Source organism: Arachis hypogaea, chromosome 12 (genome assembly GCF_003086295.3).
Source record: "Arachis hypogaea cultivar Tifrunner chromosome 12, arahy.Tifrunner.gnm2.J5K5, whole genome shotgun sequence".
Taxonomy (NCBI): Eukaryota; Viridiplantae; Streptophyta; class Magnoliopsida; order Fabales; family Fabaceae; genus Arachis; species Arachis hypogaea.
The window spans coordinates 118,503,912-118,576,000 of record NC_092047.1 but is presented as its reverse complement, the minus strand read 5'-3'; the positions used below and the strand labels follow the sequence as shown (position 1 = coordinate 118,576,000).

At 27.5% G+C, this 72,089-nt stretch overlaps 7 protein-coding genes and 1 long non-coding RNA gene across 14 annotated transcripts in view; 3 read left to right on the top strand and 5 right to left on the bottom strand.

Moving 5' to 3' along the window:
• Nucleotides 1-6,241, top strand: part of LOC112728777 (protein TRANSPARENT TESTA 9-like) — a 7,596-nt gene extending 1,355 nt beyond the window's left edge. For 2 of the 7 annotated variants that reach the window (XM_029290972.2, XM_029290973.2), the window contains 18 exons: nucleotides 29-105; nucleotides 196-329; nucleotides 634-730; nucleotides 911-968; nucleotides 1,322-1,430; nucleotides 1,512-1,632; nucleotides 1,720-1,909; nucleotides 2,501-2,835; nucleotides 2,958-3,046; nucleotides 3,139-3,194; nucleotides 3,768-3,830; nucleotides 4,000-4,140; nucleotides 4,322-4,427; nucleotides 4,738-4,812; nucleotides 4,901-4,950; nucleotides 5,274-5,421; nucleotides 5,501-5,667; nucleotides 5,721-6,241. In XM_029290972.2, the coding sequence (XP_029146805.1) occupies nucleotides 29-105; nucleotides 196-329; nucleotides 634-730; nucleotides 911-968; nucleotides 1,322-1,430; nucleotides 1,512-1,632; nucleotides 1,720-1,909; nucleotides 2,501-2,835; nucleotides 2,958-3,046; nucleotides 3,139-3,194; nucleotides 3,768-3,830; nucleotides 4,000-4,140; nucleotides 4,322-4,427; nucleotides 4,738-4,812; nucleotides 4,901-4,950; nucleotides 5,274-5,421; nucleotides 5,501-5,667; nucleotides 5,721-6,026 (2,322 nt within the window). In that variant the 3' untranslated portion in view covers nucleotides 6,027-6,241. Of the gene's footprint in view, nucleotides 1-28; nucleotides 106-195; nucleotides 330-355; nucleotides 542-633; nucleotides 731-910; nucleotides 969-1,321; nucleotides 1,431-1,511; nucleotides 1,633-1,719; nucleotides 1,910-2,500; nucleotides 2,836-2,957; nucleotides 3,047-3,138; nucleotides 3,195-3,767; nucleotides 3,831-3,999; nucleotides 4,141-4,321; nucleotides 4,428-4,737; nucleotides 4,813-4,900; nucleotides 4,951-5,273; nucleotides 5,422-5,500; nucleotides 5,668-5,720 lie in introns of those variants that run through there. The other 5 variants (XM_072210256.1, XM_025779065.3, XM_072210257.1 and 2 more) reach the window with 5 other exon arrangements.
• A 6,658-nt stretch (nucleotides 6,242-12,899) lies between these two features.
• On the top strand, nucleotides 12,900-17,859 carry LOC112728776 (protein SMAX1-LIKE 3-like). The gene is made up of 3 exons (XM_025779064.3): nucleotides 12,900-14,681; nucleotides 15,499-15,784; nucleotides 16,354-17,859. The coding sequence occupies exons 1-3, from the start codon at nucleotides 13,477-13,479 to the stop codon at nucleotides 17,587-17,589; spliced, it is 2,727 nt and encodes a 908-aa protein (XP_025634849.1). The 5' UTR covers nucleotides 12,900-13,476; the 3' UTR covers nucleotides 17,590-17,859.
• Nucleotides 17,860-32,478: 14,619 nt separating this feature from the next.
• On the top strand, nucleotides 32,479-33,268 carry LOC114924848 (uncharacterized). The gene is made up of 2 exons (XM_072208473.1): nucleotides 32,479-32,705; nucleotides 33,019-33,268. Exons 1-2 carry the CDS (start codon nucleotides 32,479-32,481, stop codon nucleotides 33,266-33,268), a joined length of 477 nt encoding a protein of 158 aa, XP_072064574.1.
• Nucleotides 33,269-37,275: 4,007 nt separating this feature from the next.
• LOC112728775 (NDR1/HIN1-like protein 3) lies at nucleotides 37,276-38,043 on the bottom strand. Its single transcript, XM_025779062.3, has one exon. The coding sequence runs from the start codon at nucleotides 38,041-38,043 to the stop codon at nucleotides 37,276-37,278; it is 768 nt and encodes a 255-aa protein (XP_025634847.1).
• Nucleotides 38,044-41,231: 3,188 nt separating this feature from the next.
• Nucleotides 41,232-41,909, bottom strand: LOC112728774 (NDR1/HIN1-like protein 3). The gene has a single exon (XM_025779061.3). It carries the CDS (start codon nucleotides 41,907-41,909, stop codon nucleotides 41,232-41,234), a length of 678 nt encoding a protein of 225 aa, XP_025634846.1.
• Nucleotides 41,910-42,869: 960 nt separating this feature from the next.
• LOC112728773 (NDR1/HIN1-like protein 10) lies at nucleotides 42,870-43,964 on the bottom strand. The gene has a single exon (XM_025779060.3). The coding sequence runs from the start codon at nucleotides 43,894-43,896 to the stop codon at nucleotides 43,201-43,203; it is 696 nt and encodes a 231-aa protein (XP_025634845.1). The 5' UTR covers nucleotides 43,897-43,964; the 3' UTR covers nucleotides 42,870-43,200.
• Nucleotides 43,965-49,240: 5,276 nt separating this feature from the next.
• LOC112728771 (NDR1/HIN1-like protein 1) lies at nucleotides 49,241-51,039 on the bottom strand. Its single transcript, XM_025779059.2, has 2 exons — nucleotides 50,468-51,039; nucleotides 49,241-49,805 (listed from the first exon to the last, which is right to left on the bottom strand). Exons 1-2 carry the CDS (start codon nucleotides 50,804-50,806, stop codon nucleotides 49,515-49,517), a joined length of 630 nt encoding a protein of 209 aa, XP_025634844.1. The 5' UTR covers nucleotides 50,807-51,039; the 3' UTR covers nucleotides 49,241-49,514.
• An 8,895-nt stretch (nucleotides 51,040-59,934) lies between these two features.
• LOC112728770 (uncharacterized) lies at nucleotides 59,935-65,958 on the bottom strand. Its single transcript, XR_003166316.3, has 2 exons — nucleotides 65,637-65,958; nucleotides 59,935-64,301 (listed from the first exon to the last, which is right to left on the bottom strand). It is a non-coding gene; the product is annotated as an uncharacterized lncRNA (long non-coding RNA).
• Between the last annotated feature and the right edge of the window lie 6,131 nt (nucleotides 65,959-72,089).

The window sequence follows — 72,089 nt, the reverse complement described above, 5'->3', positions numbered from 1 at the left end:
TTGTGATTATGCATGCTGTTTTATGCAGGAATTAGTGCTGGATTTATTGCAGTCTGTTGTGGAGATAATTACTTATGGTGATAAACATGATCCATCCATTCTTGAGTAAGATCTTGTTGGGAAAATCTCGTTGCTTCTGATCTTGTTAGTATTATCTTGAAAATTTTGAATTTTGTATTTGATTAAATGGTTCAGATGTTTCATGGATCGCCAAGTGGTTGCGGAATTCGTTCGAATGCTTGATATCAGTGAAAATTCAAGAATTGAGGCACCGTTACTTCAGTATCTCAGCATAATGATTCAAAACATGGATAATGAACATGCAATTTGTAAGACTGTTAGTATTTCTTGATGTTTCAGGCTAAGGTCATTAGACTTTAGAGTTTTACCTATTGTTCATACATTGTTAGGCATGAAATAGTTGTTTGAGTTGAAAACTTTAATTTTTTAATTGAAGATCTTTAGACCCATCAATAGTGTGATGCACGAGATCTTATGCTATGCGGAAATGTTGTCAAATATGGCACACAGAATCCAGATGGTCTGTTGGTACTTTTATATTATCGACTGGTATGTCTTAGGCTTCATACTGGTACTTAATCGAATGTGTTGTGCTGACTTTGCATCTTGCAGACTATTGTTTCAGCAATGGTTATATTAATAGCATCATTTTGCATCCGTATGAACTTGATGGGGGAGACTTGGCTCCATACTATGTGTCTTTTCTAAGGTTGTGTTGCAAGTTTTATGTTCTAAATTTTCTCTCCTCTTTCTTTTATTAGTGAATCACATAAGGGTGTAAATTTTCTGATTCTGATATTTTTTTTTTCACATGGTTTTATGTTTGTTGTTATCTTTTAATATTTATTCTAAAAGGAGAAACTAACTTTTGGTTCATTTCTTCATTCAGGGCCGTTAGTGGTAAAATAAACAGAGACACACTTTGCCTTCTTGTGAATGTACATGGGGTAGGTCAAAACTTGTAAATATGATGGTTTGTTGCTGTATATTGAGCTAAAATAATTGTCTTCTCACTTTTGAATAGGACAAGTGAATAATGAATTCATCCTTTGTTTTGTTGAATTTACTATGCTAGAGTAGTTTTGAATTACACACGTTTAGAAAGCTAATGTAATATCATTTTTGTTGAGAAAGATATCGGTTAAAAATATATGCAGTTCCTATCTTGTATTAGTTATTTGTTGAAACCAAAGCACGAGAAAGCAATCATTACCATAAATTCGTGGTGGAAGTGGAAAATTTGCTTGTTTTCTCTGGCAAAATTCAGCATGATCTTCTTTGATGCATTATTCAACTGCAGGATGCTGTAGTTTCCTTTCCCTTGTACACTGAGGCTCTAAGGTTTGCTCATCATGAGGAAAAGATGATTCAGACAGCAGTACGTACAATAGTTCTCAACATCTACAATGGTATACTGCTCTCGATCTGCTTCTAAGTCATAAGCATGCCTTAGTGCTATGTTTACAGTATTTTGGGTCTTGGTTTGACAGTTAGTGATGAGATGATCTATAAATTTATAATGACGCCACCAGTTTCAGACTACTTCTCTGTCATGGTTGGCAGATTACGAGAAATGTGTATTCTCTTAGATGCTTTTCTCCATGAAAAAGGGTATAATCATTTGTTAGATATTTTTCATTAATTTATATATGCTTGAGTGATTCCGATTTCTAATGATACTGCCCTTTATTCAAACAGGGATATGGACACTCAAAAAAGAAGAAATGGATTGATTCTTGAATCTGATAAAATTATTGATGAACTATACTACTTGAAAGACATTCTTAGTGTTGATGAGCCTCGATTGAATCAATTGGTTACTGAGAATCTCCTGAATGGGCTAGTGTTTCCTGTACTATTCTCATTACCAGCTTCAATGAATAATAATGTGAGATCTGAGAACTTCCTGCTAATTAGTTTACTCTAATTACTGTTTCCCTCTGGTGTGGTATATCATTGCTATATCAACTCTAGTGTTAAAAGTTGTTAATACTTGATATGAATTGATGATAATTGATAAAACAATTCTCTAACTTGTGAATGTTTGAATATATATCATGATATACTGGGAATTTCCCACTTGGTAATGGTATGCAGTATTGATTTTCTTAGAATCTGCTTGCATAGAGAGGATAAAAATAATGTCTTCAGATTAAGAACAGAATCCCTTCATACTCTTAAGGAGCTACTACTTTCAATATTGCAGTACTAAAATATAGTCACTCACTTTTTTAGTTTAGTTGAGAGAATTCTTTACAATCATAATCCTCCCCTCTCCCCCCACCACAAAAAAAAAAAAGAGGCTTAGTTGTCTGGCTCTTTTAGTGTGTTCAAAGGTGAAGTGGACAAAGGACTTTGTAATAAAAGGGAAGGAAATCTGCCTGCTTCAGCTGATCTTGCTAGTTGCTATACTTGAATTTATATCCATGATTTATTTCCACATGATGCGCTGATTCAAACAATATGTTCTTTTACCCAGGGCTCAGATTTATCTGCTATCACTTCACTATATATCTTATCACGTCTTCTTCAAGTCGTTGGGGGAAGAAGCATGATTAACAACGTGGCTGGTGTTATCCTGTATCATTTTTTGAACTTAAATGCGAGAACTCTGAGCGAAGGGAACGCTTCTGATAGCTCTAATGAAGTTAAACCATTTTCTAAGTGCCTGAATGAAGTGGAAAAGATTATTTCTTATGCTCCTGAGTCAAAAGGAGATGGAAACATCAATGGGAACTATCTGGATTCTCTTTTGGAAGATTTCAGGACCAGAGTCAATATTAGTTGCTTGAATGGTGATATATGTCCCAAAAGGTTGTTTCTTTTTTCTTTTTTCAAAGTTGAAGGTGGAAGCATCCCCTGAGGCAGTTTGTTTATGCAACATCTAGTGCATCTTCTTGATAACTATAACTATAATGAAGTAACAACTCTTGCAGGCAAGGAATACTTGCATTTGTGTTTTCTGAGGATCAATGCCTACTGTTAGCTTCTACATTTCTCTTACTTATTCTGGCTGAAAGTAAAGGTAGTCTTATTTTATTTATGTATATACCCTAGAAGTTGTCTTTCACTAAGCGATTATGTTATTTGATGTTGCTTTTCATGCAAGTTTTGCAGATCTTGATAGTCTATTAGCTCCAATGATTCGGCTGTATCAGACTCAGGATGCGATGGTTAGTATAATTACATTGATTTGAATTTGATCAGGAGCACCCACAATCAAAATGGCGAATACTTATACTGTTTTGCATCTATTACAATAGTATATCCAGGATTCTCTATATTTGAAAGCTGAAGCCAAGGTTTTTCCTTTTTCCTTTTCCCCACTAAGGGTTTTTTTTTTCTGTGTGTTGTCGGTTTTTTTTTTTTTTTGGGGGGGGGGGGGGGGGCTGCAGTTGGCCGTTACATATATTGGTATATGTTGATGGACTTGGGTTAACATTTTTTATTGCTTTTAAAGGTAGCAAAATATTTCTTGGTAAATATATCTCTAGTTCAGGAACATGTAAGTACTTAAATCATTAATTAAGAAAATATGGTTAGTCGTTAGCACCAATTTGAATATGTCAACCAGTTATGTAGTTAATTGTTCCCAGACTGAAAATGTTTTTACTTGGTTTTTGTTTCATGTGATTTTCTTTCATCATTTAACGGAAACCTGCCGTGCATTGTACAAAATACATTATATAATTGATCAACTATCAACTATATGATATAGTTTTCATTCTTACCTCTATTCAATGCAGACAAATGACACATCGACTTCAAAGTCCTTGGATGCAAGTATCTTCGGTGGATTTATGCCTGAGGTATATGTTTCCTTATTATGGTCAACAATTTAATCTGGTTATCCTTTGAGTTTTACTGTCATCGTCATCGTCATCGTCATCACCTTGAGTGTGCTTTTAGATTTGTCAAAGATGGTTCATAGCATTTAAAATGATAACAAACTTATCATGCCCTTTTTAAATTTGACAGATTTTAAATGCCTTGCTTAAGGTTTTAGCCTTCCAGGAATCCCACTCCCCAGAGATGCTGTGGCATGCAGGGTGGTGCTTGCAAAAGCTTCTTAACTTTTGTAGAGAAGGACTTGATGATGATAATCTCCTCCTATTCAATGTAAGATTTCTAAACTGTTACTTCTGTTCACAGTATTGGTAGTAGATAACTAGATATATTTTTCCTATCAAAAGTATGTCCAAGTGAAATTGATGTTTTGCATCAAAGATGCATTCGCTTTGGAATTGCTGTATACATTTAAACTTTCTAAAGTTTTATAGTTTCTAGTTTCCATGAGCAGACTGCATATGATCACTCACATGTACATTTTCTGAAAGAACTTGATGGAGTTTGGTTTGATCATATTCCGGATATTGTAAGAAATGAATGGTCAAGCTGTACAAAAGGTATTTGTTACTCTTCTTACTGAGGTTGATCCTGATCCATCTTTGTTGGGTAATTTGTCTTTTGGATTAGTTCAATAATTCTAGTATATGTTTAACAAAACTGAAAAAGAGTGTATGCATATTTCCTAATTAAAAAAGGACAAAAGAAAGGTAAAATTCACATTGAACCAATGAAATTTTCATTTTTAGTAGAGTGCAATAGCATCACTTAATCTAGGTAACTAACCCTATTTATCCGGACTAGGCTTTTGTTGTTGTTTAATAACTAAAAATAAATCTAATGCACATCCTTCATACATATTGTATGCAGTTTTGGAGCAATCTTCCCAATATAAAGATCCAATATTTATGTTGGAACTTGTTCTTCCCCAACAATCCACCAATGGTATATTACTTCTTTATGTTCCCCTCGTTATATTGAATTGTCCTGAGCACTGATTTCATAATGTGTAAATGAATTGTTTTTTTCACAGGTCAAACATCTTCCTGTTTTGCATGGCAAAAGACAGTTGATGCAGTGAAGGTGTTCTAATTTATTCTTTTAAATTGTCTTTTATGGATGATTTCTCTTAAATTACCTAATGCTCAGAGATGGGTGTCTCTTTCCAATATGTTTTATTTTCCAAACCTTGCTCTTGAGTTTTGTCTTGTTTTTTTGAGAGTATCCTTTACTGCAAATGTTTCTTTTCTTGTTTTCATGGCAGTTTATGAGTTTTCCTGTTTTATTAAATATCTTTTACTTAGTATTTGGGTTGGTGCTGTTAAATATGTAAATTTGTAATGCTTTTTATTGGTTGTTCTTTGAAAAATCTTGAATGGTAATTCTGATACCAATTATTTTTCTAGGCTTTTATTCTCCACTTTCAGCTGAAGACATTTATTTTCGAACGTGAGTTGGCAGAGAATCCATTGATTGCCATTTCTAGCAATGATTCTGGAGTAATCTGTTCTTCAAATGTTTCTTCTGCTAGCTTTGGGTCTAATGTTTCTTTGGGTAGGCATCGTTCTGTTTCAACTTGTTTGTGCCTCTGGCGTCATGTCTCTTTTTCATTCTCTAATGCTGACTACTGCAGAATCTGGAATACCTTGTACAATTGCATTTTCAAATGCCGAAATTAGAGATGTATATGTAGTACCAATGGTGCATAAGAATACCGGAAAATTGCTTCTCACAGAGAAACACCCATTTCGAAGCCGGCATGGGGTAGTGATAGCAATTGCTCCATTGGCAGGGTTATGTGTAAGTCAATATCTTGATCAAGTCATCATGTTTTGATTTATTTGTTTTTTCAGTCATTTGCCTCTTTATCTGTTTCACAGCCAACAATAGATAAGGATCACCCCTCATGGTTGCATCTTCGAATAAGAGAGTTCAACCCCAAGTTGTATGCAACTAAAGCCAAAGGAGATCATTTTAGCATGCCTGATCATTTTGTGGATGGGAGATGGACCCTTGGTTTCCCAGATGCAAAAGCTTGTAAGGATGCTCATTTAGCCATTCTTCGCGAAATTACCAAGCAGAGATCAGCTGTGGAGGCCACTCTTGCTCCATTACTTAATTATGATCTTGGATTAGCTGAAGAAAACAGAGAAAAATAAAGTTGTGATGATGAGTGATTGTAGGTTAGTTTACATTCCTCCCTTGTCTTATTACTTCTTTTTATAAATTTTCTTTATATTTTGGCTTTAAATGTATTAGTCTATAACTGCACATGTTATTAATGTACATAATTTTGTAGTGCTTAGTATGTCTTAGGTTCACAGACCAGTACATGTAAATCTGATTTCATATAGAGATGTCTTTGTTTTGAAAATGAAAACATGTTTGGTGTATATAAATTGAGTAAGTTAGCATAGAGTTTTAGAAATATGTCTCGGCAATCGAATTGAGAGTTATTGTTTAGGTATAAAACTCCTAAATCATTAGTCAAGAATGACATGATTAGAAAATGGCCTTTTGCCACGGTTTAATATAAGCTTTTCTAGAATATGTGAAGATGAAGTGAGTGGGGCCTCTCTTAGCAATTAGACCGGCGAAATCAATAATTACACAGGGGCTACTCTCTATGCAATTATGCATGATATTTCCCGTTCCCTAAAGTGTTTACTCTTTTAGAGATTTTTAAACTTTTCCTTGTGTTTGTGTGTGGTGAGGTACACAATTCATTTTGACAAAAATAATGAACTCGTATTGATGAAATTGCTGATAATTGCCAATTGGCGTTTATTGATTATTATGTCTTCAAAGCCAGATAAAATTAGGTTCTGAATTTATACCTTATAGCATACTAAACCACTAATATTCCACAAGAAATCTGCTTTTGAATGTTAATGAAATAGATGGTTTTGTTGAAGAATATTAATCCTACATTTGATGTAGGGAAAATTCATTTAAATTAATACTTAAGAACTCAACTAGCTAAAACTTTTCTAAAGATTAGAATTTAAAATTGTCCAACATTAAAATTACAGACAATACCGAATGTTTTGGGTATATAAGGCTGTCATATTGAACACTTTTAGATTCACCCACCACAAACCCATTATAAATATAGTACTAGTCTATACCCTGGCATGAAATGCCTAGATTTGCTTCTTCTTCTCTGCGGTTGTGCGCAGATAACACGAGGAAGAGTAATCATTTGTATTCCTAATGATGCTGGCCTTTTAAATTCTTAATGGAGCACAAGTTTGTTTAGTGCAGTGCAGATATATATGAAGCATAAAATAACGAGAAACCTTTTGGAGAAAAAGAGTGAGTGTATGGTACGTAATTCCCATCACCTTTACATTAACAAGGCTGTCATGTCAAAATTAGGGCAACTTTTTCCTCCCCATTCTAGCCTTTAAAGCTGCCCACCCTGCCCAATATATAATATAACTATTAACTAATCTTTTCCCCTTTTCCCTCTCTTCATTCCCTTGGATATTGCTTTCAGCCACATGGCCACGTAGAAGGCCAAAGATGCTTATTTGAAGGCTTAAAAGCATAAAAATGAGCGACCCTTTTGAGTAGATAATGCCATATTTTGCTTTTAATATTGCTTTATGGTATTAGAGCGCTTTACTTTAGCCAAAAGTTGATGATGAGAGTATATTAATTAAAATTGTTTAAGGAAAACTCAAATGAAATTGTGTTTCAAGAGGGGTCTTTGATGGTGAAAGCAGAGAAAAGCTAGTCCTATAGCTTTCGCTTTGCCTCAAATCTCATGGTTTTCCAAACACAAAGATTTAGCATCAATATTTATTAGGATGCCTTTTTTGCAAGACAATTATCCTTTCCATTAAAAAATAATTAACCAAATGAGAATACTAATTAGTATAAGGAAAATTGAATCCTATAATAAAGTGTAATAGCAATATCTAAAATTAAGTTAAAAAAAAAGGCATTTCTGTAAAAGAATAGAAGTAAACCGTTATTGGATTTGGTGGGGGAGAGAGAGAGAAGTTATGAGCTGTGTTTCAAACTCCTAAGTAAGTGTACATATTCCTCTCTCTCTCTCTTGGTTCAAACACTCCTTTTCTAGCTACCATAGCCGAGTGCTTTGCGTTCAAATAATTTGGTATCCTTTGTAAGTCTTTTTAGGCCAACAAAGTTACAAGAGACTTTTTGACTACAAGCCTTGGCTAGTTAGTAGTTACCTATCTACAGTAAAAATTCTTCTGCTGCATGCATCACTGATCAAGCTAATGTAGCTTATTATAACAGATTCATTTTGGATTTGGATTTGGATTTGGAACCTATTTAATTCTAATCACACACTCATTGTTGTGCTAGTCACGTGCAATGTAAATAGTGATTAGTGACCATGCACTAAGGGCTGCGTGCTAGCTGCAATAACAGGATATTCTCAGGCATTTATTATTTCTAGAATAATGAATTTCAACCCAGTTATATTTCCATCTGAGACATGTAATAGTAAGATTTTTCTGGGATAACAATACTTTTAATAAAAATGGAATTTCAAAATTATTATCAGTTTTTACAATTATTTACTTTGCAGAAACTGTTTTTTCTTAAACCAATAATAGGCAATTCATACGATGAGTAAGTTTATCTGATTTCCGTTGCCTTGAATTCAATTTTTCGTAATAAAAAAAGAAATTTAGGTTGACTACCTTGATAGAATCCAAACTTTAAACTCTAAACATTATAATTTTTCGAGTTGACTACCTTGATAATTAGGTTCAGATATATATGGTGACTGAAAAAAACTAGTGTATATATATAATTTTGTGCAAAGTTTATTTAATATTGCCGTCACTGATTTATCGATCCCCAAAAGTGACGTTATGTATTTTGGTCCTGTCAAAATATGTATCATGTGAAAATGCTGATGTATATGATGCTGCATTCATACCTTCTGAGTTTCCCATTAAGAAAAAAAAAACAAAAAAGAAAAAGAATTTAGAGGGTTTTGTTTCTTTTCTTCTCTTTCATGTAATGTTATTAGTGACTCAAATATATATTAACTCTTCACTGATGCACACACATTATTGATATTTGATACGTCATGGGACATTGTATAAAACAAATAAAAGGTAGAAGAGTTGGATAATTGAGGAGTGAAAGATAGATGTATATGTGTTGTGTTGTTTCGAAAAATATGCTCTCTACTAGGAGTATTTCTTTATGAAATTTCTATGATTTCTTTTTCGTGAACACCAAGATAAATAGATAGATAGAAGGTATCGAGAGCACTCAGTGGATGCTATATGTATTTTGCATGCCCTTCTCTACTTTCTATGCAAGAATTGAAAAAAATTAAGACCTCCGGAATTTAATTTAATTAATGGACACAACTATCTAAGAAATCTACATACTAATATGCCCTCACAACTGTAAGTGGATCATGAACATTTAAATATATTATAGACACGTTTTGAAAGTAAGATTAATTTTGGGGTATGATGATGATCATTCCTAAAAAAAGAAAAAAATAATAAAATAAAAGACCGACTATTTGACACTGAGAAATTAAAGTATAAGCTAATTGAATATACAATAATATAATTTTACATACACATTAGTATTTGTGTGACTTCTTGCTTTAATTAGTAGTTTTCTTTCTCATGCATATGTTATTACTATGCATGCAAATAAATAAGGAGCAATTCACTGAATTGAGTTTTTTATATAATGTTGTATGTGGTCCTTATATTATTCCGAAATTGTGTATATATGTGCATAAGTCAATGTCTCCAATAATAAATAAATAATAAAATTTCTGTACATTAACGAAGTTCAGAAAATTGAAGTCAATCATGTCAGGATCATTATAGTATTAAGCTTGGATTGGATAGATATAGTTGTGAACTCGCCGCACGTGTAAAATTTTCTGGTTTTTATTTTTGTTTGATTATTGTTACTGATCCCAATTCAATATGACAATATGTCGATTTAAATAATTTAATACAATATTGGATGTATGAAATATGAATACACTTTTTGTCGCACTATTTATTTCCAAAATTTAATTTATAAATATAAGTACATACATATACCACATTTTCACTTTTATTTTCCATTGAAAACTAACCCTAGGTAATATTTTATTTTGAATTTAACTATTGAGAATATGAGTAAATAAATATTAAAACAACAAAAGAGAAAAATTAATTGGATCCAATGAATCTACCTACACAAATACCATTGACAGAGGAAAAAGAAATTCCCTTTATTATAACATTTGTGGTGCTTCTTGGCCATAGTCTAGCTAGTTCTGTATATATATTTTTCTCTCTGATCTCTCTCTATATATTCTTTTATAGTATTTGAAAATGATGAATTATCATGAGCCAAAAAAGAACATAACTTTTTGAAATAAATGGAGTGTGTGTCGAGGGGACACCCAACGAAAAGAGAATGCAAGGTCATAATAATAATAATAATAATAATAATAATAATAATAATAATAATAATAATAATAATAATAATAATAATAATAATAATATCATGTATGTATGTTCATATTTATATTTAGCTATATAGTACTTACAAAAATTAAACTTTAAATTTCATTTAGATAATTTAATGGAGTATCAATGCTAAATGCAACTAGTAATAATAACATAATGAAGTGTATGTATGTAACAAAAATCCTAATGTTGGTCTTAATCACCATGCAACATACATGACATGATCCATTATATATAGTTTAATTAGAATTTGGATATTTAATAATCGTAATCCAAAGTAAAGAAGGGACCCAAACAAGAACACTTTATTCCCTTGCTTGTCTTTGGGTCCGGAAGGAAGAAAATAGTACACAGTTCCCGATTCCTTCACCAACATATAAGATTATAAGACCATAGAGAATTAGAGACCCCTCTCCTCTTTTCAGGTCCTCGGTTTTTGGCAGACTCCCATGAAAAAGATGTTTCCTTTCTTCTCTTTCTCTCTCTAATAGGAATATATGGTAGCTAGAAGGAGCGCCATACTTTATTAACTTTAGGTTTTATTTTTACTATTATTATTATAGTTTATGAATATTTTCTCTTTAAGCTGTTTTGGATCCACTTCCACTTGTTGAGTAGTGCTTCATAATTAATTTGATTATTGTAATATAGTATTACTTATTAATTAGTGAAAAAATTGAAATCCTATAAAAAAAAAGAGGGGGGGGGGGGAGAATACTAAATATAACATTTGAAAGATAGTTTTGTTGAAAAATAAATTACTAGCAATAAAAAGATAATTATTTGTTTGACATAAATTAAAGATTATTTTTCATTAAATTGTCGATTATACTTTATTATGAAATTATTTATCACATCCTTAACTGTAATACACAAGCTATTTTGTAAAAAAAAATACAGAAATTATTTAACAAAAGGAAAATGTTTGGTAACTAAAGAAAATTAGTCAAAAACAGCGATAACTTGCTTTATTTAGTATTCATTAATTATTATTAATTATTGTGATAATTAATTAATACTAAATAAGATAAATTTTGGCGTTCTTTTGTCTCTCTAACATTATCGTTAACAAAAAATTGATAGATAAAAATATTACTGGAGATTTATCGATCAATTTATTGACGAACACAAATTCATAAGTTAGAAACAAAAAATTCGTCGATAAATTTGTTGGTAATGTATTTTTTAATTGGGTTAATTGATGATAAAGAGAAGTAATATTTTAAATATGTTAGACAAATTAAATATCCAATAATTGTCTGGTAAATTATTTTGTTAGTGATGAAGAGATCTTCAAAGACTATTTTATCAGTTCATGAAAAGTTTGCATTCATATTGAGTTACACTCAACAATTATTATTATTATTGGTTTGAAGATTACTTAACACCTACCTAATGACCAAAAAAGAATAAAAAGATTATTTTCTTTTGGGTCAATGAAGAAGAGTAGATTACTTAATCGTTAGTGCACCTTGCATGACTTAACTTCCTTCCCACACATATGATGAAAATAAACAAATAAAAATTTATTTGTTAACACTTAACACTACTATGCATAAAAGAGAAAGTGCCCCACTTACACATACCAAAACTTTTTTACGAAATTTGGTGAATGAGTGTGCATGAAAGAGAAAGAAAGAAAGAAGAGTGAGTGAGTGAGCAAAGCTGAGTTTGCCTTTGATACTGATGCATATTAGTCTCTGCTTGTCAGCACATGCAATCCACTTTCTACAACAAGATCCACTTTGGACCCCCATTTTACCTCCCCAACAAGAAAAGCACATCCACACACCACTCTTCTCCTCAATTTTAGTGTTCCATTATTTCAATTTTTCTTTATTCACACCCTCATCACTTATTGAAAAATAACTTAAACAAATACTAAAAAAATATTATTTACATACTTAAATTAGTGTCTCATTTCGGATATATATATATATACGTATATTGGATAACTTTGACTACAATATACTTTTATTTATCATACACATTATTTATTATTAAATAGTTTAATTACTCTGTTGGTTCTTATAGTTTCGCAAAATTTTTAATTAGGTCGTTATATTTTTTTTTTCTTTTAATTGGGTCCTTGCACTAATTTTTTTTTATTAGGTTCCTCTTAGTAATAATTGGCTTAATTGTATAGAGACCTAACTAAAAAAAAATTAGTGCAAAGACTCAAATAAAAAGAAAAAAATGTAAGGACTCAATTGAAAAAAAAAATTAGTGCAAGAACTAAATTAAAAAAATATAGGGACCTAATTAAAAATTTTGTGAAACTATAAAGATTAACAAAATAATTAAACCTTATTAAATTTAAATTAATATTTTAATATTTATTTTTATAATATCTCTCGATTTGATGAATTAAATTTATCATAAATCTAAATTTTATTTAAAAAGTCTATTATTAGTCTCAGTTATTATATACAAGGTAAAATTTAAATTTTTTAATATTTATTTAAATAGACGAATAATTTTGACAATTTGATTAATCCAACTCAATGAGTTAATTTTTTAATATATAATAACTTAAATATGTAAATACTATCCTCTTTAAATTTCACACCTCTTTTTTCATCTTCTCCTTTTCTCTTTCTCTCGTTGGTAGTTGTTATCTCTCTTTCTTAGTCTTTTAGACCAAACCATCATCTTTGTTCATTCATATATTCTAGAGACAAGGTACAAAACAAAAACAAGGCTTCTTCGTGGAAGGAATAATTATTGAATTATACTCATCCACCATTTATAATATTATTATTATTATAATTATTAGAGACTATATAGCCATAGGGATATATAGAGAAACCTCAAAAAAAAAAAAAAGACCTAGCTTCCGAAGTTCCCAACTATAGATATCGGATACCAACCAACACTTTCATTCTTCAATATAAAGTTCCCCATACTCCTACACTCTTCTTCCTTTTTCCTTATATATCTTCGTTTTCCCAATCAAAATTAACACCACCACCTCAAACTAAATAATAAACTCTTTACTATTACACTATTTTTCTCATCCATCACCAAATTCGAAACCACCATAGTTTGATCGATCTCTCTTGGTCTTAAGATCCTCCTTTTAGTTTATGAAAACGTTTTTCATTTCTAAGTAGATAGATTCTTTTTGGAGATGAGAACAGGAAGTTGTTCTGTGCAACAAGGGCTAACCCCAGAAGCTGCAAGCATAGTGAAGCAGGCCGTGACGCTTGCAAAGCGTCGCGGCCATGCTCAAGTGACGCCACTTCACGTGGCGAACACTATGCTTTCAGATTCTAACGGTTTATTAAGAACAGCTTGTCTCCAGTCTCATTCGCACCCTCTTCAGTGCAAGGCGTTGGAGCTCTGCTTCAACGTTGCACTGAATAGGTTGCCGGCTTCAACCTCGAGCCCCATGTTGGGCAACCATCACCACCCCCACCACTCCCAGTGTCCTTCGATTTCAAACGCCATGGTAGCTGCTTTCAAGCGCGCACAAGCTCACCAGCGACGCGGATCCATTGAGAACCAACAACAACCGTTGTTGGCCGTGAAGATTGAGCTTGAACAACTCATAATCTCAATCTTGGATGACCCTAGTGTTAGTAGGGTTATGAAAGAAGCAGGGTTTTCTAGCACACAAGTCAAGAGCAATGTAGAACAAGCTGTTTCTCTAGAAATATGCTCTCAAAACAACAACACCAACAACAAGAATAACAACAAGCCAAAGGATCATAAAAGTGATGGAGATGACAACAACAACAACAACAAGGTAGTGTTGGATCCGGTAAGAGATGAAGATGTTTCAAGTGTGATAGATAATTTGGTGAGTCAAAGAAGAAGAACAACCGTGATTGTTGGTGAGTGTGTGAAAACTCTTGAAGGTGTAGTTAGAAGGGTGATGGAGAAGTTTGAGAAAGGACAAGTTAGTGAATCCCTTAGAGGTATCAAGTTTCTACCTCTTTCTCTTTCTTCCTTCTCAAATTTTTCAAGATTAGAGGTTGAACAAAAGATTGAAGAGCTTAATAGGAGTCTTGTTAATAACAATAACAATGATAGCAATAAAGGGTGTGTTTTGTATCTTGGAGATCTCAAATGGGTTTTTGATTATTATAGAGACCAAGGAATGAGTAGTAGGGTTTGTTATAGCCCTGTGGATCACATGATAATGGAGATTGCAAAGATGGTGAGTAGTAATAATAATAATAATAATAATGGAAGGTTTTGGTTGATGGGTATTGCAACTTTCCAAGCTTATATGAGATGCAAAAATGGACATCCATCAATGGAGAATCTTTGGGGTCTTCACCCCATTACAATCCCTGCTGGAAGCTTGAGTTTGAGCCTCATCACTGACAGGTAATAATGATGTTTGGTAAAGTTAGATATTATTAAGTTTTATCTTTTTCTTTTACATCGTTATAGTAGAAACTCAGGTGCAGTCGACTTTACGTGAAGTTGATATTTGAGAGTCGTTAAATGATTTGACTGATTTAACTAAATTTTTATCTAACGGCTCTCAAATATTAACTTCACACGTACGTGAGTTTTAACCATATATTATATATATAGTTGTCTCTTTAAATAGAATTTTTGAATTTGTATAATTTGGTTCAATAATCTTTTCCATTGTCCATCTCATTTTCCAAAATTAATCTTTTTAAAATTAAAAAAAAATGATAAATGTTGAGTACATGGTAGTTGGTACATATATAATATAAATATAAAAAGATTTCTTCTATATCTAAGTCTTTTTTCTCTCTTCTTTTCAACTACTTTCTTTATTGTAGGAAAAAAACAATGGCAAAAAAAAAAAAAAAACTCTGGTTGAAAGTTTTTTCATTTCAATTTTCATGTCTAAAACTAGTATCATGTGTCAGTCATCATGCTGTTCCTATCTTGTTTGATTAGAAATTTAGAATTTCCTAGAAAAGAAATTTTCCTTCTTTTTCTTTTTTTTTCCTTGTCAAATTATAACATTATATTGTGACAATGTGTTTTTCTCTTTTGGATTGGTCAACTTTTTTTCCATTTTTGTTGTTACTATTCAAAATGACTTTAAGAAGTGGGAAAAATAAATGAAGGCACTACACTAATTTGATAACAATAATCTTATCATCATTATTATCTTCTTTTCTTTCTTTCTTATTATTCTTCTCTTTTTTCCTCATCATAGTGGTCTACAAAATCAAGCAATAACAAACTCTAAAGCTGACAATAGAACTAGCTGGCTATTACTTGATCAAGAAGGAAGAGGAGGAGGAGTGAGGGGTGATATTAGTAATGATCTTGGAACCTTCTTGGAACCTTCTTCTTCTTCAGCTAAGGTAGTTGAGAACGAAGTTCGAAGCTTGCAAAGTATGAATAGTACTTGTAACAGTGATTCTTCAAGTTCTCTCCTTCCTGCATGGCTTCAACAGTACAAGAATGAGAATAAAGGACTCTCCTCTTCTAATCATCAGGTCTTCATTTCATCACAACTCAAACTTCTAACTTCATCATCACATGAAAAAAAAAACACACATTATAGCATTGATTTGATTTGATATCATATTATATTATATTATATTATATTATATTATATTATATTATATTATATATAAAATTTAGTGAAAACTCAAGTGCAGTTGACTTCACGTGAAATTGATACCTGAGAACTGTTAGATAATTTGACTGATTTAACTAAATTTTTATCTAACGGCTCTCAGATATCAACTTTACGTAAAGTCCACTTCACGTAAAGTCGATTATACCTGAATTTTCACCATAACATTTAGCTTTTTTTTTAATTTTTAATGTCACCTACCTAGCAATATTCTTATAAAGTAGTAACACAATTTAACCATTATAATATGGTAATTAACTTAAGTTAACTATTTTGTCTTTTACAATATTTTAGACAATGATGGTAAAAATTAATTAAATAGGCTTATTACTTAGTATAAAATTTTCTTTAATTTGTATACTTTTTAATTATAGTAAAAGTTTTGCACCTAATTATAACTTTTGATTTATATATATATTATAACAGGATGTTCAAGTGGGAGAGGTTTCCAAAACTTGGAACAATGCAACTCAAAAACAACCCTACACTATTTGTGATCAAACTCTCACATTATCATCACCTTCTTCATCCAATACTTCTGGTGTTTTTTCCTATGATCACCACCAAAATCCTAACAATATCAACCATATTTGGAATTTAGAAAATCGTAGTAACCGCAATCACAGCCACAGCCAGAACCACAATCAGAATAATGATAAACCCGCTTTGCGAGTTTACATTAGCAACAAAGAAATTGTAGATCATAGTCCATTAACTATCTCACCATTATCAAATCCAAGTTCTTCAAACCCTAATTCCACTTCTTCAAGTGGTGTCATGGAAGCAATGGAGTATGTGAACAACAAATTCAAAGAGCTCAACTTGGAGAATCTAAAAACCCTTTGCAATGCTTTGAAGAACAAAGTTCCATGGCAGAAAGAGATACTACCCGAAATCGCGAGCACCATTTTGCAATGCCGTTCCGGAACAAGGCAAAGAAGGAAAGGAAATAACAACAACAACAATGTGATGATGAAAGAAGAAACATGGTTGTTCTTCCAAGGTGTTGATCTTGAAGCCAAAGAGAAGATAGCAATGGAATTGGCTAGGGTTGTTTTTGGTTCATCAAAGGAAAACTTCATCTCAATATCAATGAGTAGTTTTTCATCATCAACAAGAGCTGATTCATCAATTGAGGACAACAATTCTTGCAGGAACAAGAGATCAAGGGAAGATCCAAGTTGTAGTTACATTGCGCGATTCGGGGAAGCAGTTTGTTCTAACCCTCATAGGGTTTTTCTTGTTGAGGACATTGAACAAGCTGATTATTTCTCTCAACTTGGTTTCAAGAGAGCAATGGAGAGAGGAAAGGTTGAAGATTCAAATGGTGAAGAGGTTTCACTTTGTGATGCTATCATCATTTTGAGTTGTGAGAGTTTTAGTTCAAGATCAAGGGCTTGTTCTCCATTGACAAGACAAAAATCTTGTGAAGGTTCTTCGTCAAGAGAAGACAACACTAATCATAATAATAATAATGATAATGGTGATGGTGTTGCTACTTTGGAGGAGATAAGTCCTTGTGTTTCTTTGGATTTAGATTTGAATATTTCCATTGATGATGATGAATGCAATGATGATCATGATGATCATGGATCCGTGGATGAAATTGGACTTCTTGAATCTGTGGACGGAAAAGTTTTCTTCAAAATTCAGGATTTGTAATGATTACAAGATCAATGTCAAGATTAGTGTCTAATCTTTTTTTTTTTAATTTCTAGGGTTTTTTTTCTAATGCTTTTTATTCATCATGTCTATGTATTGATCTCAGGCATTTATTTCCTAGGGTTAGGATGAAAGAAATTGCATGTCCTTTTTTTTTTCTTATAACTATGTAACTACATGTGTAAGTAAGTAAATTATCTTTGTAATAGAAAGGACTTAACATCCATTTATTTTTAAGTGGAAACTCAATTACAGTTGACTTTACGTAAATTTGATATTTGAAAGTTATTAAATGATTTGATTAATTTGACTAAATTTTTATCTAACGGCTCTCACATATCAATTTCACGTGAAGTCGACTTCACCTGAGTTTTCGCCTTATTTTTATCTAGCATAAATTATTACACTTTTTCTTTTTCAATTTGGTGAAAGCTTGATGTGATTTAACATCCATTTATATCCCTATTTACCAAATTTGTGTTATATTTATAAAAATATTAATTGTTATATTTCATAAAATACAAAGTTTTCATGAATTATATTATTACGTTAACATTAAAGGAGATTAGTTTATATTTTTTAAAATATCAAAATATTAAATTAAATATAACTGAATCTTAAAAGGGGTTAATTAGTATGTATATTTATCTAATCTTTGTATTTTAAAATGTGATTCATTATTCTTGAAATAAGTTATGCCAAAAGTAGCACCTATAAAGTGGTATGGGCAGGACCTCTTGCTACTGTAGTAAATGGTAATTATCACTATGTATGATTGTTAATTACATTGCATTAAAAAAAGTTATGCCACGCACTAATAATGAACACATAAGTATGTAATATAAAAAATAAAAATGGGACAAAATAAGAAAAATAAATTAAAGGCTGATATATCAGTAATTATTTTAAAATTTTCATAATATTTGTTATAAAAATGTATTAAAAATAAATATAGAGAATTCACTTTTTTAATTATTTAACATTAGTCAATTTTTATTGTAAAATTATTTTCTAAACACTTATTTTTTAAAAGATTTATATTTAAAATTTAAAATAGAAAATAGTTTCAAAATATTAGCTAATTAAACAAAATTATTAGCTCGCTAATTTGCAAAACAACCATTATTTATGTACATGCAATTACCCTATGCATACAGGCATAAACAATGATGCACCACCATTTTAATCTCTTCTCTTTCATTATTTTATATAATATATGTGTGCGTGTGTGTATTCCTGTTTTTGGGAATATAGTTATACAAAGGATAAACACAAGCAGCAGCATGCTTTCCAACACTACATGAAGAAAAAAGAGCTATTTTAATATTTTATTTTTTAATATTATAATTAAATGTTAAAATATAAAAATATAAATGTCAAATTTTTTATATTTTTTTATGAATAATTTGACTGTAAAAAATTATTTTTTAATTTTGACATTTATTTATTTTTAATTTATTTTATTGTTTCTCTTTTTTTTTTGATTTTATCAATTTTGACATCACACTTTCTCAATTTGGGATCATATTATTCATTTTTTATCTTTAAAATTTTAATTTATTCTTTAATTTCAAGATTTCATCTCATTTTTTGTTAAAAATTTTTGTTGATAATATTTTATGGTCAATAAATATCACAATAAATAATATTTTTGACGGTTAATAAGTATTATAGAAAATATATTCTCAAATTTTGTTAACAAATTATTTTTAACAGTCAATATTTATCAAAATAAGATTTAAACTTTTTTCACAATTACTTATATGTTAAAAATATTAATTTTGACAAAACTTTTATTAACATATTTTTATAGTTAAAATAATATTAAAATTTATTTTTTTTGATAAATTTTAATTTTTTTTTACACGTATAACCCTAAAAAATAATCTATATTGTTGTAGTGGAAGTTAGGGAAATGAATTACAAGTCATTTCTTGCCTCAAATGAAAGTTGGTTGAATCACAGAGTTCACTCAAACATAGTTGCCTCATTCATTAGATGATATTAGTCGTTATTAGTTATTATATATGTTAAATTATACAAACATTTTATATATAAAAATGTTATGCATATGTATATTAAAAAATAGCTATTAAATTTGTTATCATGTATTTATATATATGTAATATTAATTTATCTTTAATGTATATTATATACGAATTACTTATTTAATGATTAATTTTATATATAGGTAGCATTATTATTACAGATTTTTTAATTAGTATTGAATTTCTCGTTGGATTTAAAATTTTTAAATTATAATATCTATATCTATAATCTATACTATTAATATATAATGTTTAGTATATTAAAATATATATCCACAAATTGATGGACCTTAATTATTATATTGATCATAAACCCTATCTATATCATTATCTATTTTAGTTTTCCTACATTAATTGATCATAAACCCTATCTATTTTAAATGTAACATATTCGATCTGTTTGATTTTCTTTTTCTCGGACTTTTTCTTCAAGAAAACCCTTTTTTCCTTTCAAATTAACAAATTTCCATATATAGATAGATAAATAAATAGAGATAGATAGATGATTAATCGTTAAGATTTAAATTTTGTCTCTGTATATCCTTTTTACTTATTCCAAATGTGTCCTGTAAACTGTCCTAGACCAAACAAACTTTACCTGTGCTAAATCATACTCTTTTAAATTATTTTTAAATGTTCAATTAATTCTTTTAAGTGTAATTTTATATTGATATTAACAAATATCTCTTCCCTTCCGATCCTTTCCCTAGATTAATGCACATTATTTATTTCATTGGGAGATTCTAACACTAGAGCAGGTGTATATACTTCATAAAGAAATGCATCACTGATTTTAAGTTGATTTACACATGCATAACTTTTGGTTAAGATTAGTACATTATATGTTATTAGAGATATAATTATTATGTGTTTTTTTATTAATTTAAATATTTAAGAATAGTCATATCATAATATAGTATCAGAATTTTTTGTAATCGAAATATCTAAAATTTGATACTTATTATTATCTCCTTGAAAAAAATAGTATAAAATAATAAAAAAATATATACAAAAATTTAAACAAACCGAAAAAAGTTTCTTATTAAATTCGATTCAGGTTAAATATAATTCTAAAAGAAAAAATATTGCAGCATAAAGCCAAAAAAAATGTCTATATAAAAATTTAAACAAATACAAAAGATATTCTTATTGGTATTAATTTAAAGTTTTTAGAAAAAACGGTAATATAACACTATAAAATGATAATATATAGTGATATGTTGAATTACGATGGCAAAATAAATAATTTTTTTATAACTGAATATGAGAGAATATAGAAATGATCATATGAATTAATCTCATAATAGAATCCTATAGCATGTCAATAATATAAGTGAGTTTAAGAATTATTGAGAAATATTTTGATTTTGATAAATATCGTTGATTAAAGTTTGATCCATAGCGTAAGGCTCGTGCAAAGTAGAATTAACTTTTTTTTTTTTCAAAAAAAAATCAGAAGGAAAAAGCAAAATCTTCACTAACATATATCAAAAGAGCACTACTTTTTATGCTTTGTGTGATGCATTTTGCAAAAGAATAACTTTTTCTTTCTTTGATTTTCGCAAGCCCAACATTCTCATCTTCGGAAAGCAAGAAAAGGTTGCGGTACAAGGGTTCAAATTAATTAAAATATACATAATATAATAATAATAAAAATATTATTCATTAGATAATTAAATAATTAAGAAAAAGATAGATAAGCATCTCATCTTTAAACCTTAAAGATGTTGTTACTTTAGAATCGCTAAAAGATTGTTATCTTCACCACTTTAATCAAAACCCTTAGGCATAAGTATAGAATTTGTCGCTTATATGGCTTTTAAAAAGATAAGGTTTTCAAGAATTAATGTAATCAATGGTGAATAAAGGTGGGATTTTAATTATGAGAATGTATATGGACCTAGCAATTTTATTAAACTATTTAATTAATAAAAAATAAAATAAATAATTATATATTATTAAATATAATTTTATATTATTAAAAATATTAATAATAATTAATTAATAACTATAAATTATAAAATTGATTGACTTTTAGCACAATTTAAATTAATCGACTGATTAATGCACTTATTTATTTAAGTAAATAATATTGTTAATTTATTGTCAATACACTACAATAAACATAGAAGATAGCAGCGATTAATTAATAGCTGTTTATCAAATCGCAATAAATTGATAAGATAGTAGCCATTATGATATTGGTTTGGGCTCTACTACAAAAAGAGCCATGATAGCAGCGATTTGCTTTCCAACAGCAGTAAATCAAAATAAGAAGAGAGCCCTCTAAATGCCCTGTTACTCACTCGACCAGAAGTCCAGAATTTTGAAGTCTGAATCATTCTCCATTATCCAACCTTAGCGACTACCCACACAGCACCACCATCGATCATCACTCTCCGGAGTCTCCATTAGAACCACAGAACCACCACCGTCTTCTTCTTCTTCTTCTTCCACTCTCGCCGAACAACCACCTAATAGGTAACATTTGTGGAACTGCTGAAATTTTGTTTCACAGCGATTAAAAATCGCCGCAAATTCTTAAAAAAATCGTCGCTATTCAACGTATCTCTTGTAGTGATAATAAATCTTAAAATAAAACATTAATTTGCGACCGATAAGTATATCCTATTGAGTTGGAGAATATCGTCAAATAAAAATATTAATTAATCCTATTATATATTTATATGCTCTTCCAACTTTTATTACTTGGTTCCCTTTTTCACTTTTTTTGGCTATCTGTGAAAGAAGGAAGAAGCCTCCATCTTGGACTGTTTTTCTCTTTAATTTGTCTATGTTAATTTTTTTTCTTCAATTCAACTTTCTTCCCATTCACTTGCTTGATTAGTTGTCAATATGTTATTTGCTATCTAGCATAAAGTATTGTCATACTATATGCTTCGTATATATTAAAAGAAGAGCACACTATGTTTGTGTGGAAGCTGAATCATTTCAATAATACTTAGATATATATGAGATGAGCTTCAATATATGTACTATTCATGTACCACTTAGTGTATGACATGTGTGAGAATATATATATTCTCTTAAATTATCTATACATATCCTCCCATTTTTTAAATAATGTAAATTTGAAGAGATCCTAATAGATGTATTTGACTTTTATTAGAAATTAGAACAATAATTAAGAATTGATCAAGAAAGTACCACTAGCCACTTTATTTTAACCAATTAGGTTTTTTTTACGTGTTTTATATTATACAATATTTTTTTTATCGATTCGAACCCCTAACTTTTTAGGTAAATATAGAAAAATTATGTCATTTAAATTATAATTTATTAGCATAACTAATAAAATTCAATTTTTATTCGGTCAATGATCCTTAAGACCTATATAAATAAATGCAAGATACAAATTTTTAGATTTAATTCTCATATTTTTTTCTTTTCTACATTTAAAATACTTAATTAGTCTTCCTAAAAATCAGTATATTTAAATTTAAAATAAAACACAATATAAATAAAAATAATAAATTTTAAACTATAAATTATATATTATAAATTTTAAATTCTAAACTCTATATTTGTAGTCTAACATTCTACTTTTTAATAGTGTCTGGTTGAATAATAATAATAATAGTAGTAGTATATTGATGATATGAAACATTAATTAACAATACTATCATATCATTATTTTCAGAGATTTGGTGAGAGAGATTTTAGGAATGAAAATCAAATTTTAATTTGAGTTGGAGATTAATTCTCTAAGATTAATATAATTGATTTTTTAAATTTAAAAATTGATTAAAGATTAAACAGTTATTGACTAAACAACATTTCTCGATATTAATACACTACAAGACACATACTCCTATTTATTAACTCTATATTATTGATACTGCTATGAGATATTTAGTGTTTACACACATGGTTTTAATTACATATTTAGTTATTTACATTTATAAAAAAATATAATTATTAAAAATATAACTTTTTATGTATTTCTTTTTATCTGTTTAATTAAATTAAAAAAAATATCATGTCAATAATGTAACACATTATTGAACACATTATTCAATCTAAGTAAGAGTATGAAAAATATCCTAGATTAAAGGGAAGGTAATCAAGAATATGGTAAATGGAATCTGTTTTCCCTCAAAAGCAGGAAGACAAAGTTGGCACATGGTTGTATTATATATACTTAGATAACTCTAACAAGATAAAAAAAATATACAAAATTAGAAGGAATAAATATGAAAAGTGGTTTCCCCTTTTACAACAAAGCTCTTTGCTTTTTTACACCCATTTGTGGCTGTTATTCAACCCTTGCTTCCACAGTTTACTTTAATACATGCATTTTTATTTTTTTTAGGACAATTTGGATGGTTCATATCATATCACTAACTATCATCACTTTTGCTTAAGAGTTAGAGAAAAATTATTTATTATTATTAATAACATAAATGGAAGCAAGCAAGTGCTAAGATATATATCTCTTAAAGTGACAAAGGATATTGGTGGAAAGGTTGACAAGTAGTTTGAAAAAATATTCCTAATTTGCTTCTTTTTTGCCACTAAGAAAAAAACTATATAGTTTAATTTTTTATGAAGTGGTTTTGAATTATTCCTTGTCAAATAATAACTAGGAAGAATCTAGTAGTTATCATAATCAAAAGCTATTTATTGGAACATTTTTATTTTTAATTACACGGAATATCGAATTTTTGTAATTATAATAGTTAAGAAAAATAATTTAAGACAATACAATACAAAATTAATTAAAGCTATGCAATTCAAATTTTTTTTTTTGAACATCTTTTTCTAAAATATCATTGCTTGCTGTAAAATTCCCATAAGAAAAAGCATAAGAATTAAAAAGAAAAAAGCATGAAATTTGGAGAGGCATATGGAATATGTGAGCTTCCTTAAGGTTCTTCTTTTGCCGTTAATTAAGACAAAAATGATAAAACCTTTTAGGTTTCTGGCATTATTCATTGAGTATAGCTTTTACAATTATATGTGCCATATATTCTTTCTTTATTGCGGCCTTTTACTTTTGCTATAGACCCAATAATTTGGACTTGAATTTGTGATTGCAAATGAACATAATTTATTTTTAACTTTTATGTTTTTGAGAGTTTAAGATTTAAAATTAGAATTTAAAATAAAATATAATTTTAAAACGTAAGTTTTTTATATTGGTATTATTTAAATATATGACTGTAGAATAGGTTTAAAAAAACAACATAAAAAGATATTGAGAAAAGCTCATTAAAGATTACATCAATCTTTTAAAAGTATATCTCCATGTATCTTGTAAGATAATACTAGGTAGACAAAAAAAAAAACAGCCAGAACTTACCTTATTTAGCATTTATTAATTGTCATAACAATTAATAAATGCTAAATAAGACAAGTTATGACTGTTTTTGACTGATTTTCTTTAGTTACCAAACATCTTCGTATCTTTTAAAGTATTAATTGACCTTATCTCAGTTCATCTAATAGAAAAATAAAATCAAGAATATATATACACTTCTATAAGTAATCTTCTCTTTATTATTATTAATTTGTACACATTTGTTTCTTTGCCCTGACCATCACAATGCAATTAATATATATGTACATTGATTGAAATATAATTAATATAATGATATTGAATGTGTTTATATTTATATATATAAAGTTAGTTTAGGATAAGAGACACACTCATTATTATTAGGGCAAGCAAGACACTCTCCTATGTTTTTTTGGAGCCAATAACTCAATTCAATTGATTTTAATTTATTACTTTGGTTATCTTTTTTTTTTTTTCTCTCCTTATGCTTTTAAGAGCCATCCTTGTGCTTCATCACTTTACTTTGGAAACTTTTTTTTTTTTCTCTAACCACCATAAAATTTGATATATACCTAAATCACTTTTTGGAAGCCCTTATCATGTTACTTTCTCAAGATATGTCTTTCTAATTTGTTCAAATAATTGTGGCCGGTGCTCCTAAAAATTGCACATATCTATCTACCGCCACTTGTTCCTCATAAAGTTTTAAACATTTATTTTGACTTTAATTTGGTCTTACATTTTGTAAATGTAATTGTTCCGAACTGCTAATGGAGATTGGATTTAAAATGTTTCTGTCTATTCTTGAATAATATATATAGTTGAGGGAACATTATCTAATTATATAAAGAATTCTGATACCAAAATCAGTAGGTATATGAATAAAGAAGAATTAGAATTAAATTATTGTTTTGTTTAAAATTCGGTTTTTTAAATTTAATAGGGAGATGTTCTATCAAAATCTCAATTTAAGATGGAGATACGACCTTTCTTTTAAAGAGTTCGACAAAATTATCGATTATAGATGTCGAATACTTTGCAATATAGTAATAAAAAATAATAACTTTATTATTATTGTTGGCACAATCATACCACTTGAAATGAAATTGAGAAGGAAAATGTTTGAAACTAGAAAATAAATAGGAATTGGAAAATAAATGAACAAGCTAAGAACTGAAACTTAAAAGAAACTGACAAGAAACTGGAAAATAAAATTAACAATAAAAAAAATAAATTCCAAATTATATGTATTTACACTCTATTATTCTCCGGTATTATTAATAATAGAGTGTATTCTATTGCACTCTATTTTTATAGAGGTATTAGTAATTATTTTGCATGATGCAAAGTTATCCCTCTTATCAGAGATGAGTAGCGGTTACTTAATATTCATTTGAACTCAAATCGAATTAATTAAATTTGTTTGAGTTGGATCTGAATCAAACTAATAATTTTTTCTAATAATTGATTTGAATAACAGTTTTGGAGTGCAAAATCCGAACCAACTCATAGATCCGATCATGTATTAATTAAATAAAAAATAAAAAATTTAAAAAATATATATGTCTTTTTAATGATTTTAAATTTCTCTTTATTGTATTTTTGTATTTAATTTTTAATGTATTTAGTGTTTAATATGTTTAGATTTTAATGTCTTTAGTATTTAATGTTTAAATTTTAATGTCTTTAGTATTTAATATGTTTTGATTTTAATGTATTTAGTTTTAAATATATTTGATGTTTAACATGTTCAGATTATTTCTATTGATTCTACATATTTATTGTACTTACAGAATTTTTAAGATATAAATTTCATTTTTTTTATGAATTTTTATTTTATCGGATATCCAATTACCTGAACTGAACCAATTCGTTCTTAATCGATTTAGTTTGGTTCGAGTATATACACAAAAAAACATAAATCCAAACTAAATCGAACTAATTACAATTCAATTAATTCAATTCTAATTTCACTTTAAATCCAAATCAATCCGATCCGTGTTCACTTCTACCTCTTACTTGCATGCAGTAGATCCGCATGTAAAGAATATTTAGCTTGCTCTCCAATTCCTCTCGGATTACAGGTCAATGTATATGGGCCAAGTAGGATTATTGTCATCTTAGTTTGGATTTGTTATTTGGGTTATTTTCAAACTTGCTTCCTTTTGGAATGTAAATCCCTAACTTCAATTCGGATAAGAACAGTAATTATACATTTAGATAATTAATTTTACACTTTATACAATAATAAAAAAATGAATTCGGATAAGAGCAATAATTATACATTTAGATAATTGTTTTACACTTTATACAATAATAAATAAATGAATTGATTTAAAATTAGAATAAGTACTCTCTTTCTTTTTCTTTAAGATTTATCTAAAGAGTATGATCCTAAGAGTATTTTGTTAAAATAGTGATGACATGAAAAATTTTGATTTTTTCAAAATATATATATATATATATATATATATTGTATAAAAACGAACAAATTAATTTATTTTATATTTTCTATCAAAATATCCTTAACAAGTGTCAATGTTAATCACTAATTTTTTTCCCACTTGGCAAGATTAATAGCTAAAATTTTTCACACACATGCAAACAATTTATTTTAGAAACTCATATAAAGTTGATAACTGAGAGTCTATAAATAAAAATTTAATTAAATTAATCAAATTATTTAACAATTTTTAACGATTAACTTCACATGAAGTTAATTGCACCTAAATTTTTATCCTTTTTTTTATGTAACTACGTACACAACACTTTAAGAGGTGTAATTCTTACATAAACTGTATAAGCTAGAATATATATATATATATATATATATATATATATATATATATATATATATATATATTATTCAGATTGTTTATATAAGATTTTGAGGTATATATAAACTTAAAATATAAATAGGTAAATGGAAAAATATCTAAGTAATGCAAGGAGTGGAAGTAAATTGAGTTTTACTTATTATTTTTTTCTCAAAAAGAAAAGAATCAAATTAAAGCGTGAAATGATTCCACGTGAAGTGAAGTGAATAAGAGAATGCATCGAATACCAACTTGTTTGTTTTTGTTTCGTTTTTCAACAAATTAAAAGGCAGAGAGAGAGAGAGAGAGAGAGAGAGAGAGAGATTAAGACCCTTTGAGACCCACCAAAAGAAATTAAAAGGGTTATTGGCATCTACAAAAGACAACAATTTAGGATTGCATGGAGACAAAGTTTCCACACATATTTGAAGAACCCTTTCGCAGACTTTAAGAAAGGGAAGATGAATATATCGTTCTTTTGCTTCATGTCATTTTCCAAACCCTCCATTTTATACCCTTTACTACTCTCACAATATGTTCTCCCGCTCCAACCTTTTTTTTTCCTTAAAAAAAAAAAAAGAAAAATCTTTGTGGGTGATTTCTACATGAAAGTAAGGAAAAGTCTCGGATCCAAAATTCTCATACATCTACATATTTTAATTTGGATGTATATATATAGAAGAGAACTTTTTATATTAATGGCATTTGTTTCAAGAAATTTTAATTTATTTTTGAAAATTATTCAAAAAAATATATTGTTTATATATTTGTTTGAAATTTTAAACTATAAATTTTAATAATGATTTATTTTCAAGAATTATTTATAGTCAAAATTTAAAATTTGTATTTCTATCTCACAAATTGGTGAGTAACAATTTTGGTTAGTTATCAAAGAGTTATTTCTTTTATTGATATTGGAGGTACTTTGAAAAGAATGTATTACCATGAATATGTATAATGAAGAAACACATCTTATAATTTATTTTTGGAAATATAATTGAATGACAATGTAAATTATTCTATAAAAATTTAACTCTTTTTAAGGAAGAAAAAAATGGTTGAGCTTAGTATTATTCATTTCTTAAAGCCACACATTATCACATTAAGAATACAATAATAAAAAGGAGAATTATTAGTAATAGTTTTCAAATGGAATGTATAGGAATAATAATTAGTAGTAATATTCTAGTACGTGGTGTATACACATAAAGATGACAAATCTAGAGGTAGGATAATGATTCTAAAATTTATTTACACTAGCTATTACAAATGCAATTATTTAAACGAATCAATAACAAAAGAGATTAATTTATATACACAATCAATATAAAATGAATAAATTTTTAAAAAATATATATCTTCATATAAATATTATTTAAGTATCAGATATATGTTACCACACAAATTCAAAATATATATATAGAAATTGGCATTACTAGGAGTAATATTGTTGATGTTTATCCTCAATTGGATATGCTTTTGATGAAGTTTATGATTATTTGAAAGTGATATATATGAAGATTGGAGGATCCAATGCAAGGTACTTTCATGTGCTGCTGTTTCAGATCTCTAAGTTATTTATTTGAGCCATGCATTGAGAAAGATAGAGGGAGGTACCACCACTAATTAATAATAATAACTATATATATACTACAACCATGCATATACATATATATATTTTGCATTGCATGCATGCATGGGGAAGTGGTCTTTGATGGAGAAATTAAAGGAAGTGGTCAAAAGAGAATAACATGTGCTTCTAGCTTGTGGGGGTAGAATTGTAGAAAATTCAATGAATTAATGTTATATTATATTATATGATATGAATAATATATGGAGATCTCCAAGGTCCCAATAATTCGGCTTTTTATGTTTGTTGGGTCATTTTCCTAAAGCGCATGTGTGTGTGGGTGCTAACAATGTGGAAAAAATAATAAAATTTTTATGAACAAATATAGGAAATTAATTTTTATTTTTACTTTTTTAAAAAAATTTAATTTAAAATTTATGGTTTAAAATTCAGACTTTAGAATTATAAAAAGTTGGCCGATATTAATTAAAAAAAAATTAACTTCCTAACTTATTGATCAAGAGTTTATGAGCAAGTTGAGTTTTTGCACTTTAGATATGCAACGGAAATGTGTTGTAGTAACTAATAACGGAAGTAACTAAATTAACCTCTTTTAACAGACTACTATATTAACCACTAACTAATCCATTATAACTAACTCTCCATCTTTATAATTTAAACGACAAGTATGTATATCTTAGAATGTTTTGTAACATTAACGTTCAACCAATATATATATATTTTTTTTTGAGTCTAAGATAGTAACATCATTTTTTTTTTTTTTGGTCTCGAGATAGTAACATCATTGAACATTATTTTTGGACGGCATTGAAAATTTATTTCTGCATGCATGAAGAGGTTTGCTTGAGAATTAAGATAGCCTTTGGGTCTGATCTGAGAGGCCTTGAGTTTCGTTTGGGTCAATAAATAGGCCTTAAGTCCACAAGCTCCATGTTATGCACTCTTTACTAGTTTGGATAAAAAGAAACAGTGACAAGCCCATAAAGCCCACAGATAAATATCAAATGGGCTTGCTATCTAACATAACTTTTTCCTAGTTTTATTCGTCTTGGGCTCTTCTTTCGGCTCCCTCCTTTGAGTATAGTAGTTTGCAATGACTAAGATAGAGGACTCTTACATACTTACATACAATAATTTATTGGCCAGCATATCTTATATATATTCTATAAAAAAAAATAGACAATCAAACCTATTTTCTAATTCAATAGAAGTAAAAAAAAGTAAATAGAGTTCAAAATAATGATAGATATATAAAAAGCGGGTTTGATTATGTCTATTTCTAATTCTAAATGGAACATAACAATACAGAAATCTATTATATGTAAATATAATATCTATTTAAATATGTTCGAATGACTCCTTTTTCATAATGAAAATGTATATAACCCTATTCCGGTCTGATCTAGTATAGAATGAACTTAGAATTATAGAATCGGCTCAATCATCATGCGACAAATTTTTATTAAATTGAAAAATATGATAGAGAATATAAAAACAAAAAAAACTAATAAGGAGCCTAAAAAAGGGATGGAGAACTGTTTAATCCATCTTATAGAAAAAAAAAATAAAAGACTTGCACTTAACCATATAAGCTTGTAGTTGAAGCTTAGTTCAAATGGTAAAACTTTGTGCCTCTTAATACATTGTGTCTTAGAATTGAAAATTATTCAATCTATCTAAAAAAAATAAAAATAAAAATACACCCCACAAAAGCTTAGGGAAATAATAGATTGGTCAATAGAATACCAACAAGAAGGTAGAAGGTTGCAAGTAAACTTGATAATTATCATTCTCCCCTATAAGTTCCTTACTAAACCCTACTTTAATATTAAGTGTTGCAATCAGAATCTAGTATACTCAACTAGACTTTAAAACCAAACTCATTACTAAGCAAATCTAACTAATAGATTCTAGTATACCTATGTTTATGAGGACTATAATAGTTATATAAATATTATAAAAATTATAGTTATTTTTTATATTTTAATAATTTTTTTTTTAAAAGTTGTTAAATAATAAAAAAATATTATTTTAATTTTAATAATATTTTTTAAAATATAACCATCATAGTGTATATATAATTTTTTCAGTTTAATGGTTTTTAAAATATTTTCAGTTATTAAAAAAAAGGGGGTAACATCATTGCAATAATAACACCCACATTTCCGAGAGAAAATTAAACATAAACATCGCTTTCCATCCAACTATCCATCTGCCACAATTAAAACCCCCTTTAACCAGCATGACACCATGAATTATATATTTATATTATTACTAGAGTAAAGTTACTGATAATTATTTTCAATCAAAATCAAAATTATATATAACTATTTAGTCTGAACTAACGGTAATAACGTTATTTAACATCAACATAATTAATTCATTATATATAGAACTTATTAAAATCCTTAGTAGTATATATACATGTCCATATCAAAATTCATAGTATATATAAACTCACTAAAACAATATTGAAATGTATTCCTATACTAACAACTTTAAAACTTAAAAAGTTATGAGAATTGACTATTTTATTCTAATTAAACTAATAAACACATGTATACTGTATGAATTTTGTTATCAAGTGAAAGAATTATAGATGAAGTAAATTTATATATATTTATTATCGTTACATACACATTAATTATTTTTTTTATCTTTTTTCAATTAAAATTTTCAGTTGCATATTTATAACAAGGTAGAAACTCACGTGCAATCGACTTCACGTGAAGTTAATACTTGAGAGCCGTTAGATGATTTGACTGATTTGACAAAATTTTCATCTAACGGCACTCAAATATCAACTCCACTTCACGTAAAATTCACCTTAGTTTTCACCTAATAACAAATCCTACTTGTGCTTACATGAAAGTTGAACTAACCATAGAAGGCGCAAATTTAATTTCTCTTTCAATTCCTCAAGCTATTATAATTATGTCTTTGAAACGTTACCGGAACACATTTATTTGAATGTTTTGCCTAAAAAAAAAACACCACATCCCATTTCTCAATTAATTCTTTTTCTTTTCTTTTAACGAAAAGCAAACGTACACCTTAAAACACAAACACCAAAACCAAAGTAGAATCAAACTTCAAACACCAACGTTGTTGCTTTGATCTTGCTTGACCACTATGATGGGCCTAAACAACTTAGGAACCGCCGTTACCGTTGTCATCGCCGTCACACTAACCGCCCTCATGGTAGAGATCCTCTACTTCTTGTGGCGCCGCCGCCGTAGCTACCGCCCCCGCTCCCGTGTGGAGCCGCAGGAGCATTCCCTCCCAACCTCATCATCACCTTCTTCATCATTCATTGCCGAGAGAGAACGCGAGCTTGAGCTTGAATTTGAGCTCGAACAACAGTTAATAATTTATAGAAGAACTTTTAAGTAATAAATAAAAATAACATTTTCATTATTTCTTCATTTTTTTCTATGTACTTAAATAATTATAATTATTTATCAATATAGAAAATTTGTGTTTTAGTAATAATAGCCATGATTTTATTATGGTTCTAAGCTATATGATATACACGAGAAAAAAAAAATTTGTATCATTTGTTTATAAAATAAATAAATAATATTATTAAATATAACTAGGATTATTTATATAGCATATTATTTATTTATTATTATTGTAGGTGATGAAGTACCAGTGTCACTATGGAATTTCAAGGGTGCTGTTCACAATAAAGGAAGAAGAAGAGAGAGAAGGCTTTGATTCTGAGAGTGGAGAGTGCAGTGCCGTCAAAACGGTGTCGTTGAGTGAGGTGGTGGTGGTGGTAGACGACGGTGGTAATGGTGACTTGTTAGTGAATGAAACGACACCGTTTTCAACACCTTGTGCTTCCCCTCCTTATTTCACACCACATTCTTCACCGTTTCATGATTATTATTATAATAATAATGTTGCCAACAATGGATGAATCAAAATTATTCAAGCTTGGTCAAGTAAATATTTTTTTTTCCTTTTCGTTTATTTGTTTACTATTATCTATTGATTTAGAATGTTAATTATTAGAATGTTTATTATATTGCGGCAGTTTTGATTTCATAATAAATCTGTTAGAAACATTTTTATACATTATATAATGTATATGTATAGAGTTTTTTTTATGGAATATTTTATGCCATTTTCCATCATATATATAGACTTACACTTTAGATTAAAGATTTAAAATGAAATTATTTTTTTATTGAATAAATTATAAAACTATATATTATCTGAAATTAAAAATCTAATAGTATTTATTAGTATGAGACGATCCTTATTTTCTAAATTAATATTTAAGGTGTGTTATCTACTTAAATTTTACAATAACAAAATTTATAAATAAATTTAATGTATAATTTTACGTAACAACAACATATTTATTTATTTATGAATATTTTGAATCCATCTTTACCCTCACACAAAAATGCTTCAAAGCCAACATTTCACTATCAAGATTATCGAGATGGCTTCAATCAGATTTTCACTTTTCAGATACTTGTAATATATACTTATATACCAATAGAAAAGAGAGTTTATATATATATATGGATCCCACAATATGTGAGGTTGTGAATTGTGGCAGAGTGATGGGGTCACTGGAAAAGGAGAATCTCGTGAAAAAGTTTCAATCTACTATAATTAGAGTAACCGTGTTTTGAATTTACTGATTCTATTGTATTGTATTTCACTCTAATGTCTATCAAATAAAAATAAAAATAAAAATTTACTGCCTAATTAATTCATTCATTAATTGTGGTTCGTATAACACAGGGCTGACAATTCATACTCTACCCGCAAGTAGATAGAGTACAGGTTTAGGATATACCCTATTTTACTCTACTCGTACTTCATATATAACATATATTTTATTAAAATTAGATATATAGTGAAAGAAGTGAGAATTGAAACCACAACATTCTTTATATAATGACTTATAATAAGTGAACAACCACTAAAACTAATTAATTAATTTAGTAATTTAGAACATTAGTTTTTTATTTTTTATGTTATTAATATGTATAAAATTCGAAATGATTGAATTTTATATTTACTTTGAAAAAATTTGATATTTCTGCGGATATGATAGGGTAGAGTAGAGTTTAGAATTTTAGGGTGTGAGTAGAATTAAAGTTGAGAGATTCTCAATCCGCAGATAAGATAGGATAGAATTTTAATAAAATTTTTAACCCACGGATAAAATTAGAGTAGGATTCAAATCCTATTCTACCCTACCCATTGCCAACCCTAGCAGGACGGTAACGAGTATAAAATTTTAGGAGAAACACATCTTATAAACTAAGGTTTTTATTTTATTATTTTTAATAAAAAAAAACAACTCCTAACCCCAAAAAAAATATAACAAAAAATAAAATTTTAAAAGAATTATATTTAAAAAACTAACTTAAGAAATTGAAATAATTATAAAAATCCAAAATGGTATGGTTGGTTATGATTGTGAGAGTTAATGGTGACACATACACAGAGCACTGCACTACTGAACAGTGAACAGTGAACACATTTAGCTTCTCATTCAATTCGTTGATCTTTATTAAAAGTCCCGTTCTCTTTTCCTTTTTTGTTCTTGTGTTTTCAAATGAGAATCCTTCTCTTCCTTCAACGAATACTTAATAATATTAATGCCATGTATGCAACGTTTTTCATATTCAAACTTCACACCTGAATAACTCGCTTTGTTTTTATTAAATGTATATAATTCACTCCTCTTGATTGGTGTGACAAAATAAAGAAAAAAATTATATATATTAAAAATTAGATATTAAGTTAATTATTTTGTACAAAATACATATTAGGCATAAAATATAAATAAAAATATTTTCAAAATAATACATATAAATATATATTCCTTAATTTTAATGTATATAATTTTTTGATTTAGTATTGATATTATAACCCAAATAAAACTACTTAACTTCGTGCATTCCTTTGTATAAGATAGTATATAGCTAGTAATGTCATATTATCATGAAATTTCATTTTTATTTTGAGTAATTCAATAGTAAGAATTAAATTCTAAAGTTCTAATATTTAAAAAAAATATTTTTTAAAAACTTTAAAATTTAAATTATTAGATAGAAACGCATAAAACATTTTATATCTTATATCTAATACATATAATGCCCCGGTTAAATTCATGCAGCACTTGGATTCTTTTTTTTTTGGTAAAACATAACATGGATTTTTTATTTTTTATTTTTGGGCACAGTTTTCTTGGTAAAGCATTGTGATAGGAGGGAATTTTTTTTATTGGATCAAGCATTGTGATCTAAGAAGGAATTTATTTCTATTAAGCCCTTTTGTTTTTGTCAGTGGCCTCATTCAAGAATTAGTATGTTAATGAATCAAGAAATGGCTCATTACATGACAAAAAAATAAAATTGGCAATGGATAATTAGCAATTGTAGATTTCAAAATAAATAAATAAATAATTGTTAGCCCCGTCTTAATACAAAAAAAAAAATAAATAAATAATTGTTATTTGCCAAATCACCTATATGGTTTTGTACTATATTTTGTTATTTAATTTTCAAAAATAATATGATGGTCTTATTGTGTTTTACAAAGTTGATGTTGTTGTTTAATCAAAATTGAGCTAACACTATCACATTTTATGTGCTTTTTTAAGTGTAAATTTGTGGTTTTTTTTTTTTTTTCCATTAGGGTAGAATCTAAGTTTCTGAGACGGTAAAATTAATTCAAGTTGCACATATGCTATTAATTTAACTCTTTGATAATTGCACAAAAAACCCTTCTAATAATTTTTCTTATATTTGTTAAAGGATTCAATGGCTATTGTCACAAAGTCACTATCAACTTTGCCAGCAATTTTCATTCCATTAACCTTCTTACACTGACATTGACCAAAATATTCCATCAAACTTATTTAAATATTGCCTAACCAGTCAACTACAACAATATAAGACATTCCATAGATCATTATCACCAATTTTAATTATTTATTTTAAAGGGTATTGTTGACAAGTACTTTTAAAACAATTAATAAAGATGTTACAAATAATTCTTTTTAATAGGAATTGCAAATTAAAAACAGAAATGCCTATAGATGTTCATAGAATCTCATGTTCAATAGTTTCTCTTAAGTGACTCAAAGGTAGAAGTAGAACCAAGCAAAGTGCCATCTCAAATTCATTCAACACATTATTAATACTTAAAAAAAAATAAAAAAATCCCTTTAAATTTAAAGAGTCGTTTCTAAATCACTCAATAGTTTACTTTTGCGAAGATGACCCACCATAAATTCTCCAAAAAGCTAATTGAAGAACCTAACATTGAATTAACCTTTGAAATGTAATTTGATAAGCATTTTTAATATATTAATTTAATCCATCAAGTTATTTCACATTATTATTTAGTACACAAAAATCAAACTATAATTTCAAAGAATTAATTAGACTTTAATATAATAATAAAATAAGAAAAAGCTCATGAAACATTTTCTATGAAAGAAAAAAAAGTTGCCAAACTACAGGCTTTACTCGAGACACAAAAAAAGCAAGTCAAACAAAAAAAAGAAATAAAATTAAAAAAAGTATGAAAAAAAAAAAAACAAAAATTCAACAAGAATATGACCAATTGACTTACAGCACCTCTAATCAAACTTCTAAATAGTATATATTCCAATTCTTATTTATCAACAAGAAGACAAGATAATATGCCATGAAATATTGAAATCAGATCATGTAACACACAATGAAAATAATACTAAAATATGTGAAATCGTTAATAAAAGTTCCTCTCTAACTCTAGCATAACTCTCCAATCAAATATTCAAATTGAACTAATGTATCAACATAATAAAATTATTATATAAAAAAACAAAAATAAAAAAGAATAAAAACCTGAATAAAAAAAAAGTGATAACAATAATAAAATTATTCGGGTCGGGTCTAAAATAATTCTCTAATGATGAAACCACAACCACCGGTAACCCCAGTCGCACGCGGTATCTTGAAACGCGCCGCCGTGCTCCGCCGTAAAAGTTCCATTCTTCGATCTCGTCATCAACGGAACCTTCAACACACAAATAGCCTTGGGTTTCACCTTCCCAGTTTTCATAAACCAAAACTTAAACCTCACTTTCATGAACACCTTCAAATCAATGCCATAAACACCAGATCCTCGTTCTTCCTCCACCTTGGATCCTTTATCCGATCCCAAAACCACCTCATTCTCACCCTTGAGAGTCGTCGCAACCACCGTCGTGTTCTTCGTTCCCTGAAAAAACGGTTGCATAGTGACGTTACCGAAGCCAACGTCGTGGTAGAATCCACGCGCCTCGATGTAGTCGTAGTAGATTCCCACGCGCTTGTTAGGGTTTCGGATCGTGAAGTTTAGCATGAGGTTGTAGTGGAGCGTGTTGTTGTTGGTGGCGGCGGCGTCGGAGGAGAAATTGAACTGAGTGAGGACGGCGTTGCTGACGTGGAACTTGACGAGATTTGGCCGTACGATGAAGTAGAGAAGAACGGCTACGATGATGAGAAGGATGAGAAGTGTGGTTAAGATCTTGCAGATGAGGCCGAAGATGCAGTCAAAAATGCAGCCGCAGCAGCAGCGGAAGATTCCGCAGCAGCAGCAGCAGTTGCTGCCGCCGCCATCGCCACGGTAGTGACGTTTGTGTTGCGGCGGAGGTATGGAAGGGCCGTAATATGCGCCGTTCAGTTGCGACATTGTTGAAAGTTGAAACTGAAAGTGAAACGAAAACGAAACGAAACGAAACGACGAGTCGTTTTGAAAATTGGTAAAGTGAAAAATGAGAAAGTGTGAGTGAGTGAGCGAGGGTTCAAAAAATAATTGAATGAATATAAATAGTAAAGTGGAAGTGTGGAGAGAGAGAGGGGGGTGAGAACGTGTAGCGTGTGGGGAGTGGAAATCTGAAAAGCGCGTTACATTTTTTTAACTGATAAGGAAAATCTATTGAATTGAAACCGATCTTTACTAAGGTTAGAGGGTTTGGATTTGGAAGGCTAAGGAAAAGTTAGTAAAGTCACATAAATAAATTATATCATACAGGCATTTCAATCTTTCACGTATATCATATTTTAGCTGTTTTAATTGAAATACTTGGAACTATAATATACTTCAAATGTTTTTTTATGTCATATATTTGGTAGAAAATTAAAGTTCGAACAAATCGTGTTATTATTCCTGATATTATCATTTAAATCGACATATAATATTTTGTGATATTATTATTTGGGAGTTAGGATTTTGATTTGGTAAAAAAAAATAAGAATGAGAGTTTTCAAAGAGAAAGGATGAGTTTGAATAACATTACTAACACTTAAATTAGTCATAATCAGTTTTATCAATGTCTCAATTTTTTATGGTTAAAAATAATTATTTACTCTTAATATATTATTATATTGTATTATATGTAGTCGGGATTATGTGATACTAACTATTCGCATAATATTAATATGTTATTATTGAAAAATATATGATAAGTTTTGATGATAGAGTGAAAATTTAGAATTCGAATTAAGACATTTAAGAATTTATAAACCAATTGAAAACTAATTAATACTAAGTATTAATAAATACATTAGAATATATTTTTTTTGGTAATATTAGAAAAATAAAATTAAAAATTATTTTATATAATATAATATTTATAATTTTATTATTATCTTATTTAAAATTGTATAATTCTAGTGATAATTAATTAATACTAAATAAAATAATTTTTATTGTTTGAGCTAATTTTTTATTGTCTCGTAAATATTATTGTTATTTTGTACCATTGACAAAGTGTTGATCGAAAATATTTTTTATAAGAGTGAGTTGAATCGAGATAAGTCAAGTGTGGTTTCTCGAAAAGACACGCATATTAGTATGAAGTTAGAAGTAATCAGCGTTGATTTGGGTTTCGATTGTTTTGTTGATCGAGTAAGCTAAATCGAGTAGGAGACTCGATTCGGGAATTCGAGTAAGGCCTTCGAAGAGCTGGTCGAATAGTTGTGGAAGCGGGAAAATTAGTAGCTTCTATCACACGAGTAAAACACGGGAAATATCTACAATCACACAGCAGGAAGGTTACCAAGAGGGATTGTATTTTAAATTTGTAATTTTATTTAATTGTAATTAATTGTAACTTAATTGTCCGTTATGTAAGATCCTATAAATACCAGGAAATTTTAGGGAATAACGGTTGAAACTTTTACTCGGAAATAACACTTAAGCATACTCACATCCCATAAAATTTCTGAATCTGCAATCGAATTATATTTTTTGTAGGGTTCCTTCCATCTTCTTCTTTCTTTCAATTTAGTTTTCTATAAACTTGATATTTTAATTGATTTTATCTATTAAGTGTTATTTATTTTCTTTGTTTAATTTATCCTTCTGCATTTTATCACTTATGTCAAAGTCCTTTGGTCTAATTGAAGGCATTTTTATGGTTTTCTTTTATTTCGATGCGAACCTTTTCATTTAGCATGTATTTAGTTTTCGAAAACTTTAATTTTTAAATTTCATTTATCAATTTACAAACTCTTTTTTTTAACACTTGTCTAACCAAAAACGTTTTGATGTACTTCTAGAAAACTGGTATTCGCATATAGTAGTATATTTTGCTCCTAAAACATTAAATATCGAACCACCATAAATTTACTAAAAAATCGACAAAACGCATAATTTTTTTTATCATCTATCCCATGATCAAATTACACCATATTAGACAGGATTTTTCGTAGTTAAGTTTGACTCGATTTTAAAGGAAAGAGTTAATTAATACATTTTTTTTGGTGACTTGTTAATTAATACATTTAGTAATTAGTATTAACACTTTTCTTATTTAAATTACATTTTTTTATTAGGAATAAATTTATAAGGAAAAAAATTAACACTAATTTTATTTTGTCGATAAATTGGACAATCTCCAATCCTAGATACTCCAATAAATTGGACAACTTCCAATTTTATGTACACAATACACCCACACATTCCTCACACATTTTATCACATTTTTTTTTATGGATCTAAAAAGAAAAGGTATAGTGAGCTGTCTGAAAATTTAACATTCAGGTCCATTATAGTTTAGTAACCATTGAACCTGTTAATGGATAACCCGCTATAGTCTTTCAAAATCAATAATGGGTCAATAGAGAGGTTCAACTTGACAGTCCAACTACTTAACCCGAAAATAAGTTGAAGGGTCATTCTTAGGAAAAAAAATGAGGTTACAAAATTGCAAATTTAAATCTTCTAAAATAAACAAAAATGATAATGTGATTTAGTAAAGAATTAATTACTATTAATTTTGTAATTTCTATAAAATATATGTCTCGTTTTCTTAGTTTAAGAGTGATTTAACTCTTTATTTTACCAATTTACTAATTTCTTTAGTTTAGAGGATTTTAATCCCAAAATTGTTCTCTCTACGCATTTTTCTCAAGTCAATGTTATTATTTAAAAAAAAAAACTGCAAAATATAGATAAGAAGTATATGTAAATATCGATTATGTTATGTATACATTAAAATTAGTTATTAAAGTCAATCACAAATATAAAATACATATTGAAATATAAATATATATTGAAAATAAACTAAATTAAACATATATTTATACACAAATATATTGATCACTAATTTTAATGATTGTTTTAATGATTGATTTTAGTGTATGACTAATATTTTTTGTAAAAATATATACTCATATTTCCTTTCAGTTGGCAAAAATGAAGTTTACCTACAATACTTAATCAATAATCAAAACATAATATAGTAATGTAGTAATCTACCATATCCACAAGAAAACTATAGGCAAATTATGAACCAATAAAAAATGATAATGTTCATATAAAAGTTACAACCTTAAACATCAAAAGAAGAAATAGAAACGAATCATGTAAAATTCTCAGAAATCAACCTCACACTTTGTAGGCTTAAACACCATCATTTTCCCCTTCTTATTATTATAACTGAAAGGAACCTTAATCCCACATTTAGCCCTAGATTTATTAATCAAATTATTACCTATAACATCACCAATTCTAAACCTTATCAAAAAATAAATCTTCACATCAATTCCAAAAATACCCCTCTTATTGTCCCCTTCAAAATCATCAACATCAAGCGCCACAAGCTTGTTCCCGGAGAAGACAACGCTCATGGGAACCCTTTCCTTTGTGTAAAGAAGGTACGAGAACCATGGCGCCGTCAAGGGCGTGGCGGCGGCAAACTCTGTCTCTTGATAGAGCGCGTGGCCACGCGCTTCGTCGAAGTAGATGGAAAGCTTGTTGTTGGGGTTGTGGACGGTGAAGTTGAGTACGAGGTTGTAGTGTAACACGGTGGTGGTGTTAAGGTAGTTGAATGTGGTGAGGTTGGCTTGGGTGACGTGGAAGGTGAAGGAGCGTGGTTGGAGGAGGATGTAGAGTACGAGGATTATGAGGAGTACGAGGACGATGATGGTGATTAGGAGGTACCATATGAGGCTGAAGCAGCACCAACAGCATCTTGTGGTGCGGTTGTGCCCGTGGCGGCGATGGTTTGCGGCGGTTGTCAATTGAGCTTCTTCTTTGTTGTTATCCTCCATAGCCTAAATTTGAGTTTAATTTTAATACTATAACTTTTGAAAAAAAAGTTCGCGGAATTTAATGAGATGTTGTGAAGTGAGAAAAGGGAGGAGTCTAAAAAGTTTGGTTTATTGATTGAAATTTTAGTGAGAAATAAGGAGATGATGATGAAGAGCTTCAAGTCGTTATACATCAAATGGGAGAATGCTTTGGAAGGAGGAATTGGTGTATTTTATTTATTTATAATTATTGGACGTATATTATATTGAAGACTTGAATTGAGTGTTTGTTTAGTTGCTATTAAATTGAAAAAAATAAGATTTTTTTTTATTTTTTAATGTGTTTAATAAATTTATAATAATAAAAAAATAAAAAATATTTTTTTATATATATTTTTTTAAAGATTTTTTTTAAAAAAATATTTTTTATGTAATAAATAAATAAAAAAATATTTTTATATGATTATATTTAAATATAATTGATCAATAATTTTTTTTTATTTTGTTATTTATTTTTAATTTTTAAATAAATTAAAAATATTATCATTATATTAATTATCATATTTATCCAATTAAATAAATATAATAAATTTAATTTTGAATTATGACCCTTAAATAAAATTTTAATTTTCGACCGTTTAATTTTTGACTTATTTAAATATGATAAAAGAAAGAAAAAAAAGGAAAAATATACTGACAAAATAAAGAAAGAATTGAAAAAAAATTTACAAAATGATAAATTCATATCATATATATTAAAATTATTTATTAAAATTAATTATTAATATAAAATTTATATTAAAAATATAAATACATATTAACAATAAATTAAATTACGTGTATTTATATATAAATATATTAATAATAAATTTTAATAACTAATTTTGGTATTCCAAAAATATTTTTGTAATCATTAATAGAAAACGAAGCCAGAGATTAAAAGTCAAACTTCATACGCTACAGCTAGCAGATCTTATCATATATTTAAATACCATCTAGGATATACTCATATATATATATATTTTATTTTACTACATGGAAATTAAGCAAATATAAGCTATTAAGCTATACACGTATATGAGTAACTCTTAAAACAAAGGACCCAAAAGGAATCCAACGAATCAAGAAGTAATGATAAATAAAACAACACAATTCTATACTCTAATTTTTTTTTTTTCAATCCTAGGTATCTTAAGTACCATATAACATACCCATACATTCCTCGCACATTTACCAAATTTTTCTCCTCACTTACACTTAGTAAGATTTGAACTCAAAACCTTTAAAATGAGAAGGAGCTATACTCTAATTTCTAAACCCACTTGATATCAACATTGCACTTCTTGGGCTCAAATCTAGCACCTACCACTTTCCCATTAGAATCACTCAAAGGAACCTTAATCCCACACTTAACCGTAGCTTTTGAGTTAATATTATTAAATATAAAATCACCAAGCCTAAACCTTATGTCAAAATGCAACTTCACATAAATATCGAAATCCCCATCTCTCTTGTCTTGGTCAAACTTAGAGCGTTGACTTTGATCAAGAACCAAAACTTTTGTCCCCTTGAACACACCACTCATCCTATCCGTGTGGTTAGAATCTTGTCTGAAAGAATTCAGCCATGTGATGACATCAATTGTGGAGAATCTAGAACCTTGGTAGAACACATTGCCCTCAACTTTGTCATAGTAGATTGCAAGCTTTTTGTTTGGGTTATGTGAAGTGAAATTTAGTACAAGTTTGTAATGTAACAATGTATTAGTGCTAGTGTAGTTGAATTGTGTGAGATTTGCTTGTGTGACAGAGAATTTGAAGGGTCTTGGTTGAACTATGACAAGGGATATGATGAATAAAAGAACAATTAGGGTTATGATTGATAGTAGAATCTTCCAAAAGATGTTGAAAATGCGGCAACAACAATTTCTTCTTCTACGGTTATTATTTGGAGGAATTGAAGGGCCATAGTATGAGCCATTCAATTGGGATTGCTTATTTTCAGCCATATGTATGTGCAAGAATAATATATGAAGATTTATTTGATAAGTAAATGTTATGAGTATATATGTTATGTGCTTATGTATATATATAGGGTAGGATTGAAGGAGTGTTGAAAATTCTATGAAATCAATTTATGGATAATGTTATGTACTTTGCTTGTTAATGTGATTTATGCCCACTTGCCTAATTCAATTTCATCATGGAATTGAAGATCATGTAGCAACTTGGAATTGTACCAAAAGAAAAAATAAATAGGTTAGAAGCATGTTGGGCTTGACCAGTTTGGTGGAAATTCAATGTTTTCTTTTTCTTTGATTGGACCGAGACCTAAGTGGTTTGAGTAAATGAAATAAAACTAGATATTTTAATAATAGTCCAATTCAATCAAATTGAGTTAGTTAAGTGATTAACTTATTTGTTCACTTAAATAAATTTAAAAGTTTGAATTTTTTATTATGTATGCAGCAATTCTAATCCTAAAATATTAGTTAAGTCCTTAAATATAGTTCAAATTCACGACAAAATTAATTTTTGGTGAAGTCTATGGTGTAGATGCCAAAAGACATCTACACATATAGAAGTAACGTATTTTGTTTTTTAAGTGACATTTGGCGTCTTTTTTTTGGAACTAGTGAGATTTAATGTCTGCTATTGGTATTCTTTTTCAGATGTGCAGTAAGAATACTATAATTTTCAGCTTTTGTCTACCTTAAATATAATGTTAATTATATTGTTAAATTTTAATGACATCCATTTTTTTGTCACATAATAGGCCGAATAAAAAATTGAACAATGCATTCAGTTGGGCTATAAATTTGCCCAAGCATAGCTTTCTCTGTTTTTCTATTTTCTAACTATGTGTAGTAACAGTATAAAGTGCAAAATAAAATCATGCAACATATTATTTGGTTCCTTTATCAAATTTACTCATCTAACAATTATTTTTTTATTATAAAATTAGATTTTATAATGTCATGACTCCTTTCAAGAAATATAAAATGATCATAAAGTTGCTAAATTTTAAAGATAAATTTTTTTTTAATTATATTTACAAAAAATTATATTAAAATAAGATATTAACTAGGTGATACATGTTTCAAATATTCGTGATGTAAAGAGTTCAAATATTATCTAAAAGTTATTAGTTTATATTTTTAGAATATTCAATTTAATTTGATGTATTTTGATTTTGTTTAATTAGTTACTAGATTGGGCTTTATATTTATAGGTTTATGTTTTTTTTTTTTTTTTTAACCTAAAAAAATGTTATAAATACCTTCTAAACTATTCGTCATATTGAGTGATTAGAGGTGTGAAAAGTCTCTTTTAATTTCATGATAAAACCATGGTGTAGACAAGTGAGGTTGAATAAGTCTCTGTTGTTGCATCGGAGAATTGGATAGAAGGTTGAGCGTGTCCCTTCAATTCAATTCTCAAAGTATAATATGGACAAGTTAGGTTGAGTAAGTCTCTTTCTTGTTGCATTAAGAAATTGAATTAAAAGTCAAGTGATTCTCTCTGTATTCAATTTCAATCTATCCTTTGTTTTCTATTTTAATTTTAATATATTTTTTATTTAATTTTTATTCTTGTCTTTTGTTTATTTTGAATTCTGTTCTTTATCGATAGACCTATTTCAAAATATATGTTTAACGATTAAATACTTTATTGCATTTTAAATTTGAGCCTTATTCTAAAGTAATATACTCTTAATTCTTTAGAATTGAATACTAATAAAATTGTACAATAATAATATAAATATTAGTTAATATATAAATATTGATTAAATTACTAAATATATTTTAACCTTAAATAAAATTAATTTTTCCTGTGTAAAAGTAAAATAAAAGGATATTTACAAACTATATATATTGTAAAAGGTTTAATTGTTCTGTTGGTCCTTATAGTTTTACGAAATTTTTAATTAGGTCTTTATACTTTTTTTTTCTTTTAATTGGTTCTTACACTAATTTTTTTTTTCAATTAGGTCCCTCTTGGCAGTAATTAGCTTAATTTTATAGGGACCCAACTAAAAAAAATTAGTGTAGAAATCCAAATAAAAAAAAAGTGTAGGAACCCAATTAAAAAAAATTTTGATGCAAGGACTCAATTGAAAGAAAAAAAAAATACAAAAACTCAATTAAAAATTTCGAAAAATTATAAAGACCAACAGAATAATTAAACCTTTGTAAAACTTAAAAGTTCTAAGTATATAAATCGTATATCTTAATTACTCACCAAATTAATAAATATATATTTGTATAGCAATAGGATTAAGAATTTTAACATTGACCGAATAAAACATTCCAAAGTTTAAAAAAGAAATCAAAGGACAACTTAAAAGACCCAACTGAATGATTTTATTTGGCCCAACAATGTATACCAAAATCTAAATATCATTAAAATTTTAATAACATAATTAATATTACATTTAATAGATAAATTCTGAAAATTACAGTATTTTTACTGTACAGTATGAAAGACAGCACAAATAACAAACACCAAGTGTCACTCATCAAACCAAAACACGTTATTTCTACATGTATAAATGTCTTTTGGCATCTATACCATAGAATTCGCCTTATTTTTTATTTATCGAATTAGAAAATATTAATAACATAAAAAAAATAAAAGTCCAAATTATTATTCTAAAACTAATGATAGATAAATAAATAAATAAAGGGATGCGAAAAAAGAAAAACTTAATACGGAATTAATCTAATCCAATTATTGGGCCGATAACCTAAGGCTTGGCCCATTAACTGAATGGCCCAATAACCATGAGGGTGACATATAGAAATTATAGGGGTCCATGTTAGTTTATATTTTAATTTTGTTAAAAAAAAAAAAAAACTAAACAAATTAATAGTGCTACGTTCTATCTGATAGTTACTTTAATTTACTTTAAGTTAATCAACTTTTATATGGCTTCTTTTAACATAATTGCTCCCAAAGACGATAAAGATATCATTTTCTAAGATTTTAAATACTATAAAGAAAAAAAGGACTCACTAAGACTTAATAGTCAATAGTGATGACAATGAGAGATGTGATTGATTAATTGTTGTGTTCTACTCTTACGTGTGGAAAGGTTTATCTAAGGTAGCTGAATTCGGGTGCTTATAGCATAAATGTTCATCATGCTATGAATTTTTAACATCAAATTCAATAACAGATATTTAGACCACAAAATTTACAGAATTAAGACGATGTAAATTTCTTGATAGTAATTCATAGAATATAATCTCTAATATGTAATTTTACCTTAAAAATTTAGGCTAAAATATTTAGATATGGATATAAATTTAGTATAATCCTTCAAAATGTGGTGATTTTTCGCAAATTACATCTATGAGAAGGTTTATTTTATTTTTTTTATTGTCTTTTGCAAATTTTTTTAAATTTTTGTAATTTGCAAAAAAAAATTTACAATTTATATAAAATAGGTTAATCTAAACACATAATAATGTTAGACTTTTTTGTATCCTGCAAAAAGACAGATCATTTATACCGTCGTAAAATTCTTTAAATTTTATTTTAACGCACACGAAAATTAATTATATTTTAAATGAATTTTTGAAAATTTTATTCATTGAAAAAGAATTTGTTCTAGTTTCTTTATATTCACTTAGAAGTCACGGTTCAAGTAACACTCCTAACTTAAGATAATAAATATTTAATATTAAAGAACCAATGAATTATAGTTTAAATAATATAATTTTTCCATACTTATCTAAGAGATCGCAAATTCAAGTCTCGTTATCTTTGATTAAAAAAAAAAAAATTACTCACCCTAATTAGTAATATCATTGAATTTGAGTGCGTGTGTAGAAAAATATGAATTAAAGAAGGTTCTCTTTACTTTTGCCAAATCATGACGGTGCTCAACACTGCCAAGCAAAGCCACATGATCCTAATAACTATGTGCTGATGAATTGGGTCATCATCATATCATAATAGACATAATTTTGATTTTGATTAGAGAATAGGAGATAAAGATAAGGACCATTCATGTACACACATAATGCTATGAAAGCAATTTATTAATTATTTCTTTATTTCCACCAATATTTTCAATTTATTAATTATTATTAATTGGCAAAGTAGGTGAGCCTATTTTGAAAAGGACTACCACCACTATATGCCATGTGGATGAACATAACACTATATGTTATTTCAAAAGAAGCCCACAACTTCCTTCAATAATTCATATCCATCCTTATACAGATAGAAATTAACTACTTGTGCTAGTTTCTAGAGGCTTCAATAATGTATTTGATGCAACTTTTTATAAATCTTAATAAAATATATAAATTTTCTAATTTTTTTTATGCAACGATTATTCAATAGTCATATATAAATTAGAAATTATTTATTTCTAATTATTCTAATTTTTTATTAGTAATAATAGATCTATCTAACCCTAATAATGGGCTATAACTAGGCTTAAATTGTATCAACTATAATAAAATATAAAATTACTGATGATTAAAAAAATTTAAAAAATTACATTCATATTAGGTTTCAAAAAATTTTTGACGAGACACTTTAATTTTTAATTAATAATTTTGTATTATTTTAAAAATACATCCGCATTGATTATTTCACAAAAGAGATATTTTTTTAGATTTAAGTATTTTGTGATAAGATTTTTTAGTAATTTATTTATCCAATGCAATACATATTAAAAAATTTATTGAAAAACAATAAAAGACTAATAATCTATGTCTGATGAAATAATAAAAAATATTAAAATCTAAAATATACAATAACCTAATTAAATTTAGTGAAAATTAATTTGAGTGGTTAGTTATTACTTTAAAAATTGTTTTTCAGTTCATTATATATGTTGATAATAACATGATACAACTACCTTTTCTACTATGTATTTATAAATGTGGAACATCCCTACAAAGTGCCATTTTTATAACATTAGGGTTAGCATGTACATCAAGTATTCAAATGGAACATGTATAGCAGCTACATGGATCTATAAAGGAAGAAAATTCAAAGAAGATAACAAAAGTGGTCCTTGCTATAAAGTGTGGATAAAATAAAACATACCAAGAGGAATATAAACATGTGAATATACACATGTATATACCAATATAAACAAAATAACAGAAAAACCAAAAAATAATAAGCCAAATAAACGAGAATAAAATGTGAGAAATTGAGAATTACTGAGAAAACGAAAGAAAAAGACTCCGAGTGCTCCATCTCACACTCATTTGTTATCCAAATTAATTAACCAAAAAATAAATAAAATTGCTATGTAATTATATATATATTTTTTATTTTTCTACATGATTAAGTTAATAAGATAAAACACTTAAATAAACAATAATGTATCAAAAAAGTTATTTCCATCATAGCTCATTATTATTATATATTGCATGTAATTAAATTATTATTTATTACAACTTGGTAATTTTGCTATATCATATAGCTATTTCTCCTTCCTATAGCAAAATGTACAGTTCAATTTATACCTAACAATTCATACACAAAAGTGACACATTAAATACAACCATACAAAGGTAGAAAAATACATTAAAATAAAAATGTACGTACCACGTTAACAAAAAATTTTACTAATTAAAAATTGGATTAAATTAAAGGTTTAAACGCTAACGGCACAACGTTGAATCATCATGTACTTCATGGCGCCGTTCTCACCAATCCTGACGCCGTTGCCCTGCGAACCGAAATTAATGTACGCAGGACAACGGACATGGATGTGGTAGTGGCCGGAGACGAACACGCCGACCTTCCAACGGACCTTCCCGTCAACTCTGAGGGTGACAAGGATGACATCATTTTCTTCTTGACTGAGACTCTGAAAGTTGAACGGAGCAATCGGAATATTCGTTCCGTAAACAAACGGTGACCATACGTTGACTTCTTTATGTCCCTGTTTGGTTTTAACATATCATTATTATTTACTTGAAAATAAAATTAAGAGTTTAAACATATCATTGCTCTTAATTAATTATGAGTTTATTTTTTTTTATTCATAATGTAATTACAAAAATAAAAAATAACTGTAAAAAGTAATTAAAACTTTTTGGGTTTGAAGGACCACTTAATATTATTACACATAGAAAAATAGCTACTTTTTTTTTTCATACCAATATATCAATATAAAATACTTTTATATCGAAAATACATACAACGACGCCGAAAAAATTAATTACAAAATATTAAAAAAATTAATTTTGATACATTTTTCAAATAATTTTATACATATATTTAATATTATTTCAATAAAAATAATTATTTTTTATATTAACAGTATGAATTATTATAAAAAAATAGATATAATTATACCACTGTATAAATTAAACCCATAATAAAATCAAAATCTTTTTCAATTTAAAATCTCAATTAGTTTAAAATAATATAGATAATTTAATTTTCAGATATTATTATTTATTAGCAAAAAAAATTAACTAACAATAAATTCATTATTTAAAAATATTTAATTAATTAAATAATGGTATAAATTTTGTATATATTTTTTTCAATTTACTATTATAAGCTGTTCCATAACCCAAAACGGAAAGTATTAGTTACCTGATATGTGGGGGGTATGGCGGTCCGGTAAGTAACTTGCTGATTCCGGTAACTAATATAGGCGGCGAGGTGGTCATAGTAGACACCGATGTGATCGTTAGGATTGCGAGAAGTCAAGGTGACCTGAAAATTGGAGGTTAAGAAGTTGGCGACGGTGGCGTTGAAGGCATAAACCGTTATGTCCTGGAGTATGAAGGTCGGTTTGGTAGGTCTTAGTACTGCCCATATTATTAATATTACTAGCAACACCAAGAACACGAATATTAAGATTCCACCGCATATTCTCCTTATTATTACTTGCCTCCTCTTCCTGTGGTGATCGCACTCCTTCACCGACATCGAGGTTGTTACTTCGGAAGATATTTGGAAGAAGAAGAAGCAAAGAGAGTGGTGTGGTTGATGGTTTTAATTCTGAAGAATTGGGGGTGGGGCGTCTTTGGGTTTTCATTTATTTATATTTATAAAGTGGGAATGAATTTCTTGTATTTATTTTTTATTATTAAAGATATGATAAGATCATGGTATATGGTTTGTGTTGGTATGTATGTTATTGAATATGAATGGTGGAGGCTATACTTTGCTAGATATATAGATAGGATTTATAGTTTATGTACACACACACTAGCTAGTAGATTATTAGTAGTACTAATTGGAAAATAGTGATGAATTATTAGAGATTATATATATATACACGCACTCTTCATTTATTATTAAAAAGAAGAGTATGGAAAGATAATGAAAATATTAAATAATGTGAATAATAAATATATTAGATATTTAATTTATTAGGTGTGTGGATAATTATTTTAATATTAATATTTAAGTGAATAATTTGAGGATGTAATATATTTTTATTTTATTAGATAAATTTTAAAATTGATTGTTCATATTATTTACAAAAATTATTATCTACGTAACAAACTCCTTATTAAAAATATGCATTCGTCATTTTTGGAGGGGGTAGATCATGCAAAATAAGAGTTTGGTGATTGCTACCACAGGTTTACCTAACTAAAACTAAAAGAAGATGAAAGGTTGAAAACTACTATTACTACTACCATATGGATTATGTGTGAATAGTTTACGTCTCAAAAAAAAAAAAAAATGTTTTTGTAAGGTAGAAAAAATTAAAATTTTTCGTAAAATCAAAAAAATAAATTATATAAAACATAAAATTAAAAAAAATAAATTATAAAATTATCAGATTTAGTATAAATTTTATAAAATTAATTTACTCATTTAAAATCGTAATATAAAAAATTTTTAAAAGTTAAATCGAAATTTTAATTACTTTAATTTTCTCAAATCATTTTTAAACATTAAAGGTGATAAAATTACACTATATGATTATATTGTTTTCAAATTATTCTTTTTTGTTAAAGTCATCACACATTTAAAAAATATTATAAAATTTATTATTTTTTTATATTTTTAATACTACATTGAATATATCAAAATTAAAACTTAAAAAAGACTTATCCAAGGAAGAGTGCTATATAGTAACAAACATATTATTCCTTTTCATCGGTTTGGTGAGATTTTCATTTTGCCACTACTAGTAATACCAATACGTAGTAATAGTAAGTGTATAGAGTAATATAATGTATAATACTATGTTTATATTTATATGTTAATAGAGCTAGCTATTTGTCACCACTCACCAAACTTAACATCCCACTAACGCTCGTGCATTAATTTCAATGATGGCTTGATTTTCATTGAGGTTATTGCTTTCTAAGTCAAAAAAGGTGTGCTTTACTTTTCGCTAATTAAAGAGACATATAAAGGGCCAAGAAAATATCATCTTAAATAAAGTTGAATCAACATCGTTCATAAATTAGAAACAAGATTCAGTTTGTAAGAGTTTAATTTTAATTTTAATTTATTGATGCTATATTTTAAAATATTTTACATTGTTGTCTAATAAAATTTATTTATTTATAGATAATTACTCCAGTTGTAGTGTGTAAAAACTAATTTATTATTTTTGCTAATATTATTATGTAATTAAACTATTAAAGTAACCTTTTATATTCATATATTAAGGTTGACCTTTACTTTAAATTTAGAAAAATAATAGTAATTAACATGAGATGTAATTTATTAAAAGAGTAATTACTTCGATATTTTGATAAATAATTTTATATTTGAGTTTCGAAATTTAAGAATAAAATTGGAATGCTGATAATAATTTAATCAAACGAAAAAACTATTTATGAAAGTTTGTCACTGATTTAAGTGCCTTGTTATTAGTGACACGTTTGGGTGCATATTATAGCTAGGCCCCATGTATTAAAAACAAATTACACCAACTTTGTGTGTCTCTTTTTTGTTAATGGAGTTCAAGATTATACTTGGCAGCACCAACCATTTAATAATGGAACAGAGTAAAGGATCAATAAATCACAACTTTTTAATTAAAAAAGAAAAAAGGAAAAGAAAATTCCATTTTCATGAACCAAACTCTCTTTATTTAACAAGTGTGTCAGAGAGTAGAAAGCAAGGTAGAATAGAAAAATGAAAAAAAAAAATACAATTGAAATATGAACATTTTCTTAATTTTACTTGAATATTGAATATATTTTTTAATTAATTTTTGTATTTTGATTATTATTATTATATTGAGCTTGATCTGACTCGACTAAATTCATCAGCTCACTTTCGAATATACTTTTATCTTATTTGACTATTATTGTCAATAAAGACCATTTAAAACTAATAAACAAAAACACAAAAAAAAGGTTATTACACTTTACTAAGATAAAACAAACTTAGTATATTCACAAAATTAGAATAATTATAATACAAACGAAATTATCAATTTATTCGTCAACTTAAACAAATGTATATAAAGATTTGAATTTTATTTTTTATATATAATAATTTATTAGTTAATATATTTTAAATGAAATTTAAATTAGTAACAAATTAATCTTTAATTTATCTAGTTAAAAGACACTGATAAAAAATTCACACCATTATTATTATATTATATATGAGAACAAAGATTTCAGAATATTATAAGTTTGCTCTTTATCTTATATATTTTAGTACATATAGGTAAAAAACAAAATAGTATGATGACTTTCATTAATCTTCTCTGTTCATTCAATAAACAATGTAATTATACATAATATTTACATTGGAAACACTTCCCCTTATTTTCTTTCTCAATTCGCTTTCTCTCTAAAGGAACAAATTAAAGGAAACTGAACTCTCACGCAAGAAAGTCTCAATTTTAACCCTTTTCTTTTTTGTTCTCAAATTTCAATTCACAAATTAAAGAAAGAAATTGGTCCAAGAAAATGTATACATTGCATCTTTATCTCTCTCACATTGCTTTCATAATTGACACTTCAACTACTGTCGCCCTGTCTCCAATCTTAGGTTAATTAATTGACAGCTACAACTAAAAATAAACCTTCAATTTATCATTGAGTTATGAGTATATACTTTCTTTAGTTCATACTAATATTTGTTAATATCTTACAATATTTTTTTTATAATTATTGACACAATTATTATTCATTAATAAAAATACTAAAAGATTTTAATGATTGAGGTTTATTAGTCAATAATAAATTTTTAATTAAATAGAGGTTTAATTACATTAATGAACTAATTTTTGAAAATATCATAGAAAATTAAAAAAATTAATGATTAATAATAAATTAAAATATATTCTATTAAAATAAATATTTTTAATAACCATAAAATACAATTTTTTCTTGTTATATAGTGAGTAAGTCAAGCAAGAGTAGTCAACAAGGTTTAATCTTAGTCTAAAATGAATCACACATGAAACAAGACAATTGACATCATACCTCATCACAAGTATATTCTCACTTTCACACTAGCTAGGAATGCAGGACCCCATCTTCTATTCACCGCTAGAAAATTCAAAGTCTTGACGCAAATGTAAACAATAATGTCTATCTTCTCATGACCAATTAAACTTTTTATATATATACTTTTTTTTTCTTTATTTTTGGTATATTTAATATACGTGTACACTAAAATTAGTTATTAGTATAAAATATATATTAAAAATAAATTAAATTACATATATATTTATATATTAATAATTAATTTTAGTAATTAATTTTAATGTATAAATAATATTTTTTATTTTAGATGGATGCTTTGAGTATAATACTTAATTAGATCAATGTTTTTTGGTTATGATGATTAGGTTATATACTAGTATATGTTCAATTAATTTAATATAAATCATTAACAACATATATAATACAATATGCAAAAGAAAGAAAAGAAAGGAGAGAGAGAGAGAGAGAATGACCTAATTAAGGTAGTGTACATATAATTTTCTTAATGTAAGTTAGGTTTACTATATATACTTACAATCTACATGTATGTGTGGAACGTTTTGATAAGGCCAACAAGATAAACAATAAAACATATAATTAAGGAAATACCCTCTTTTGGGACCTACTTACTTCAATTTCTCTTACCACACGCATTCAAATTTCTTAATTTTTCATTTTATTTTTTTTAATGATAAAAAAAATGGGCGCCGACAGTACCCAATTGAACAGCAAAGTAGGAAAAAGGCAACAAATTGAAATGAAGAAAATTCTGTGGCTATTAGAAACTGAAGTTTGAGGACTTCATAAACACCATTGATTGAGGTGAACCTACAGCTATCTACACAAAGAAAAATAGGAGTGATATTTTTTAAAATATTTAATTTGAAGAAAAATAATATATAGATATTTGATTGGACCTCTTTAGTTCATTATTTCAATAATTTAGAGTTGCTTACTCACCTAGCTAGCTAGGCTAGGTATGTATTAATAAATAATTAAATATAATCAAAAGAATTTTACATAATGAGTTGGTAGAAATTTTTTATTTTTCATAAGAAAAAAAGTTATACAAAATTAAGAATCTTGGCAAAAAGAACACACACTACAAACACAGCTCTAATAAGAGGAGCCCCACAAATGAAAGCTACTTTTATTACACTTTCCTAACCGAATAATAAAGAGGGGAATAAAAAAGATATTGTGCTTTCTCTTATATGAATAATGACCATATTGATCACTAAAAAAATTGAACACTATTTTTTTTAACTTTTTGTTATTTTGCATTTTAGTAATCTATTATTTGATTTATTTTTACCTTTTATATATATATTCAATTAAAATAGTAGTTATTGGATGGGTTTAGTTATAATAAAGTATACATTGCTTTCCATCTTATATATATCTAACGCGGAATTAGATGAAATATTAAAGGGAAGCTAAAAATTTTAACACAATAAAATAAAACTAAAATAAAATTTTTTAAAAGAGATTAAACTAAAATTTACATATAATTTACATATAAAAAATTAAAATTAAAAGAATTATTACCCTCTTTCTTTACATGTAGCTCCGCCCTCTATATATCTATCATGCCTAAGATGCAGGGTTCTAAATTTATGAACTTCTGATATATTGTTGAATATGTTTGTCAATAAGTAATAACTTAATAGAAATATTTGGTAATTAAAAAAATAATCATAATGTATTTTATTTAATATTTATTAATTATTACAGTAATTAATAAATATTAGTAATTAATAAATATTAAATAAAATAATTTTTTTATTATTTTTTTTATTTCTCTAATATTATCGATAACTTAATATATACATGAATGAAAGAATTAATAACAGTTGACTCTATTTTGAAAAAATAACAAGACACAAATTAAACATCTTAAGCAAAAGTGAACAAAATGTAGTTTTAGTGTAAGTGTCTAAATAGAAATCAAATGCTTTTATTTTTATTTTTATTTTTGTCAAAAAAATAAAATGTATTGAAGAACCATAAAAAGAGGTGAATTGAGAATTTGAGATCAATATATAAGAGGCTCTGTGCTTTATTATTATTGAAGGAAGTGGCGTGGTGTGCCAAGCAAACAAGAGACGTACATGTCTAGAATAACGAAGGTTCAATAATGGTGACTCTCTCCAAAAATAAAACAAAACAAAAAAATAAAAAATAAAAGCAATGGCACATAGATCAAAAAAAGGTGTGTTGATGCACTTGCACTGACACCCAGGATGATTCAATGTAGCTTCTTATATCCCTAAATATAGATATACAAGACCCTACACAAATTCTTCTAAGAATTATTGTAGAAACCTCTCACATATTCCTTTACTTTTTTCACCAACTCCCCCTATATAAATTTGTATTTCTTTTTTTTGGATAAATTCATTTGTGGATATGATCTTCACATGAGAACCTCGTTTGCATGTTAAGGTATAAGATTCAAAGTAAGTACAGAACAATAATATCAAAAAAGGTAAAATGTATGCAGTAGATGTCCAAGGATATATTATAAAATTATGCTTGTACCTTTAATTAATTTTTACCCTAAATTTTTGAAAGTCAATATTTTTTCTAACCACATGATATTAACATTTAAAATTTAATTAACTTTTTTTATTTTTTTATTTTTTTATTTTTTTAAGTAAATTAAACTGACACAAATAAAATAGGATGAGCATGTGCATTATCTTTATTTAAAAAAATAGAGAATTAATTTTAATTAGTTAATATTAATTAATTTTATTTTAAAATTATCTTTTCATTTTTATCTTTTAAAGGATTTAGAATTTAAGATTTACGATTACAATTTAAAACTTGAGATTTAAATTTAAAAATTTAGTTTAAAAAATAATTTTCAAAAAATAACTTATGTTATAATTAATAGGAAAAATCGATTCTTTAATTAAATTATATGTATGCAGAATATTATAAAACAATCATTTATAAAGTTTCATTAGGTTAATTTTTAAGAAAAATGATTTGATTATCTTTATTTATTTATTGGATAAAAATTTTAATTTATAATTTGTCGGCACATGATGTGATGCTATTAGAAAAAAAGAGACAAAATATGAAAAAGTAGAAAGGAAAACGTTAAGGAGCTACTAAGCTAGTGTGAGGAGGTTTTAATATCATTATTATTGAAGACGTGGATGATAAGAAATTCTCGATTCAAGGAAAACTCCAAACTATAATGCAGAAAAAAACAAGTAGAAGATAACGAAAGAAAATAGGTCGATTTTTTGGCTTCTTTTTAGTTTTGTATCTTCTTGATAATGATTTCTAATTTGACAAAATCACGTGTAGCAACTCATGAATTAGGCATAATAATAAACATGATGTTATCTTGGCAAAATATAAGTAAGAAGTAAGAACCCTAATAAGATGTTGTTTCAATCAGATTAATAAAGGTTCTATTATATATTTTTAGTAATTTTTTTCAAGTTTAATATAAAATAAAAATTAAATTTTAATTTTGATGCACTAATAATAAAATCGTACAATCACAATTATTTTTTTAAATAACTATTTACACAATTAATATAAAAAATAGTTATTTTTATTAATGTGGCGGTATGTAATTTGATACACGTATAGAGTAAAACGGTTTTATACTGAAGATATGTCTAAAATCAGTTCAACCATTTTATGTGCATTAGATGTACCATTTTTTATGAACCATTAAATTTTATTAAATAAAAATCAAAGGATATTATGAAAGAAGAGTATTAATAAACTTTATAAATATAGAATATATTAATATATACATACATAAATACATTTCAATATAGAATATAAAACATATAATTACATAATATAAAATAATTATATAAAAATATTTTTATTTATTAAAATTAATTATTATACAGTACCATTTATAATTACATAATATAAAATAATTAAATTATTTTATATTACTTGAAAATAATTAAATTATTTTATATTATTAAAAAATATTTATTAATAGTTAACTTTATTAAAAATATATTATTATATAACATAATTTTTTATTCAAATTTTTTAAACATACAATTTACCCAAAATAGTATATATAATATTATTTTAAAAAAATTAATTGTTATATAATATTTAAAAAAATGTGTAATATTTCCATGTGCAATGAAAGGTAGCTGTTCGAAGAAGTAACCTTTAAAGCCAAGCTATTTTGTTGGATTAGCCATTTTTTATATGCATGAAAGAAAATTTTTTTTAGTAATCACAAAATACATAAAAAGAATCTTATTTATGGTAATTTAATAGAAATATCACTTATCACTCTCTCAGTGTTTATATAATGTTAAAATTGGCAAATTTTGTCCTAATATAAATAAATAAAATAAAAAATATTTTAAAAATAAAATATGACAATTTTATTAATAAAAACAATTATTTATCTTTTTATAAAAAAAAAGCCAGATGAGACTAATAATGCAAATTTGATTTTAATCTAAATTAGACTTTATTCATATAATTTTATTTTAGATTATATATTTAAATAATATATATTAGTAGTAATTTTTTTTATAATGTCATATATGAATTTTTCTATTATATGTTTGCATAATTTGTAAAAAAATAAGAAAATAGAAGTGACAATATACCTTTTTAATTTAATTTTTAATAATTTAACACATAAAAATTTATTAAAAAATAATTAATAACTACCCATTAAAAAAATATTTCATCAATCATAATTATTTAAAAATTGTTATCCAAATTATATGTATCAATTTTTTTAGTCCCTTCCTCTTTTATCTTTTTTTTATTATTATTTTAGTCTTAATATTTAGATTTAATCTCTAATATTTTAAATACTTTATTTTAGTTCAAAACAATTTTAAACGAATTTAATATTATTTCACTCTTAAATTTGATATAAATTCTGCGTATTGAAAAAGCATAATAACCAAAATCTTTTTGTAATATTTTTTTTCTGTACAAAATCTCTAATACTCCAAAATCAATTAAATTGTGATTACAAAATTTGTCAAATATGGAAATATACTTCAAAAACTATTTTCTTTTTGTTTATTTGTACAATTATTATATTTAAAAAATAGATAAGTGTACTTTTTTCTCAATATTTTTTAGTCACAAATTATTCTAGTATTATTTTTGTATTAAATTTGGATTTAGTCGTTTAATTATGTTTTCAATGGGTTAATTATGTCAATACACTTGTATAATGATAGACACTTTTTGTCATGTTCCGTTTTTTGTCAGAAAATACTTGATAATTTTCCAAATATATAATGTAATAGACGTACATTTAGATTTATATTATTTATTCTATTTTTTTAAAAAGAACTGAAAAAAATAAAAAAGTTAATATTTTGATAAAAAATTATATTATATAATATTTTTAACAAAAATAATTAATTAATAAATTTTAAATATAATAATTTAATTATTTATAAATATTTTATATTTTTATGTTACAGTTAAAAATATTATTTTAATATAATTTTTTGATATTATAAAAATTTTTTGCATAATAATTAATTTTAATAAATAAAAAATATTCATTTTGTATTATATTTTATATTTAATTATTTAAAATAAAAAATTCTGTTACTATTTAAAATATTATGTATTAAAATATTATTTGACAAAAATAACCAATAATTAAATTTAATATTCATTTTATTAAATATTTAATAAAAATTTTAAAATACCCTTTCCTTTCAATTTCTCCAACCCAATCTTTTACCCTAACAAAATCAACTAGCCCCACTTTACTTCCTAGTTCTTTTTCACTCACCCGCAATATTCTAAAAAATTCGTTTAAACTTATCGGTCGAATCGATTAAACCGCGAACTACCACCGGCTGCCTCCAAACTCGGCTGTCAGGCCTTACTTCACACAGTTTCGTCGTGCCATTCTGCTTTAACTGCCTCCCTCCTTCATCATTCATCCATAGGTAGGCCATTTCTTCTCTTTCTTGGTGAAAAATGGAATATAACAATGGTGTTTAGGTTAATTTTTGACACTTTGGCGCTGATTCAGCTCTAGTTTAAAACTGATTTTGCTGATATTTACTATTATTTGAACATAAATTTGACTGTAACTTGAATTATATTATAGTAGCTAATAGTATGTTTTATATTTTTGTTCTTTTTCTTTTTTTAAATATTTTCAGATCTTCGGTTCCTCAATTAAATATTCTAATTTTTTTTTAAATAAAAACAAATTTTTAGTTATATTAGGATAAGTTTATACATTTACTATAGTGTTACATTCATGAAATTACACAGTATTTATGGGGCATTTTCATTTGATTCCAAGATGTGATTTTAGAAGCAGTTGTTTCGTTTACATGACATCCTTGAAAAATGTTCATATTTGTGGCAATTTTTTTGATTCATAAATATTGGCTGTTTATATAGTAAACTTAGTAAGTCAAGTACTGATTATGCTAGAGTTTTTGTTATATTTGAGTGCATACACAGTCACACTATTAGTTTAAGTAGGAATAAAGGTAAGATTGAATAATAAAAATAGAAAATAAGAAATAAAATGACAAATTTTATTAGTTTTGAACTCTTAACCCTAAAAGAATCACTTTTCACTCTTTGTTATCCTCTTTTCTTGACAATCTCTTGTACTATTTCAAATAAGTAAAAATTTTCATTATTGTCCTCAAACCTCTTGATCACTTCCCAACAGAAAGAGTTTTAATTTTTCAGACATTATTTTCTCTTTAATTTTTGCACTCTACTCACTCTCAAGTGAATAGCTGAATTTCTTAATTTATTGCTTCTTTGATATGATCTTAATTTTATTTTAGTTTTGCTTCAATATTATCTTTTTACTTCTTTTATTTCATTCTCTATCATCAAAGCATTACCATGATTAGTTATATTAAGTTACAGAACTATTTGATTTATTTATTTTATTGTTTACATCAGATGAGATAAATTTTGCTGTACAAAAAGTAATACTTTATACAAGGAAGTAAATTCAAAAAACAACAAGTGGAGTTACAAAGTATTTAGTTTAACGGTAAAGTTAAGAGGTCCATTAAAAGTAAAAGAAATTGTAAACGATTCTTCCATAAATCCTATTGAGGTTAACGCATATCATTTTTCTCTCTAACTAGATAAAGATTTAGTACCGAAACAGTAATTTTGTTCCATTCGGGTTATGAATTATTTTGTTTATAAAGATTTTGAATTTTTAAAATTAAAATGGAATAGTAAAAATTTAGATGAAAATAAACTAGGAGTCTATGTATTAGACTATATGACTGCCATCGAAAATTTTCATAATCCAAATATGTATACAGGAGAATTTAGATGGGATAATTTTGCCATAAACAATAATACAAGCTATTTGTTGGGAGTTGTGGAAAAAACATTAGAAATCGACACTATAAGGGACGATAAAGAAATGATTTGATTTGTATTTTTCTATTAAAGTCATTCAAAAATGTGTTAATCTACCTCCTAAAAGATTGAAATCTTTTCTTAAACACAGCAACAGAAGAAAGCCATGGTAAATTTCTTTCTGTATTTTAATATTTTATTTCTATTTTTTTCGTTTAATTACTGTTTTATATATATATTTTTTAATTTTACAAGAATACACTTTGACATCATCCATATATAGCAAATTATATGAAAAAATTAGAGTGTTTCATTTCTACATGAAATGCTATGGAATATTTGTCACAAGATATTTAACTGCTGTAATAACTATTGAATATTTGACAAATACTCCATAGTAGTTGAATATCTTATGGCAAATACTTCATAACAATTCATATAGAAATGAAACACTCTAATTTTTCCATATAATTTGATATATATGGATGATACTAAAATTTTTTTCCTGTAAAATTAAAATATATATATATGAAATAAAAAATAGAAATAAAACATTAAAATACAGAAAAAAATACCTGACTTCCTGTCGATGTATCCAAAAAAAGATTACAATCTTTTAAGAAGTCAATTAACACATTTTTGAATGGCTTGAGCAGTATTTAAATACAGATCAAATCGCTCTTTTATTGCCTTTTGTCTTATAGTATCGACCTCTAACGATTTTTCCACAACCCCCAACAAACAGCTTCTATCATTATATATGACAAAATTATTCCATCTAAATTCTCCTATATACATATTTGTATAATAAAAGTCTTCGATAGTAACCATATAATCTAATACATTGACTCCTATTTTGTTTTCATCTAAATTTTTACTATCCCATTTTAATTTTAAAAATTCAAAATTTTCGTAAACAAAATAATTCATATCCAAATGGAACAAAATCTGTCTTATTACTAAATCCTTATCCGATTGGAGAGAGAAAAATTATATGCGTCAACTTCAATAGCATTTATGGGAGAATCATTCACAATTTCTTTTACTTTTAAACTAAATACTTTATAACTACACCTGTTGTCTTCTGAGTTTGTATAAAATATTACAACAAGAGTTATCTCATCTGATGTAGACAACAAAATAAATAAATAAAACAATTCATAAGATTGTAACTTAATATAACTAATCAAAGTAAGTTTACATCCATAGTAATGGTTTTATGATAGAGAATGAAATAAAGAAAGTAACAATTCAATCCATTAGAATTTTAAGGTTACCAAATTAACCCATGTAAAAAGATAATATCGAAACAAAATTAAAAAAAATTAAAACCATTTTAAAGAAGCAATAAAATAAGAAACTTAGCTATTCACTTGAAAGTAAGTAGAGTGCAAAAGCTAAAGTGAAAATAATAGCTGAAAAATTAGAATTCGTTCGTTTGAGTTTGAGGACAATAATGAGAATTTTTACTTATTTGAAATAGTACAAGAGGTTGTCAAGAAAAGAGGAATACAGAGAGTGAAAAATGATCCTTTGGGGATTAAGAGTTCAAAAATAACAAAAATTATCATTTAATTTCTTATTTTCTGTTTTCATTATTTAATCCTACCCTTATTCCTTTCATAGCTTGAGTTTACAAGGACCAAAACGTTTATTGTTGTCTCACTTGTTACACCAAAAATCTTTATTAGCCTCTGCTCAACTAATAGTGTGACCGTTCACTGTACATGCACTCAAATATAACAAAAATCCTAGCATAATCAAATATTTGACTTACTAAGTTTACAATGCAAACAACCAATATTTATCAATCAAAGCAACAAAGATGAACATTTTTAAATGATGTCATGTAAACAACTGCCTCCAAAATCACATCTTAGAATCAAAGAAAAATGCCATAAATACTATGCAGTTTCATGAAAATGACACTACAGTGAATGCATAAACTTGCCTTAGTATAACTAGAAATTTGCTTTTATTTGAAAAAAATCAGAATATTTAACTGAGGGGCCGAATATCACTGAATATATCTAAGAAAAGAAAAATAACAAAAATATAAAACATATTGGTTACTATAATACAACTCAAATTACAGTCAAATTTATGTCCAAACAATAGTAAATATCAGCCAAATAGTAAAATCAATTTTTAAAAATCAGCGAAAACTATAGCTGAATCAGTATATAAACAGCCAAACAGCCAAAATATCAAAATATCCAAATCATTGTCAAAAAATAAACCTAAACACCAATATTATATTCCATTTTCAATCTAAAAAAAATAACAAGAAAAAGAAGAAATGACCTACCTGTAGACGGTGAGGGAAGGAGGCAGTTAGAACAGAATGGCACGACGAGACTGTGTGGAGTGAGGCGTGACGACATAGTTTAGAGGCGGCGGGTGGCAGTGGCAAGGAGGCACTGACAAACTAATGGAGGCCAGAGACAGAGTGAGTGAAAGAGGCCGGCGGAAGCAGACTGGCTGGGGATGAAGTGAGCCAAATATGTATCATGACCTGAAACAAAATCATATATTCAAATTTTAAACCGCCGGGGATGATTTGAGAGTGGTGACTGGTGAGCAAGGTTCTAAAAATCGAACTGGTCATCGAACCGCTTTAACTACTGATTCACTGATTTATTGATCCAACCGATTCAATCGAAAAACTGTTTTATAAGAAAAAATAAATTATAAATAACCACCATAAAACATAAATATAGTCTATATAAACCTTAAAATGTCTTTCAAATTAAAAGCATTATATGAATATCATCAACCAGAGTATTATAATCTTATCAATATACAAACTCAAAAGTTAAATAACAAAAAAATATGCTAATTTATAAAGAATAAATATGCTAATAATCACATATCCTAGAGAGATGCCCACCAACATACAAAAGAATTTAATTTACAAAGAATAAATATGCTAATAATCACATTCTATTTGATCTACACAATTTCATTTAATGCAAGTGTTTTTAATAAGAAAGCAATAATAAATCTATCATATGTAAGTCCAAACAAGCAGCAAATCAAAAGAGTAAATAAATGAAAGAAATATAAAAGCAAGTATATATACCTCAAAAAACCCCTCATGTAAACAATGGGAACCATGTTTATTTACCATGAGTTGCTTGCAAGAAATTAAAATGTGCAGATACACAGATAGAGTAGGTAGAAAGAGATATAGAGAGTAGACTAAAAAAAGTCTAATTTGGTGATTAAACTGCAGCATTCAACAAAGTAACAAGACCTCTTCTGCAATTAAACTCAACCTAATCACTGAGCCAAACCTTCTCAAAACATAACAATTATCAAAATTTATCACAATCTAAACTCATATCTAACAAACAGCTCAAAATTTCAGGCCATCAACAACACAGGCAACAAAGAACAAACAAGTCATCAAGTGTAATAATAACAATGCATGTTGCAATTGCTCAGATACATTCTTTTGATTTTAACAAAAACTTCATTCAACCCAAGAGAGGGATAATGAATCTTGAATCTTCCTTAGCAAATCCAAATCAGCCATGATACTATATTGTACCTTCTGATTCGGCAACTAATAAAAAATAAGAAATAAATCAGCAACAGAACAAATAAATTAGAAAAAAATTCATTGAATTCCTCATAAACACCACGAATTCACCATAAACTCTTCTGTCTTGCTTAGCAACAGAAATGAACTACAACAATTTCTACTAAATACGATAGATTCCATGACAAATAGATCCTACTACATGAACATGCAGAACCAAATAGATTCACTAAAATAGAAAGGAAACAGTGAGGCTATACGCTATGCAACAAATTCTCAAAATTAGACAGTTAAACCTGGATCAACCAATGCCAAATTTTATTGAAAAAAAAACCACGAAAAATAAATGGAAGATGCAATGAGTTTAGAAAGCAACAACAGAACAAAGATAAAGGAGAAGGGGAAAATTGAAACCACTGCTTGCAGCCACCGACGGGGAGGAAGTAGAAGAACCAACCTGACTTAGGCTCCATTCTTGGTGCTGTCCAGAGGCAGGCCGGCAGTAATGGCGGAGGCGCGGAGCAGAGGGAGGACGAGGAAGGGAGAGGGAGAGCAAAAGGCGCTGAGAGTTGAGAGGATTGGAGGCAAAAGGGCAAGAAGAGTTAGGGGCTGAGAGGGGCTGCTGGGAGGGGCTAGGAGACACTGTTCGGCGGGGCTGGAAGGGGTGGGAGGTGCTGCTGGGAGGGTTAGGGTAATGGGATTTCTTTTAGAGTTTTGGCTGCGTGGAGACGTGGGGGTAGGGTAATGGGGAAGCTAGGTTTTCTGATGGAAGTGGGGAGGTGGGCCGTGGGTAATGGGCTGCCTAATGGGTTGGGTTAACTGAAGGATTTTTTAAGATTTTTTATTTACTGATTCGGTCTGATTCGGTTAAGATTTTTAGTGTTAGAACTAAAAACTGAACCGGACCGCATAAAAAATAATAAAATATAAATTTTTTGGCTTTTAATTTATTCGGTTCTTGATTTTTCTGGTTCGATTGATCGGTTTTATTTAGTCCGAATCAGTAAAATATTATATAATATTATATAATAAAATGTATGTTATATAATAATTAATTTTGTTAAAATAATATTATATATACTATTTTGAATAAAATGTATGTTTACAAATATTTGAATAAAAAATTATATTATATAATAATATATTTTTAATAAAGTTAACTATTAATAAATATTTTTTAATAATATAAAATAATCTAATTATTTTTTAATAATATAAAATAATTTAATTATTTTTAAGTAATATAAAATAATTTAATTTTTTATATTATGTAATTAAGAATGGTACTGTATAATAATAAAAATATTTTTATATATATTTATATGTTTCATATTTATTTTAAAGTAAAAAATTATATTTGTCATTTTTAAAATATTCTATATTAAAATGTATTTATGTATGTATATACTAATATATTCTATATTTATAAAGTCTATCAATACTCTTCTTTTATAATATTCTTTGATTTTTATTTAATAAAATCTAATGATTTATAAAAAATAGTACATTTAATGCATACAAAATAGTTGAGCTAATTTTAGATATATTCTTATACCGATAGTATATCAAAATTAAATTTATAAATTATTAATCAAAAGATTAGCAATATGATAATTTGAGAATATTCTAAAACTAGGGATGGCAACGGGTCCCCATGGGGACGGGGACATGCCCCCCGCCCCCGCCCCCGCCTCCATTATCCGTCCCCGTCTCCGCCCCATCCCCGTGACGGGTAACGGGGGCCCCATATCCGCCGGGGACCCGGGTCTCCGCGGATATCCGCGGATTTTTATAAAAAATAATAAAAATTGAAAAAAATTGGAAAAAAATTTAAAAAATAGTGTATTGTATATAATTTAGTATTTTACTTACATCAATATCTACTTCAATATTATGAATTACATGTATAGCACTCAAATGCTTAACCAAAAATTCAAAATCAGTAAAATAATAAAAATTTTAGAATAATTATAACAAATGCTTATCCAAATCACAGTAATTATAATAGAAAAAGCAAACAAAGATATTGAAGATGATAACAAATGCTTAATTATAATCATATAAATTATATTTAACTTAATTCAATAATTATAACAAATGCTTAACAAAATCATAGTACACACAAATGGGATATTCTAGTCTTTTTACATAAACGGAGTTTAAACGGGTCTCCACGGGGCGGGGACCTATATTCCCGCCCCCGCCCCCGCCCCGTTTAATATACGGGGCCCCGTCTCCCGTCTCCGCGGGTATAAAATCGTCCCCATATCCGCCCCGTGACGGGTAAATCCCCGCGGATACCCGCCCCGCTGGGGATTTTTGCCATCCCTATCTAAAACGTTTAATAATCTAAAATTTCTTTTATTATATTCTTTAATCTAATAAATTAAGCATTAATTTATCATCAATCTAAATTTTATTTAAAAAAATTATTTAAATAAACAAATAAATTAACTATTTAATTATCTGTTAGTATTTAATATAGTAGGATGATACTTTTCGGTTTTCTATTTTCAGCATCCATTATTTCATTTAAAAAGATTCCCTTGTTTTTTTTTTTTTTTTTTTGCTTTTGAATATCCACTAGTTTGGTTGAATTAAAAGGAACCAATCAACCAAGACTACAACATTAGAAGATAATGATTCTGATGTGATGAAAAAGAAAGGATGAATTTAATTTTTCCAATGACCATTATATTTTCCTTGTATTGAAAGACAGACATTAACGAAAGGAAGCACTAAAACTCAACCAACTAACCATACCTAACGATTTATATTGGACAATGACCTTAATGTTGTTCCAACATTAGTCTCTCTTCTCATTATTAATTCCCCTTGCGTGGGTATGTCCGCCAAATTAGTTAACGAATTATGAAAATAGGGATGAAAGAAATTTTTTAATGAATAATTATTGTGTTATTTATTTATATGAGGATGTAGCTTTGCTAAGGAATTTTATTTCATACTTAAACATGATTGTAAAGGAACCTTATTAGGAAGCTAATGTTTTGTTTTTGAAGGATAAATGATCTAATACATTAATGTCAAAATGTGAAATCATTTGTTTATGACTTGTACCGGGTGGACCGTCTGATGGATTTGAATTTTCTAAATTTTGAATTTCACGTTAAAGAGTAAAATGTGATTTTTTATCATTTATTTCATAAGTAGAACCAAAAATAAATATAAGAGAAAAACCATTTAAGGATAGAAGATCACACTTTACCTTTTAAAGTTCAAATTCAAAATTTAGAAAATCCAAATTCCCGTCTAATTAGTTCAGAATTACAGGATAGAAACTAAATTATGGCAAATATTAGTTCAACCGTTCACCAATAAAAAATATTTTAGTGCACAAACATCTCGTATTAACGCATAATTAGAAGAAGACTGGATCTAGAGGTATAATATTTATGGTGAATAAAGTATCGTTTTTATTCTCAATGTTTGGAGTAAATTTTTTGTGTGTTCCTAAGTTTAAATCGTCCTATTTGTATTTTTAACGTTTGTAAAGATGATTCAAGGTTATCATGTCGTCAATTATACATTATGAGTTTTAGTTGGAGTTTTGGAAATTTTTTTGAAGTTAGAATATAAATGTTTGGGATAAAATCGTCCTAATAATAACTCATCAAAAGTTGAAACTAATTATTACAACATTTACATAATTCATTTTTTAGGAACATAATTGAACCCGAATACAAATAGTGGATACAATATTAAAATTGAACATATTCAAGTGAGATCGAATTGAGAATGAATACATTTAAGTGAGAACAATTGAAAATATAATATGATCTGTTAGTATAATTGATGGTAGGATAACATTAAATCACTTTTATAAACATTAAGAATATAAATAGGACGATTTGAAGGTTAAAAACACAAATAAAACTTATCCAAAATATTGGGGATAAAAACATACTTTACTCTATATGCAGTCTAACTTGATAATTATATCAGTGCATAAACAACTCAATATTTGCTAAAATACCTTTTTTTAATTTCAACCGTTCAACAATATACACAAATAAAAGAATACTTATAAAAGTTTAATTATTTTAGTAAAATATTCTTTCTACTTATCAAAGTAACATATTTAGAAGTATTCTTTACTATAAAAAAATAACATTCAGAGTTTTTTTTGTGACCATTAATGTTCGATTGATTAGTGTGTTTTTTTTTTTTTTTTTTTACATTAGCTAAAAAAGAAAACAGCAAAAAAAGAAAGGGAAAAAATACAAGGATAAAAAGATATTCTCTAATCTAGTTCTCTAACATTCAAATTTCTTTCCAACAAAACTCACTTTGTGTCCTCTTAATAACACCAATGATTAATCAAGAGAAAAACATTTATTGAATCAGTCTCACAGATCACACGATTAGCTCTAACCTCTAAAGTCATCATCAATCCACGCCAAATCATCCAAATTTCTGCGAGAAATACCCTCATCCCAGGAACTTTACCGGAGCTACTATGAATCCACTTTTCAGTTTGATCACGTGTGACACATCCAAAACCAAGTAACTTTTTCTCTTTAAAGACGCTTCCATCACAATTCAACTTTAAAAACCCCGATTCTGGACAGACCCAAGAGCTGCAAGATAGTTAAATTATGTTAGGTAGTATTTTTTTGAGATAATAAGATGGAGATCGAGAGACTGAGACTCAATACTAAAATTTCTGTCTCTGTTCTCAAAATTTTAGTATTTCAGTACATTTAAAAATTGGAAACACAAAGGACTAAAATTTTTAGAGATGAAAATTGAAATTTTAATAATATTTTATATCTAAAATATCCTTATTTTAATTAATTAATTTCAATTTTACTCTTTATACAAATTAAATTAGAATTTTATTTTTATTTCAATTTCTATCTCCCACTTTGCACCAAATAGAATACTGAGATTTATTTCAATATCTGTCTCTTAGTCTCGATCTTTCTCTGTCTCCACCGTATGTTTGATAGCTTAGCCTCTTAGAGTTTTCGTCATTACACGAGCTTTGTATTCAACTGATTGAGTCGAAGAACTCTCTGAGTGTTTCAACATTCATTTAGTTAAGTATAAATTTTGGAAAGAATTTTGCCTCTTTACAATATATAAATGGTCAAAATACAGCTTAGATACTAATTAAGGACTTATATAAAAATAATACTGATTTAATTATAACATTGACTCATTTCTTAATCCGTAACACATGCCCAAAGCCAGAAAAAAATTGAAATATTTTTTTTTTCTTGTAGTTGTTTTTATTTTTGAGTCTTTCCAAATTGGTATCTGGTTAACATTGATTATCATGCATCCCATCCATAGGGATTAAGTCTGAGTTGTCAAAGAATTTTATATATGCCATAGGGGAATTGATTGTCAAAAATAAAAATTCTATACGAACTCTGTTATATATTCATTCACTATTGAAAAAGAAGAAATTGTAACAAATAAAGTCATGTAAAAATTTCACATAGGCTTCATTTTTATTAAAGATTCGATGCATATTACAAAGAATTTAATTTTGTGCATTGACAGTATTAAAGCATAAAGCATTTTACACAGTCGTACAATCACACTCGTTATTTTTACAGATGTAATATTACGTAATTAAATATACGTGTAAAACTACTTTATACTAAAAATGTATCAAAATTAAATTCTATTATAAAATGAGAAATAAGTAAAAGTACTAAACAATCCTTCTAATTGTTTACTTTAATTATTGTTAGACATGTTATTAGGACTTCAGATGATTCTCTCTTGTGAAATGACTTGAATCTAAAGTAAATACTCAAACCATACTTCTATTATGTAAATCAGGACTTCAATTATATACCTCTATGCTTCAAGTGAAGCAAATTTTCCATGATAAGGAGCCTTTGGATTTCCATTTCATTTTCATTGTTTTCTATTGTAAGGATTTTGTAGGGAAAAAACATTAAAAATAATAGAATTTTGTTTTCTATTTTAACCTTTACAGAATGAAAAGATTAAAAATAAAAACATAAAGCAAACACATGCTAAAAATGTCACTCTTATACATTCTCAAAGACAGCAAAAACTATGAAAAAAAAATCACCACAACCATGCATTTGTGAACTCAAATGTGAACTTATAATATGAAATGTGGCAGCAAAAACTGAGAGTCAACTAAACTTGCAAGCTCGTTTTCCAGATCTTTCAAACCGCATACTCACCGGTGCATCCTTCTCGATCGATGCGCCCCAGCACCAGTAACCTGCTACCTGACACAACTGATTTCTTGTAGATCAAGGCACATAACATATATGACGGTGTCATTAACCATCAATCATAAAAGTCAATCAATAATCAAATAAGACCATTTGGGAAACATTTTCCACTCTGGAGAAGAAACAGTGACTTCTATCACACACGCCACGACGACATGGGAGACCATAATAACTCAGAAAATGCATGGTGTATCGAAAGAAATGGTAAACTTACCCGACCAAAGATGTTGTTACCGTGATTTGGATCCACGATCTCTGAGTCAGTAAGCGACAACCTTACAATTGCAACAAGGCTCATCTACTAAGAAAATAAATTAACAAGAAGATATCTCAAATTGAATGAAGTTTACTACAAACATTGAAGATTATTCAACAACCACCTAAGTTACAAAGACGTAAAATAGCCTCGCATCACAACAGCATGCGTCAAATAGTTCGACATAAAGATTATTCTGACAAGCTGACAAAATAGCATCAAATTCTTTGATAATCCTATCAGTTAACTCATGCAGATATGAACAAATTGATTTCAAGGAACAAGAGGAAATACTCCAATCTCCCAGAGATTATCGTTGTAAGCAGAGATCCAAGCAAAGTAACAGTTTTATGCACTGAACATCAGAGAATTTTTGATATTGCTTAGCATTAAACTTAAAGGGAATGAA

Coding starts and splice junctions, on each gene's coding strand:
- LOC112728776 (XM_025779064.3), top strand. CDS start 13,477: ATGAGAACAGGAAGTTGTTCTGTGCAACAAGGGCTAACCCCAGAAGCT. Junction 14,682..15,498: donor TTGAGCCTCATCACTGACAG/GTAATAATGATG, acceptor TCCTCATCATAG/TGGTCTACAAAATCAAGCAA. Junction 15,785..16,353: donor TCTCCTCTTCTAATCATCAG/GTCTTCATTTCA, acceptor ATATTATAACAG/GATGTTCAAGTGGGAGAGGT.
- LOC114924848 (XM_072208473.1), top strand. CDS start 32,479: ATGGGCCTAAACAACTTAGGAACCGCCGTTACCGTTGTCATCGCCGTC. Junction 32,706..33,018: donor GAATTTGAGCTCGAACAACA/GTTAATAATTTA, acceptor TGGAATTTCAAG/GGTGCTGTTCACAATAAAGG.
- LOC112728775 (XM_025779062.3), bottom strand. CDS start 38,043: ATGTCGCAACTGAACGGCGCATATTACGGCCCTTCCATACCTCCGCCG.
- LOC112728774 (XM_025779061.3), bottom strand. CDS start 41,909: ATGGAGGATAACAACAAAGAAGAAGCTCAATTGACAACCGCCGCAAAC.
- LOC112728773 (XM_025779060.3), bottom strand. CDS start 43,896: ATGGCTGAAAATAAGCAATCCCAATTGAATGGCTCATACTATGGCCCT.
- LOC112728771 (XM_025779059.2), bottom strand. CDS start 50,806: ATGTCGGTGAAGGAGTGCGATCACCACAGGAAGAGGAGGCAAGTAATA. Junction 49,806..50,467: donor CCATACCCCCCACATATCAG/GTAACTAATACT, acceptor AAAACCAAACAG/GGACATAAAGAAGTCAACGT.